At 47.6% G+C, this 52,932-nt stretch overlaps 1 protein-coding gene across 1 annotated transcript; it reads right to left on the bottom strand.

Moving 5' to 3' along the window:
- Positions 1–1,781: 1,781 nt before the first annotated feature.
- On the bottom strand, positions 1,782–21,412 carry TMEM9 (transmembrane protein 9). The gene is given in 7 exon segments (XM_025382377.1): positions 1,782–2,809; positions 10,787–10,918; positions 13,685–13,793; positions 18,705–18,796; positions 20,693–20,740; positions 20,742–20,876; positions 21,366–21,412. Coding segments are annotated over 6 exon segments (633 nt in total). The 5' UTR covers positions 20,841–20,876; positions 21,366–21,412; the 3' UTR covers positions 1,782–2,656.
- Between the last annotated feature and the right edge of the window lie 31,520 nt (positions 21,413–52,932).

Raw genomic sequence — 52,932 nt, 5'->3', positions numbered from 1 at the left:
GTCTCCTGCCCCAGCCTCCCAAGTAGCTGGGACTACAGACACGCGCCACCGCACCCAGCTAATTTCTGTATTTTTTGTAGAGACGGGGTTTCGCCATGTTGGCCAGGATGGTCTCGATCTCTTGACCTTGTGATCTGCCCATCTTGACCTCCCAAAGTGCTGGGATTATAGGTGTGAGGCACCACACCCGGCCAAGTTCTGTTCCTTTTACATCATATGAGACAGGGTGAAGAATGTCATTTCTGATCTTTTCCGTCATTGGCTGCAGGGGTCTTCATCTCTGTTCCAGATACCAGTCAAGCAATGCACTCGCCCCTTGCTGGGGACCTCCGTCCTTTCATATTCACAGAGAGATGGAGTGTACTCTGCCATCGTCTGAAAATCGGGTTTTGTGTGTGAAGTTGAGACATATTGAGATGTTTGGTTACTGGCTGAATCCTTAGTAAAGTGAACAGTCACTCCTGATCTTTTATAAATGTTCATATACTGGACTTATAGTTCGGTTTATTTACAGTTAACAGCAGTTGTCCTGAAAACTACCAAAGCCAGGTTGGATCATCTGCAGGACTTACCCAAGCCTCAGAGAAATGTGGCACTCAAGTTTCCCCCAGGGCACGTGGTTTTACAGGGGAGACCTGGCAATGTTAGGCACCAATTTCTGGCCTGGTTATCCTTGGTAAGTTAATACACCCACCTGCCCACCTTTGGAAAGCGCTGCTTTTGTGTGCCTCTTGAAATAAGGGCATCCCCATCCTGAAAGAATAAAAGAGCCCACTGCAGCTTCCACGGCAGTACTTGGCCCTGGTAGGCACTGAGTAGCTGCCAAGTAAATGAACCAGTAGTAATGTTGTCAGTACCAACTCCCGTCCCAGCCTTGCATTTGGGGGCACATCTATGTTTTGCTAGCCCTACCACAAACTTCTTAAGTGGACTTGCTCAGGACCCCCCAATCCACTTGGTCCTCTCTCACCTGGGTCTCTTGTTTCCAATGCCAACCAGTCTCTGCTCCTCCTGGGAGCCCCATCTGCAGGTCACCCCAGTCCCATCCCCTTTACACTTCTGTCTCTGAACTTCGACAAACTACTGCAAACTGACCCCCCCCCCCCACGTTGTTCTCTTGCCTCCCACCCCTCTCCAAAAACCCAGCATGGGGGCCCACACAAAGGTTCTTAATCCATGTTTATTTGGACAACCCTGGGTACACCAGATCAGCTCGGTCCCTCTAGATGCCTTGCTGGGGTCTTGGCCGTGCCCTGCACCACACATCCAGACTGGAGCTGGCGCAGTGCCGGGCTCCTCTGGATGTCCCTGTTGAAGCTGCTGGCACTTTCTTCTACCGGGCAGCTTGTTTTCTGGTTTCCCCCACCCACCCCTCTCCTGATACCTATTGGTTTTCATTTGGGGATACTTCAGGGTTTTGCAGGGAGCACTATTTACTGTGTCTGTAGGATATTAGGATGAATCAAGCACTGTTCAGTTTCAGAGGAATCGCCCACAAACATGAAGCAAGTAAAATCTCACGATAACTCCCAAGGGCCGGTTCACCACGCTCCTTGCCCCAGCCTACCCACCTCTTTCCTCATCAGGTGAGGAGGACTTCCAGCAAGCCGTGGCCTTGGCCTGAGTGCACTATGGTTGGCTCTGCCACGGCCACCTGGACTTCCCAAGGCTCTGCCTGTCTGGACCTAGCAAGCGCAATGCTCTCTGTCCCCTCTGGGATACATTTACCAGGTCACTTGTGAAAAATTCCTAGTTCCCTAAATCTCTTAAAATCCAGCAAGTGAGAGAAGTAAAACAATTTAATGATGGCTTCTTGATTTACACACAACTCTAAGACAAGAGAAGGGCAAAATTTTCTCTCCATGCACTGGTACAACGAAGTTCAGCGACAAGAGGCGACCCAAGGACAGGGGCTGCGGTGTTCAGATCCACGGTCAGCCTCGAGTCTCGTGTTCCAACCAACCATCTGGCTCAGCAACTGTGGACACTGGGGAGAGGAGGGACTGCCCCGCCCCCTCAAGCGCGGGTGAGGGGACCGGCAGCAGAGTATGCAAGGGCACTCCATGTCCCAATGGAAGAAGTGCACAGGGGACAGGGAACACCAGCTTCCAGGTGCGTCCTGAAGACCACAGTGGGCTCAGGGGGCCCAGCTCTCCCATCAGAGCTGTCCTCAGGGCTGGAGCTGGGGCTGAGAGGGAGGTGGTGATAAGAACCACTGCAGAAAGGAGCACATGCTGAATGCTGGGCCATGCTTTCCTCCCAGACACCGAGTTCCTGAAGACCCAGCTTTATCTTCCAAGGGTAACAACATTCCCAAGACTCGGAGCTGGAAGGCGGCAAGAGTGGAGCCAGGAGAGACAGACTGCATCCACGCCTGAGGCTGCCTCAAATGTCTGCATTCCCTTCCGGCCTGCCTTTCCCCTCCCTTCCACCCCAAAGACCCAAGGAGACAACAGAGATCGGAGACCGCATCCCTCTTCCCTAATCAAAATAGTCAAGTACAATATTTCTAAAGTTAGGGAGGAGGAGGAAAAATGCCACGGGCTCTTAAAGGGAAAACTGGCACCGAGGGAAGGGAGAAGCAGCCCCCCGCTTTGTCCAGCCTGGAAGCTGGCAGCCATGGTGTTGAGGCCTTGACCCAACCATATGAGCCCATCTAGCTGAGCATCTTGTGCCGATCGAAGACTGTCTTCCGCTGCTCCTGCACCTGCAGCTTCCACCGCTGCTGGGCACCTTCCACGCGCTCCAGGACTGTGTTTGCTCGGGGTCCCCCGAGGGATGCAGCAGCTGCTGCCATAGAGCGAGCATCCTGTAGTGGGAAGAAAAAAAGAGAAGATCTGGCACGGCAAGCCAGAAGAGTCTCGGGTCCTGAAAGTCTGACATGGAAAGAATGACCCATGAGCAACCCCAAAGCCTGACCTTCCCCAGACTGGGAGGCTGGGCCTCCCCAAGTGCTGTGGGCTGAGGACCTTGCCTTGTCATCTGCAGAGCTGAACAGTGTGCCAGGTCTGCTGGAGGCCTTAGTGTCTGTAGCATCTGCAGGATGGGGTCCCTGGCCCTCCCTGGGGCCTGGGAAAGCAAGCACTCCAGGAAGAGTAGGCTCTGCTGGGGCCCCAGTTACTGCCACACAGATAGCTCAAGTGAGGTTCCCAGCCTGAACTCACCCCTCATCATGCTCCATTCCACTATTTCTAACTCTCAAGAAGGATGCTAAGCATAGGCTTCAAGACCTCACTTAGGCAGAGGATTTGATGACATTTGTTGTTTCAGGAATGCACCGAGGTGCCCCCAGGGCTAGTACTAGGCTAGAGAACTCCCTTGCCCTCCCTGCCATCGCCCAGGGAGTGGGAGGAAGGCCCAGGGGCTAGGGTCTGGCTACCCTGAGACGGCAGCAGTCTGCTCCAGATGGGAGAAGGTGCCTACTGAGGAGTCTGCACAGATCCAGATCCACGGGATCTTAGTTTCTCTGGGAAAGAGGGATGTGACATCACTCAGGGAGTCTGGCAGGGATGGAAATTCAGAGCCGCCCCAGCATTCCCTTTGCAGAGCCCACTCTGGCCCATTCCCTCCTTTGATAGCCGAGGACAGCTCCGCTTCCTCCCTATCTGCCTCTGCTGATCCCCTTCCCCTTTGCTTTCAGAACTGTTGCTGCCGTCAAAAGCATCCTCCCCTAATTACCACTTCTCTGCCTCTGAAGCTCCGGAGCCTCTGCATTTCCTGCAGGACCTGAACCTGATCTTTGGAGAGAATTAGAGCTGAGGGCCAGGCCTGCACCCCTGTGGGGATTTCCTCCCTAGCTTTCCCTGCCTCTCATCTCCTGCCACACATCTCTTAAGGGATTAGTGCACTTCTCTAAGCCCAGAGCCGCCCAGTAAATGCAACTTTGCTTCTAATGCCCCAAGCTGGCACGGCTTCTGTCACCATGCAGCTGCTAGGCTGGGGCGAAGGGGGGTGGTGAGGTGAGGGTAGGGTGGACAGAGAATGAGCTGGCAGTGAGGAGGCTGGGAGAGGATTCATCATCATCCCCTTGGAGCTCTGAGGACTTCATCTTGTGAGCGCTCATCTCTAAGCTGCATTAGAGATGGACACTGCCTTCTGGGAGCCTCCCGTCCAGGTCCTGAGGAAGGCTGCCTGTGCCAGGCTAGGTGAGGCTCAGGCAACACCTGAAAGGCAGGTGTGGCCATGTCAGGCAGGGGGCACACTGAGCTTGGAATTAGGACTCCTGGGTTCTGTTCCTGGGCTGGGGACCACCTGCCCCCTTCTAGCCTCAGACTCCCCTAGGCCCGTGTCCCAGGTGGAACTACAGGTCCACAGTGGGGGCTGGGAAGGAGCCATGGCCTCAGTCACTTCTGAGGCAGTGTGTCCCTGAACAAGTTACTTTATTTCTCCAAGCTTCAATTTAATATAATAAATGTAGTCATTGAGACTTTTTTCTGCTCTACAGTCTTTAGGAATTATAGTTATCGAATATTACCACACACACACACACACACACACACACACACACAGTGAAAAGGAAGTTTCAGAAAACAATACTTAGTGTAATGCATTCTGATATTCTTTGCTCTGTTCCATTTTATTTTTTAAAAAATCCTGGTCATGACTCACAAAATTCATTTCATGACCTAATGGCTTGTTTGAAATACACTGGTTTAAGATTAGTAGATTGTATGGCAAAGTTAAACAACACACATATAAAGCACTTACTACCCTGGCTGTCACAGAGCTAGGGCTCAAGAGACCTTTGGTTTCTTTCTTCCCTAGGAGTGATGGCTGATATCAGAGCCTAGCTCTGGAAGCCAGTAGGCAGTAAGGCTGGCAGCCTGCTGCCAGGAGAAAGCCTGTGAGAACTGCTGTGCTGCTGCCCCTCCTTCCAGTTCCATGCCTTCCCTGTTCACTGTGCTGACTGAGCTGGCCACAGTGCTAAGACCAAGCCTCCACCCAATCCTGCCTCTGTGTGGCCGTCTACATGAGGTGGACACTAAAGACCCATCTGGGAAGCTATGGGCCCACTGGGACTTGGTCATCCTGGCTCTGGGGGCTGGATTGCCTTCTCTTCTTCTTTCCATTCCACTCTCATCTCTTCTGGGACCGTCCTCCTTCATGACAGGGCTCCAGTGTGTGTGGGGTGGGGTGCTAGGCTTGGGAGGGTGGGGCAGTTTTAGCCCTGCCCTTCTTCCACTGCTCTGCATCTCAGGGGAGCGTCTTGAGAAGGGGAAGCCAGGGAGAGCCCAGAGCAGAGCATTAAGGGAACATGCTGAAATTCACCACATTACCACAGTATCATTTGTTTTCCCTTCATGTAAAGTCTTAACAAACAGCTCCTAAGTGGGGGAAAGCTGCCTCTGAGAGGCTGTGTTTCCATCGCTAATAGTCTGATTAAAAGGTATTAAAGACTCCACATGTTTCAGAGACAGCCCAGAGTGAGGCCTCATCCTTGCTTGCTCTGCAGCAAGTATGGTGGGTAGCAGTGGGAGAAATACCACCAACTCCTCCCCTCTCGCCCTGAGTCTGGGCCTCTGGTTAACTCGGGAACAGAAGGGCAGTTAGGAGGGGAGGCGGGTGGAGCCCCTCCCAATCAGGAGAAAGAGCTTGGACATGGATGGGTTCCCAGGAGGTCCCCAGGGGGACCAGACCAGTGTGACTGTGACAAGTGCCACTACGTGCCAGGCGCTCTGCTAGGCACTTTACACAGATTATTCCCAGGCTTACAACACTGGCAAATGGGTAAAACTATCCCATATCGTAGCTGCAGAAACTGAGGCTCTGAAAGGTGAATCATCTTGCTGCCCAAGGCTGCATGGCTGTTTAGTGGCGAAGTCAGAATTTGAACCTATGTATGTATATCTCTTATCCTAGGACCCAGGTGGATCCTTCTTTAGCTGGTTTCTCCTAAGAAGGAGCCAGCATGGACAACCAAAGAGACAGGTTGGTATCTTTCCCCACAGCTAGAGCAAGAACAAAGCACCTCTAAAGGAACCAATGCTCAGGACATCAAGCGAGGCCCTCCTCTCCAGCACTGGGAGGACCCAAGTAGCTGTGTGGATAAGCCTGAGCTGATCAAACTAGCCCTGAGCCCTTCAGGCCGTCCCAGATGAAACTCTCTTCAGCCTGCCCAGAAGCACTGGTTCTGAGCTGGCACTGGACTTGGCCCAAGTCTGACCTGACAAGAACACAGGGAGAGTGAGAACCCCACCTCAGGTGGCTCTCCCCTCTCTGGCTGCTCCTCCTCCCTCCTCCCCAATCCTAGACACAGGAACATGACCAGGCGGTCTCGTCACTTACCAGCCACTCAGCAAAGCATGGCCCTAGTGCAAAGCCCTTTAGCAAGAGGACTATACAGCCTGAGTTTTCCACGTTTGACCCAAATCCTTGCTGCTGTTGCTGCATCCCACTGCATCTCTGCAGCGAGGCTCTCCCTGACCCCTGCATGCTGCGGCCGGAGCCACCTTCCTACGACACACCAACTCATGCTGTTTCCCTGCTCAAAAACCCCAGCTGGGACCCAGCTGCTCACAAGTAAAACCCTGCTGAGCATGACATTCAAGGGCACTCCCAGGGTCACCTCCCCGCTTACCCCCAAGCCTCTAGCTACACTGGTCCATGCGTCCTCTCTCTACCTGTGGTGATCGCCTCACTCAGGCCCTTGTGCACTCTGCCCCTCAGGCTTCCCTCCAGCAATCATGATGCTACTTAAGTGTTAACACCTGATTGAAATAGCACATTCTTAAGGATGAGCAAATACTTGTAAAGCTTCCACGCACACGTTCACAACAGTTATGCTGAGGTAAAAATGATTATGTCTATTCCAGATTTAGAAAACTAAATCAGGAGGTTAGCACCACGGATAGTAAATGGCAGGGCCCGGCCCCTCCCAAGACTGTGATTAACCACAATGCTGTGCTGCCCCACTGGAGGCTCTAGAAGCATCTGTTGAATTGCACACCTTTCTATTCTGCCCTCAGGGGAGGAGGCTGTCTGGACTGCCCTCATCAGTGTGTCTGTTTCATGTTTCACTGTCAGCTCCCCAGGGCTGGGGTCCTCAGCACACAGCTGCCACCCATGTGCGGACAGGAGGGGAGACTACTCCCCAGGGGCCCGAGTCTTCTCCCCGGTGCCTGCATTTCCAGTTCCCATCATCATCATCGCCTTTCCTTGATTTCCCTGTATACTCTCTCCCAAACGGGGCCCAGAACTCTACCCACTGCCCCAGGAGGGTGAGCACTTTGAAGACCTCTTCAGAGCTTGGGCCCACACTGTGAGCAGCGACATCCCCAGCCTCAGAGAAACCATGTGTGTCTCTTCAAAGAGGGCCCAACCTGCACATCTAAAACAGCTCTGTTTGCTGTTTCTGCCCCAGCAAACATGCTTGCTTCCTCCTTTCAAAGGACGTCTGAGCCCAGGGATTACGCCTAATGCTGCTGGAATCCCAGGGGAGGCAGCGCCCAGCAATCAGGGCCCACTGAGGCTCTGCCAGCGCTTTCAAAGGGAACATGACAGGCTTTCATCTCCCTCCATGAACGGGGTTGAGGCTGAGGGGGAGGCCTCCCCTTCCTCTTCCAGTTCTTTGCCTCCAGGGCAGGAGAGCTCCTGGCCACAGGAATTGGGAAGAGGGAGCCAAGGGGTCCCTAACCTGAAAAAATGTCCTGACGTCCAGATCTCACCCCTAACTGGGTCCCAAACTCCTGGGGCGTAGGGCCTGAAAGTTCCTGGAGCCTAGGGAGACTTTTCCTTCTAAAGTCACCGAGTTGTACAGGCCTAGGCGAGCTTTCAAGGAACCCCAAGAGGCCATGTCCTGACTTTGTTCCTCTTGGGGTGAAACCCAGAGACATGGCTACAGCCTAGGTACTGCTGCCACTCCTCTGAGTGCCTGCCCCCCAGCCCCATGTTTCCCCACAATCCTTTCCTCTGTGCACTGAGAGGGGCAGTAGATTATCCCTCGTCGCCCAGGACTAGGGCCCCGGTCTCTGTAAAGACAAGTTCCTTGGGTTCTGTCTAGCCCCAATGCCTTGTTCATCCTCCTTGCAGTTCAGCGGTCACTCTCCCATCCACCCTGAGCTGGCACTGAAAATCCCCCTCTGCCAGGAAGCCTTCCTTCCCAGACTAACACAAAGGGAAGGGTAACTTTCCGACCCCTTGTCTAGTAAAGAGGGGCCTCCCAAGGCATCTGGCTTCTTCAGCTGACCATCCATCTTATGAAGCCAGATTTTACTGCCAGCCTTTATGTTTCCTGCTGGTTTACCTGCTTTTGGCCATCTTGGGGCTTAAATCCCCGAGGGCAGACATAAGGTCTGTGTAAATCTCAACACCGTGCCACCTGCAGGTTTTCTGAATACACTCAGAAAAGCAGGGTTGCTGAACCACAGACAACTGTGACCTCCAGACCACACAGAATCACAGGAGGTGAGGGGATGGAGAGGTGATGCCAAAGAATGGGACCGAGGGCACTTCCTTACCCAGCCAAGGGCACCCAATGGGATCTACCTGCCCCAGGCCAAAACCAGCCAGAGTTGGCTGCACCCTAGGTTAGGGTATCAAAGAGATTAAACACAACCTTTTATGACCTTTTAGAACCTTGGGTGAGAGGTGAGGGCATGTCATCCTGTCCATCCCAGGGCCGGAATCTCCCCTACAGCAGGGAGCATGGCTCGCCAGCTTCTATGTGCTGCAGCTTGTCACAGCCTACTGTCCTCTCAGGCAGTCCTGCTACAGGTTAGCCAATCTAACCCCTTCTTCCTCCCAAGGCTCATACGAACAGGCTTCAAATGAGGAGCACCCCAGGTCTCCTGGGGGTAAGAGAGACCTGGGTTCATACCCAGGGACGGTAAGCTGCCCTCCCCAAGCTGCCCTCCCTCCGGCTCCCTGGCTAGGATGGCAGGAGACACAACAAGGCCATGCCCCAGAGCCATGCATTCCACGGAAATCATTGGGCTGCATCTCTCAATTACTACCCCAGCCAGGACTGCAATTACCACATTACCCCTAATCGCTGAGTGTTTATTAGCGATGCTCCTCCCCTATCAGAGCTGCTATTACTCTACATTAATAACCAGGTAGGCACATGAGGTTTCCTCTTGAACACAGACCACCCAACTGCCAGTGCCACCACCTCCCAGGCCCCAGCTCCAATGGGGCGAGGTTCATCCCCTCTGCTCCACCTTCGGCCAAACTCATGTCAGCAGGAGGCTGGGGGCAAACTGGGAGCAGTCCAGGCATGTGCGCAGGGTGGGGCGACACAGCCCTCGAGAGCAGGCAGGCTCCCTCCCTGACCTGCCCTTCTCTTCACTCTTCATGCTGGCCCAGACCCACGTCACCCAGGCAGCTTCACACTTACACTTGAGGTCCTGGGTCCTCTTTTTGGTGAGGAACTGGCTCATGGTCTTGCAAGGGAGCCCAGCCCACCTGCCCCATAGTTAGACCATGCTGTCTACAGGAAGACTCCTAGCTTCCTCCTTATACTGTGTTAAATCTCTCCATCCCTAGGTGAGGCTGAGCTGTCTCCTACAAACTTCTGAAGGCAGCTATCATGTGTCTCCTTTAGTTGTCTTTTTTCCTTTAAGCTAAATAACTCTCAGTTTCTTCAACTAATTCTCCGAGGCCTAGCTGAGGCGCTTCCCCACTAGATATTCCTTATGCATATGCATGAGTTCACTCAGGGCATCCCTCCATCAGTCAATAAACAGGAGTATCTTCCAGCAGCAAGGCCCTGGGGACAGAGCTCAGAGTGGAAGCAGCAGCCAACCCCGTCCGCCTCGGCTCCACGCCTCTAAGCAGCCCGCTCTGCTGTCTCGTGCGCCCAGCTAGCTGGTACATGAGCGCGTAAGTGGGGAGCCCGAGGCACACAGGCTCACTCGGGCAAGATTCCCCTAGACCACCTGGGGAGTGCAGGGCTCATCACAACTCTGCTCAACATGTTGGCGCACCACATCTCACTCCCACCAAGAGTCCTTCACCTGAGCCCTCCTGTCCCCCTGGGTTTCCTCGCCATGGTGTCCACAACTTTTTAGTATGAGGATGAATGGGAAGACGATGAGAGCGCTTGCTAACTGCGCTGGGCCTGGTCCAAGCCCCGTCAGCTCCCCACCATTGCATGAGCTCCTAGAGGCCTTGCAGGCCGTCTGGGGTCAGTGGTTCCCCACTTTCCATATCAGATAAAGCCAAGCCCCCTTAGCTTGACATTTAGGGCCTTTAATAATGTGGACTTAATCTACTGGCCAGCTCTCTCTGCCACTGTGCAAACACCCCTACCCTATGCTTGCAATGCTCAAACTTCCTCACACGTCCCCCACCCAGCACCACTGTCTACCTCATTCCTCTTCCGCTCTGGAAATCCTACATTTCCCGCCAGACCCTGGAGCTCTGGTTTGCATTAAGCAAGTGTTCAACAGATGTTTGTGGAATCACTTGACAAACAAATTAACTTGCCGCCTTCCAGTCCACCAGCAGCTTGTCACCCATGTCTGAGCACGTGGAGAATATTATGTGTATCTATGTGTGACTGGCCCTGGTTGGCTGCACCTCCTCTGCCGGGAAGCACAGTGCAGCAGGATGACATGGCTCCCCCGGCTTGTGCATGGAGCCTGCCTGATGCCTGGTGTCCTGCTTCATGTGGAAGGGCAAAGGGCAGGTCCCTGCTGAGTCTGGGTGATGTGTAGGACATTGACCAGAAAAGCAACTTGAAGCATGTGGGGGAGGTGGGCCCTAGACCTAGGTGGCGCTCCTCTGGGTTTTGCCCTGGGGACACACATGCAGGGGCCCAGGGCCTGGGCACTCAAAGCCCTCTTACCTCATTCTCCTCCTCATTGTGCAGTTGCTCGGTGTACGCATCTGGCTTTCGGATCAGAGGGTCCACCAGCATCAGGAAGGCCATGTAGAGCAAGAGGGCACCCACCACGGACAGGTAGATGACAATGATGACCTGAGGAAAAGACCAGCGTGCCTGTCAATCAGCATCTGGGGCCAGGGCTAGAAATCCGTTTCTAGTCTTGGGCCATCTGTGCCTGGCTGGCAGTGACTCCTCGAGTGGTGCACTAAGAAACGGCTCAGAGGGAAAGCATGCCCCGAAAGGAAAGGGAGGGCCTACTCCACAGAGGAAGCGCTCTGTCCTAACTTGAGGGAATCTGCACAGCAGGCATCAGGGCAGCAGGCAGATGATAGAGGAAGAAGTCCGGAGCCTGATGCCCTGAGAGGCTCGCGGGGTGGAGGTGGGAACACAGGGCCTCCCTGGCTGTAGAAGAGTCCATGATGAAGGGTGAAGCAATCAGAAACTAACAGCAAGGAAGAACAGGCTGTGGAGAGGCTGGAAAGCTGAGACCAGGAAGAATAAGCCTGGGCTGGGGGCTCACTGCTCCTATGGAGAGCAGGACGGATGGGGCATGCTGGCCCACTCACAGCACGCCCCTGCGCAGAGTGGCTCAGGCTGGTAAGAAGGCGTGCACTGGGGGTGGAGGTCACGCCTGCCCTCCCACCAGCCCCTCTGCAGGGAGGGGAAAGCCAGGGCTAGAACAACAACTCCATGAATCTCTTACATACACAGTGCTTCACAAGCTGGAGTCATTTTGTTTTTACAGAAAAGATAGATTTAATGAGGCAAATTCAATGTTTCTCAATGTGGGTGCTCTGGGATTTTGGGTGGGACATCCCTGTAACGGTGTTGGTAACACACCTCGGTTATTGGGACCACAAAAGCACCTTCATCCGCTTCTAAATGCCCTCTGTGGGGCTGCAATCATCTGACTGAGAACTGCTGGGCTAGGTCACCCGGGATCCCAAGGCTACCAGACAGTGGAGGTGTGACTCGAACCCAGACTTGCTGACTCCCTCTCAAATGCCTTTCCTAATTCCACAGTGCCTGGCCATTGCTGGCTTCTGATCTCAGCCCTGCCCTGCCTAGACTGTGAACAAGAATGAAAAAAAGAACCTCAGGACTTTCAAGCTGGGTGCCCAGCTCAGCCAATAGCCAAGTTCCACTGGACCAATGTCCCACCTGATTGGGGCACTGTGTTCACGCCTGATTAAACAGGTCAAATAATCAGACCTCACCTGTACCCCAGGAAGGCGGAAGGAGAACAGAGGCTGGGTCTTCAATAGGCTGAAGCTGAGGGGCACCTCCTAGGCAGGAGGACTGGGGGAAATGGGAGGGATTAGGAAGTTGTATCTGATGAGGTCCCCATGCCAGGAAGTTCCCTCCCGGCCAAACAGGGAGCAGCGGCGACATCTGGCTCTGAATTTCAGGTCTCAGGCGTCTGGTCCCTGGAGGGTGAGGCCCACTGGAGCAAGTTCAGAGAAGGAGAAAGACAGTTGCAGGAGGGGCTGCCTCAGGTGGGAGGATGAAAGGAGTTGAGTCTGCACAGGGCCCTGGCTGGGAGCGGTGGAGGACAGACAGCTGCTTTGTCCCTGAGTGATGAGAACACAGAGGAGCTACAGCACAGGGCTCCCTGGAACAAGCAGGAAGGACAGCAGTGAAGACCAACACCCCCAAAATGTGCCTCAAAAGGAGAAACCTGATGGAGGACCCAGCAGTGCCTTTAAATATGAGAATTATTTTCCAATGCTATCTATACTCTTCAAAGGATAAGCAGAAAAAAGCTACAAACTGGAACAGAAAGGGCTACATTAGGCAGGGCATGGTGGCTCACACCTACAATCCCAGCACTTCGGGAAGCCAAGACTGGAGCATTGCTCGAGGCCAGGAGTTTGAGACCAGCCTGGGCAAGATAGTGAGACCCTGTCTCTACAAAAAATTTTAAAAATTAGCTGGGTGTGGGGATGTGCACCTGTGGTCCTAGCTAATCAGGAGGCTGAGGTGGGAGGGTTGCATGGGCCTGGGAGGTCAGAGCTGCAGTGAGCTGTGATCATGCCACTGGACTACAGCATAAGCAACAGAGTCAGACCCAGTCTCTAAAAAACAAAAAAAAAGAGAGAGAAATGACTGTGTAATCAGTGAGCACTGTGTGTGCCAGGCGCCTGGCCCGGGATTGTTAGAACCTGGACTAGGAAGCTGCACTGGGAGGCTGGGGGTCATGGGGGTCTCTGCTAGGGCAGCTTCACAGCCTCCAGAAGACACAGGAAGTTCTGCCTGGTACAGAGGAACGAACAGAGACCTCATGACGTCTGTGGTGGTGACTGTGTCTATCATCTCTTTCCTGAATTCACCCAAATAATCAATGAGAACAAGGTTCAGGAAAACACAAAAGGACCAATCTGATGTTCTCCCAGCACCCAATACCCAGCCCTAGTTCACAGCTCTGACACTTTTTACAGGAGCTTAGTCACTTTGGAAGCTTAATTAGACTAAGCTCCAGGAGGGCAGGCCAACCTCCCCATTGGCAGCATCTGCCCAGAATATAGCAGGCACCAAAAAGAGATTTACTGGATGAACAGAAGAAGGGAGAGGAAGGAAAAAAACTGGAAAGAATGCAGGGAAAAGGGAGTCTCCAGCAACTCTCCCAGGGCTCTCCCCTCTCACTGTAATGGGAACCACTGGAAAGAGAGCAGAGAAGGGAGCTGGCTCCAGGAAGCTGTGGGATGTGGGTCCCGGTGTCTGTACTAGGCCAGCCTAGAAGCCAGTCTCATAGCCATTGGAATGTTCCAGAATAAAGTGAAAAACTGTGGGTGTAGACCAGCCCGCGATTGGGGAATGGAGTGTGGGAATCCCACTGGCTTCCTGACACCCTGGCATTACCTTGATGGTGGTGGTGCTGCGCTCCTCGTACCTGCACTCGCACAGCAGGCAGTAGGCCTCCACGTCATGGCCAGGCACCGGCATGGGCTCCACCACGTGCAGGCAGTTGCTGCAACAGAGACAGACAGGGCTGTCGAGGCAGGGCCACCAGGTCTTAAAGCCTCAAGACCAGGGAAGCAGGCAGCCAGGGGAGCTGAGAGGTAGGGACTGGGAAAAAGTGAAGGGTGCTCCCAGAGAGGACTGAGGGCTTATAAAGGATCAGACTGGCAGAATCCCTTCCCAACCCAAAGCCTCATAGCCCATGCCCCTTGCACATCAAAACCAGCTCTCCAAACTGCCTACAGTGTTGGCACCAAAACCATCAACGTTCCCAGAGTTCTACCCCCAGCCACGTTCCTCATCTCATGCTATGTTTTCCCTGCATGTGCTCATCTGTCCCAAAGGTTTAACTCAGAAGCTGACGGATCTTAGATCAGAATCTCCAGCCAGGGCCACTCTCCTCTATAAGCTACAGGAGTCACTATTTGCATGTCCCATAGAGACTATGAACTCTACACCCGCCCCTGCACACCCTTTGCCCCCCACTCCCTACTCCTGCAAACTGGCTCCCCATTCGCAATGGCAGAGAACACCTCTACCATCCACTTCACTGTCTGGGTCAAACCCTGGAAATCATCTTTGACACTGCCTTCCTCTCATCTATGAATCCACCAAAGGCCAGTGATTTTACTTCCCTAAAAATTCCTAGAATTCATCTCCTTTATTATTTCCCACTGCTGTGTCTTAGCTCAGGCCCTTATCCTATCTTCCTTGGACAACTGCGCCAGCCTCCGCACTGCCCTCCTGCCTCTAGTTTGGCCTTTCTAACATGTACTACCTTCCCACAGCAGCCGAGTAGTCTTCCAGAATGCAACTCTGGTCATGTCATTCCCCAGCTTAGGCCGGGTCAGTGCCTCCACAGAGCCCCTAGGGCCAGTGCTAACTCAATTGCTCTGCCGGGGGTCCCAACCCATGTCACTACAGTTCCATCTCCTGCTACGCCTCCCTCACCCATTTTCCCATCCTCCAGTCACATGGATCTGCCAGGCTGCTCTCTGAATGAGCCACACTCACACTCTCACCAGGAGGGCATGGCTTTGCCACCTCGTCTCATCTTTTAACTCTCAGCTCAGCTGCCTGTGCCCAACAGCCAGCTCCTCCCAACCCCCCGCCAATGCACTGCACTGGAATCCAATCTTTATTTGTGCTGTCTCCCCAGGAGGTGAACGTTCCTCGAACACAGGGTTATGTCTTATACATCTCCATATTCCCAGTGCCTAGCTGGGTGCTCGCCAGAGCAGGCTCAGTAACTATGTGATTCCTAAAAGAAGAGTAGACCCACTTAGCCCACTTTCATCTAACAGCACTCTTGCATAAGGTGGGATAAAGATCTTAGGTTCCACATCTAAAAACAGGGAAAGAGGCTTAGGAGGCAAAGTGGCATCTCCACAGTGGTGGTGAGGCCAGAAACCAAATCCAGATCCTCAGCCACATGTCTTTACTTCTGACTCAGCCTCAGTGGGGCCTGGGCTGGTACCTGGCTTGCCTCAAGCCTCTCATTCCCAGCCTTCCTCAGATCAGCATGGTTCCAACGTGTTGGGTTCATGGACCACACTGAGAAAGCAAAAAACTCTACAGAACGCACTTCATCACTACCAATGGAAAAACCAAACTCCTCGGGGGTGTGCAGAGGTGAAGCAGGTGTCATGCTGCAGTGCACCTGGGCTCTGTCCTGGCTCTGCCACCAAGTGTTCATATCCTGGGCCTGTCCTCTTCTCTGTGAGATAAAGCAGTTGTACCAGTTAATCTTTAAAAAGCCCTTCCAGCTCTAACCGGTGTCCTGCAAGAGTCAAGCACAGCTCCCTTCTGAGCTATAGGGCTGGGTTTCTGGCAGAAGCATCAAGGGTGTGTGAGATAAAGATCGTGTGTTGGAATAAGAATGGGATGTGCTCTAAAAGACTCTGTTCTCCTAAAAATCCATATGTAACATACAAGAGTTTATCTAAACCTTTCATGATCCAGTTCCATCTCTGTGTCCAACATGTTACTTACTCCCTGCTGTGAGTAGGTCTCCCCTGTTGTAACTGAAAGTACTGCTTTCAGGCCTTGCACGCTGTTTCCTCTGGGAGGGAGGGGTTGAGGGGCAAGGCCAGGGTCACCCAGGGTGCTTGGTTGTCATTCCTGTCCAGAGGGAATGCCATCTTCCCTTCTCCAGGAAGTCTCTACAAGCCTCCAGATTCCTCCCTTACCTGAGCTACACTGGGTCTTGGGTCTAGGTCATACCAGTACTGCAGTGGGATTTATGGATTTCTCACAAGGCCAAGCTGTCAGGGGCAGTTTGGAAGGGCGACCTGAGTTCTTCACTGTGGGATCCTGCTACCCAGGGAAACAGCAATAAGGAGCTGAAATACTTCTGCTGTCTCCAACTCTCCTGTGATAGTGGGCAATTTATTTAACTTCTCCAGGCCTCGGTTTTCTCATTTACAAATGGAGACTGAACTTGGTCAGTGTCTTCCAACCTGTACTCTTTTGGGACCCATGGGAACCACTGTACGGTGGGGTGGTAGTCAGGGAGGGGCCGAGGGACACTTCCCTCTCAGCCAGAGCAATTCCGACTTTATGTTTTATAGATTTTGTTTCTAAAATTGATTTTGTTTGCAGAGAAGTTCTATTTTAGCAAGTCTGAAAGGCAAGGAACTAGCCAACTTATTAAGTGCCTTCCTGCTCTGGGAGTGTCTCTAATAACACATCTCCTTGCCAGACCCACCAATGGGGCAAAATTGGGGTTACTGCCTTTTTTGTGCATACAGTTATAAACTCTCAACGCTAGATGGCAGGATACCAGTAAACATAGGAACACACATGGCTTGGCCATTAAACCTGAGGACCGCATCTCAGATGATTCTGGCTTTACTCTGCACAACCAAGGGGAAGGGTGCAAGTGTTCTTTAGCAGTGGACCAACGTGACAGCAAAGTGAAAACGTGGCAGAGACTAGAAGACCCACTCAAACTGGCCTCCTGTAGCCCTAGCGCTGAGGTACTCAGAATAATGTCAAGGCCCCACCCTACCCTTAAGAGGCTCCAGGCAAGCACATGATGACTCCCAGTCAAGGTCAGTGTCACTGGGTCCTAGACTCCTGGAGTCTCTCCTCCAACCTCACCCACCACCCTTAATGGAGCTGCCCTGAGGTTCCTGATGTAAGGTTATTCATCAGGCAGCCCCTTAATTCTGACTTCTAAGGGGAAGAAGGAGATAAACTATAGCCTGAGAGGTCTAGACAGGACTCCGTCCTCTGCAGGCATCCAACCTTGGGTTTTCAGGCCATCTACAGCTCCAGGACAGAGAGAGTGTTCCTAAATTTGCAAGTGTCTGCCTGCACAAGGAGTGTGGGATATAGCCTTGTTATCTGGTGAAGGGCTAAGACAGCCCATCAAAGTTTTTACTGATGCTATCTGAACTATAACCACAAGATACAAGGGGGTTACCTGGACTTGTCCTAAGTAGAAGGCTAGTGCTTCAGGAAGAGCCCGTTTTCTCAGTCTGTGGTGTAAGTTTGACCATGACTATCTATGTGGCCACCAGTAAGGCATGATATCAGCTAACATTAATATCACCTAACATTTATATAAGCACTTACTATGTGCCAGGTATTGTTCTAAGTGCTATAGTTACCTGTGTGCACACACACGCACAACACACACACAAACACATACTTAACACTCAAAATACTGCCACTATTTACAGTAAGGAAATCAAAGTGCAGTGGAGACTAAGTAATTTGTCACACAATTAACAATCGGCTAGGCTAAATTTGAAGTCAGGAAGATTGAACACCAGAGTCTGTCTAACTAGACTGCCTCTCAGAAAACCACAGACAGTCTCAGAGTTGGAAATCCAACTAGCTTCAAAATTCTCGAGTGTTGCTCCAGATCAACTACATCCTAAGCACCAAAAGAAAGAAAGGTTACTGCTTCCCCCGACCCTCACTCCATATTTGAACAATCAAAATCGGGGGGTGGTGGTGGTACTGGGAATCTGTATTTTCTCAAAGCTCATCTGCTTTGAGAAAGCAGGAGAGGCAGCACTGACCCGGACCCCTCATCTGATATTGATCTCTTCTATAGTGACCTCGTCCCATCTGTGCTCGGGGCCCTCCAAGTACGGAGATTCCTGACTCCTAAAACTGCCTAGATTAGAAATGCTCCCTCAACTCATGCTTAAGTCAGTTTCCCTGAAGCTTTGGCTCCAACTCTACACCAAGAAACCCCACTGAACATAACTGATCCCCACCAGTACCTGCTCCCACAGGTCCCACTTCCTATAACATGCCAGCTCTTAATCAATCATCGTGTGCCCCCAACTCCTCTCCTCTTTAGGCTCTCCTTGCTTCCTTAAGCCATTCCTTCCAGGACAATGTGTTGAAACTTCCCTTCACCGCACTAGTCTCCTTTCTCTGAATGAATTCTGGGTTATTCTTCTCTTTTTAAAAGTGAGGTACCCAGAAATGAATTCAAGACTCTAAATTATTTCTTTGGGCCTCTGTCTCTGCTATTATAAAATGGGAGCAAAATCCATCCCACCTACCTTACAAGGATGCTATGAGACTGGCACAGAATATCACATGTAACAGCTTTGCAAAAGCATTAGGTATCCTACAGTATGTGGTCAGAATACCTACGTCTCCCAACTTCTCTACTACCATTCTGTATGCATCACTAAAGACCAATATTCAAAGCAAAACAACAAAAATCCGCTCCTCTAGCCAGGGACCACCCAGCTGGAATTCAAGACACCTGGGTCCTGTTTCCATAGACAGTTGACAACTATGAAATTGGTTCTGTGACATGAATAATTACTCCTTTGAAAGGCTCTCCATAGGAATGGGAGAGCATGCTTATTCTCCAGGGTCCAAGAACTCTAGTAAACACCCATAACTTCAGCCAGGTATAGCAGCCAGGGGCCTGTGTGTAATGCCTTACCAGTCCTTCTGGGACACATTCTGGTTATAAATGTGTCCACTGATGTTTCTATAAGGTGGACAAATGCATTTGCACCGGATGTCTTCAGAACTCTGGAAGAGAAAGCACATGTCAAGTACACAGAGACTCTGCCTGGGTTCAGGTTCTAGCAAGGTTGTCAACTTTCTGTTCCCTATCCTGTTAGGTGAACCATATCTATGCTCTTGCACTTTCTCCATCCCCAAGTTCAAGTCCAGCAAGGACTGCCACTGCAGGAGGCAAGCTACAGCACAGGGTCCTAAAGACAGAAAATGTCCAGGTGGCAAATGAGACTCACAGAAAGTTGTCTAGGCCTGCGAGTCCCAAAGTAGGTACTTAGAGGAATCGGGGGAGAGGGAAGGGGGGAAATGCGTGTGTGTGTGTGTGTATGTGTGTGTGTAGTAAAGTGGCAGTCCTCTACCCCGGACCCCACACTTGTGTGTGCACCTCTGTCCAGTGGACTTAGCAGCCAGCCTCTTCCCCACATTCCATCTCCAACTTCTTTGGTAGGATTGGGGAAACATAAAGGGCAAGGGTAAACAAGAAAAAGTGGGTCATTTCTGTGGGCATACTCAAGCAACCCCTTTGAAAGTTCTTCCCTTCTGGAATGAGTAAGAGACACCACCATAAATGTCTTTATTAATTAGGAATTCTGAGGAGAGAATGGTAGCAAACCCCTGGCCTTAACCTTACTTCAAAGCCTGGATGATCTTTAGTTCCATAGATCTATCCAAACAGCTCCATAGGAATGTAGCCTTAAAGAATGGAAGTTATCTCAGGAGTCCTAGAACTTAGGTGGGTCACCCTTAATAATGGAAACCTCAAACTGTATAGGACTTTACACTGACAGGGCATTTTTACATTGTTATGTAATTTGATTCTCCCTAAGCAGAGTAATAGATACAACTGCTGCTACAGGTGGCAGTACTAGCATCCCTAAAAAAAAATTCGAAATGCTCCCAATCTCAAACTTGTTAAGCACGGACATGACCACAAAGATGATGTTAACACTGCAGAAAAGCACCTATAGACATGGTAAAAATGTGTCATGGGCTTCTTGAAATACTACAGCAGAGTGTATTCATAACAGAACAAGAAATTGTGTCAGTCTATAAAATCAAAAAGACTTCTAAGACAAAAGCTTGTTAATGAATCAGGTGACTGGCAAAAACATTTTTAAAAACCATCTGGCAGAATGCCTTCTCATCTCTAGAGAACCCACTTTCTGGTACCTTTACGGCTTCAGACACTACTTCTCACCTAAAAAAAATACTGTGCACAGTAACCTTTAATCAAAACACAGCGTCACAGCAGGAGACAGAAAGCCTGATGCTGCTGTGTCTAGCAGCTGATACTCTGGTGATGCTACTGTGCTACCCTGAACACATCATTTATTTTCACTGTATTAATAGTACATCATATTTTTTACTGTTAAAAATTTATTTGTAAGAAAATATTTATCGGTAGCATATAAATTCATTGTCAGGAACGGTGGTGATGCCAACCAACCAGACTATTCACATGGGTGCCTGAGATAGTGACACCTTTGCTTTCTGATGGTTCAGTGTAGATAAACTTTGTTTTATGCAGAAAATTATTGAAAATATTGTATAAAATTATCCTCAGGCTATGTGTATACAGCATATATGAAACATAAACGAACTTCAGGTTTAGACTTGGGTCCCCTCCCCAAGATACCTCAAATACTCCCAAATCCAAAAATATCTGAAACGAAAAATACTTCTGGTCCAAAGCAAAGGAAGGTACGGAGAACTTAGATAACTTCTCCAAACTTCCTTGCTGGAAGTCCACCACTGATCTGTCTGATCCAGAGTGAGTCAGTGCCCTGTGCCCCACCCTCTTCCCCCGCACTATCCTTAGAGAGGCCAGCAGCTTTGAACCTGAAGACCACTAAAAAACAGTATGGCCCATAGGTGAGTGACAGGCAGGCTTAAGGAGCAACTAGCTACCTCTGAGTCAGCCCTGCAGACAGGGTGGCCGTGCACGGTGGTCGGCGGTCGTGACCAGGTGCTGCAGGCTCACCTCCCTCACCTTGTTGGCTTCAGCTGGGGGCACCAGCAAACACCCGACCACAGCCACCAAAGATAAGAGCTTCATGTTTATCAAGCTTGCTGGGCCAGCAAAGCCGGACACCTGGAAAAAGAGATACGGAGTCGGAGAAGGGGAAGGTGGCCACGCTGCAGCCAGCACGCTAGGCCCTTAACCATCCTGCCAAGAAGTGGGAATGGGGTTGGGGGCTGGGCTCCAGGATTCCAAGGCCTGCTAAACTCGGTCGCCAAACCCTGCTTTCCATCCCGCACAACTCTCCGGCTCTCCGCCGGCCACCTGGTGGGCCCGGAAGAGGGGGCCTCGAGAGGACACCGCTGCCAGGGGCCTCCAGTTCCTTCTCAAGGCCCGGCTCTGACCCGCGCATCACGTCCCACTGCCCTCCGCCATCTCCGCCTCTGCCCGCCCCGCAGCTCCTCCCCGCTCGGGCCCGACGGGAACTTTTGGGTGCGAGTCTGGGACCCCTGCTCCGACGGCGAAGGCCGGTGCCCACCACGCCCAGAGGTTTTAGGCCAGACTGGGACCCCCAGTACCCCCGCGACCCCCGTCCCCTCCCCCAATGCCGCGTCCACGAACCTGCAAGCCCGCTGCAGCCGCAAAAGACCCAGCGGGCCCCGCCCTCTCCTAGCTTCTATTGGTTGCCAGAGGAGCTCGTTAGCACAACCGCGCTGTCGCCATGGCAGCAAGACCCGCCTTCACCTGGGCGTGGAGACTCTTGCGCAAGGGAGAGGCGGGCATTTCTCAAACCCGACCAAATCAGAAAAGGGAACGTCAGCCTTCCAAACTCCTGGGGAAGGGTCTTGCCTTTGTGTGGCCTGAGAATTCCCACTGCAGTGCTTCTCCCTTCCTTGTATCATAAAACTCAGCTTGTTTCATCTTACTGTTTTAGAGAGAAAGCGCTTTATGCACTGTAAGCTAGTAACAGCAACAAAAACGATATGAGATTGAAGGGCTTTGTCCTCATTCAAAATCTGGAAATGTTATTTAGGGATCCACGTCTTTGCTGCAGAGGACTTTCTGCGCGGCAACGTCTCTACCCCTACACACACACCTGAGAAGGAGAAATCGAGGGTTGGAGAGGGGTTGGTGTGGGCTGGGCCTGTGAAGAGTGTGCACAACAGCGTCCTTAGCCTGGTCCGCCTACCCCATGCTGGTGCTGGGCCTGGCAAAATGGGGCAAAGTGTGCATGGCCAGGATGCAGGGGTGGGGGTCCCCAGCTGCTACAGGGCAGGTGTGAACTTCTTGCCAGCTGTGAAGGAAAGAGGACTCATCTGAATTCAGGGCACCAGACCTGGAGTGAGGACACCGGGGCTTTGGCCCTGGCCCTGCTCCTGCCCCTAAGCCGCTGTGTTAGCCTGGAAAACATACCTCCCTTTTCTGGGCCTCAGCTTCCCTTACTTCACTTATCTGTAAAATGATTTGGTTGGATTATAAGATCCCCTTCAGCTTTGATATGTTGGGATTCCTTAGGGGTTGGTGGGAGGGGTATCAATATGGCCCAAACTTGAGGTTGGTGGCTGGATTAGCATATGGGCTGGGTCCAGGTGGAATCAAGCCCCTCGAAGGCCCTGTGAACTGAGGTGGGCACTTATCTGGAGGCCATTGAGTTTGTGTTCCTCTCTCCAACGCTTATGCCTTATTCCTCTTTATATCCTTGCCACCTGGCAGAGTGACCTGCGCTTGGTGGGTGCTCAGGAAGTGTTTGCTAAACTGAATTATATAGAATTAAATTAAACCTAGTTGGCAGGGAGCAGGGACAGGAGGCCTGTGGTGTGATGCAAAGGTCAGGGGCTTTGGAGCTAGAGTGACCAGGGCAGGAATCCTGGTTCTTCCCTTCCTAGTTGTGTGAATTTGGGTGGTTTCCTTTAGGACACCGCCTTTGGGTCTTTGGAAGTCTTTGGAATCCTTTCGGAAGTCTTGGTTTCCATGCCCATAAAATGGGATAAATATTACCAAATTTTCAAGGTGGTTGTGGGGATATAATAAGTTTACATGTGCAAAGCACCTAGAACAGCACAAAGAGGAAGGCTCTATAAATGGCAATGTTAGCTCATTGTGGAGGTCAGAATGGCTGCTTTGGTGAGCAAGCTCAGGCAGAGACAGGATGCCTACCTCGTGGGGGCAGAAGAGATAGTTCAAGTACTGGAAAAAGACACTTCTTCCCCCCGTATACGTTCTATGTGGAGGTGGGGACTTTCATGGGGACAAAAGCATGGGACTGAGTCTATCACCTCCAATGGATGACCCTCTGACAGACAACACTAAATATGCCCAATGCTGAGCTCACCATCTTCCTCATCAAACAGAAGGGAGGCCTTCCACTGTCATTTGGCATTTCTGCAGCTCCTAGATTATGGCATCAAACTATCTTTGACTCCTTTCTCCTATTTCCACATCTTGTCTATCCAGGTGTCCCCAAGAAGTAGCTATTGTCACCCTGCCTGTATGTTTCCTCAGCTAGCATTCTGCTCCCTGAAATGCACTCCCTTCCTGTGTCCTCCTAGTTTCATCCTATCTTCCTCTAATTCTGTTTTCAGCACATCGCTCATTGCTCAATAATCTCTGGTAGCAAGCACTCTGTTGCATCTAATTCAGACCCCTCCACTTGGCAACCAAGCCAAGTGGTTACCATTTCTGTGCTTCCCCACCCCACCTCATCACTGGTTACTCCCCTCCCTGGCTGTCCCTACATTTGACTTTGCTCATTGCAGTCCTCCATAGGATATTATCATGCCTAGCCCTGCCAGTCCTTATCTTTCATCTAATTCAACTCTCTGCCCAAGCACTTGCCTTGCAGAAGCTTTTCCCAAATAGTCCTACCTGACCCAGGGCACCTCATTCCCATGCATCCTCCATGTGCCCTGGTTTATGAGCCATGCCAGTGAAGTTAGTCTGAACCTATTCATTCAATTTAATTCCATAAACATGTGCCAAGCGCTATCTGTGAGCCAAACTCCAGGGCTCACAGATGCTAGGTACCACAGGGATACAATAGACAAATCATATGTAACTCTGCTTTCAAGTAATGCACAACCTAATAGGAGACCAATCACATGGTCGGAATGTAGCATGAAAAGTGATGTGTTGTAGAAGTGAAGCAGCCTTGTTGTCTGTGGTGACATCCAAGGTTTATTGTCTCCAGGCCATGAAGATCAAGGATGCAGACACACAAAGAGTGAAGTTAAGAGTGGAAATTTAATAGGTGAAAGAAAGAGAACAGCTCTCTGCTACAGAGAGGGGTCCTGGAAAAATGGGTTGCCGATTCAAGGTGAAATGCAGGGGGTTTTATAGATGAGCTAGTGGGGAGATGGTATCTCATCTATACAGGGCACCTCAAAAAAAGTTAGCACCAGGTGTGCCATCTGCATAGGGCACAAATCTCTGGCAGCCCCCAGCCCAATCTTTATTATGCAGGTGGCTTCTCTGCCTGAGCTTCTCCATGTTGCCCAGTTCTTTCTTACTGTACATGTGCTAACAAAAAAGGGAAGGTAGAGCCCCATGGTGAACATGCCTGGCCCCCCTGGTAGCCCTTTTCTATGAGTGCAGCTGCCAGCATTCTCCCATGCAAGCTTCCAGCTTCCTTATATATGTTTGCAGCCCAATCTTTCAGGCTACTCTGTGTTGGAAAAGAAATGATTTCTAGGACTGCTTCTTATTAGAAGGGAAGTTCTGCTAAGGACTTTTTTGTCCTTGCTGTCTGCCTAAATAATTTCTATCTCCTGTATCAGAAATGCTTTTTCCCGTCAAAAATTTTTTGAGCACTGTGCTAGGTGCTGGGGATGTCTCAGTAAACAAGACAAACCCTGTCCCTGTTCCCACTGAACTTGAAGTTTATTGCAAGAAAATGACAAATCAACAAGCAATGACAATTCAGGGTGGTAAGAGCTGTGCTGGGGGAAGGCTACAGGGGCACTTGGGAAACCTAGACCAAGGGCCAGGGGAGCCCAGAATGGTGGAGAGGGGGCTTTGAGGGCAGTGAGGGCTACTTGGGCTGTGCCAGAGTGGTGGGGGCAGAACAATGTCACACCCCCAAATGTCCACATCCTAATCCCTGGAACTTGTGAATATTGTCTTACACAGTAAAAGGCACTTTGCAAATATAATTAAATTAAGGTCCTTGGTTGGGGAGAGCGGCTTGGATTATCCAGGTGGGCCCAATCTAATTAGATGGCTCCTTAACAGAGGAACATTTCCTGGCTGTGGTTAGAGAAGGAGATGGACGTGGAAGTAGGGTCAGAGAGATGCTATGCTGCTGGCTTCAAAGATGCAGGCAGGGGCCACAAGACAAGGACTGTGGGAGCTGCAAAAGCTGGTCAAGGCAAGCCAATACATTCTTCCCTAGAGCTTCTAGAAGGAATGCAGCCCTGTAGACACCCTGATTTTAGTTCAGGAACACCTTTGTCAGACTTATGGCCTACAGAGCTGTCAGCTAATGCATTTGTGTTGTGTGAAGCCACCAGGTTTACAGTAATTTGTGACAGCAGCCATGGGAAACAAATACTGTCGGGAAGGGGATGGGCAAAATTTGGGACACAATTCAGGAGCAAGGTGATAGTGAGGAGGGCATTCTGGTGGGGGGCAGGAGCGGTGTAGGGAGAGCAAAGAGATAGCACTGGGGAAGTGCAGGGAGAGGCATGTAGAAAAATAGCTAACGATTCAATTTGGCTTGATGCCAGGACGAGCGTATGGGAAGGGAGGGCAGGGAGCCCAGTGACATCAGAGTCAGAATGTGAGCCAGGAGGGAGCAGGGAGCCCCTGGCTCAGGGCTCATGGAGAGGGTGGAGACCAGGTAACGTCAGCAATGCACTCTCTCCAGCAGAGGAGGCCTAAGGAAGCTCTGGAGCCTTCCACTGCTTCCTCTCAGGACTTAGCCTTCATCCTGTCCCCAAGTTTGGAGCTCTAGAACTCAGGCCAAAACCCATACCCTCTAGCTCATATCTGCTTTTATCCAATAACCCTAAAATCAGTTTGACTTTACGAGGCGAAATCTTGGCATCCATGCCACAGCTGAGGGTCTGGGTTCCTCCTCACTCCCTGTCTCTACCATTGGTGCTCTTGGATAGGGGATGAGCGCTGTCATTACTCCCAAATGGTGTCTACTCTCCCTGGCATCAATTATATGCCCCTGCTTTTCCTCTAATCCCCACCAAAGCTTATCTGTCCAGTGTCTCATCACCTCAAGCTCCTATGAGATGATTAACTTCCTAATTTTTGCATTAGCAACCATGTCTTAGACACACTAAAAGATCATCCAGCCTAAACAGAGAACAAAGCTCAAATGACAGAATACAGATATGTGTTAACACTCTCAAAGGGGCAGTAATGTGGGAGTACAAAGGAGCGCTTGACCCACCTCTTATAGGACATTGCCCTCTAGCCACAGATGGCAGGTCAGGTGCCTGACAATGTCTTTGAAATAGTATGGGCACCATCCTCAGATACCTGAGTACCTCTTATCTCTCTGGCTGTAGCAGGATTTCTCAGGCATCAGGGAAATGGGGGCACTGAGCTCAGGGCAGAGAGTGCCCTGCTGTGTAGTACCCTTTTCTAGCTTGGCAAGCCCCTGGATAGGCACACTCTTTTTGGCTGGGGTCCCCATATTTGCCTTTTTATACACACACACTGCACTCTCAACACCACTTGACTAAAGCAACTCTTAAGCAAACAGCAATTACACTTTTAAAAAAAGAGAGAGAGAGAGATGAGGGTTTTGCTATGTTGCCCAGGCTGGTCTGGAACTCTTGACCTCAAGCGATCCTTCTGCTTTGGCCTCCCAGTGTTGGGATTATAGGCATGAGCCCATGCGCCTGGCTGAATTACATTTTAATTGAACAAAACTTAGAATAAAAGCATTATTCTACCTAAAGCTTAATAAATGACAAACACTGCCTGGTTTACTATTTTTAATATGTAAATGCACATACAGATGTAATATGCACACCCATATTTAAATTGATATACTAGACCCAGTTTATGTCAGGCATTCTACCAGCAGTTGCCCATTAGGCACCCTGATGTGCACCGTCCTGGGTGCTACGTGTTCTGCTCCCTGTGTTGTATTTTTCTTGGTTCAGCTCCCACCACTGCACATGTTCTTTTGGTTGTAGACTTCATGGCACTGCATAAATAGAGGATAACAGCTCACTTTTTGGTTTCGATGTTCTTAACTTCATCAAATATCTTGGGTTTTTGTTTGTTTTTCAGCTTGCAGTAGTGAGTAGGAGGCAGCGTAGGGTTGTGGTAAGGCCCTGGAACCAGAAATCATAAGTTCCGGCTTCTAGTTTGAACTTACTCCTGTCAAAGCACTAGCCCATTGGGTCTCAGTTTCCCCCTGAAAAGATTTGTTTAGAAGAGCAGCTTTTAAACTTTCAGGTCTTGTATCTTTTTACATTCTTAAAAATTATTGAGGTTAGGCCGGGCATGGTGGCTCATGCCTGTAATCCCAGCACTTTGGGAGGCCGAGGCAGGTGGATCACCTGAGGTCAGGGGTTTGAGACCAGCCTGACCAACATGGAGAAACCCTGCCTCTACTAAAAATACAAAATTAGCCAGGCGTGTGGTGCATGCCTGTAATCCCAGCTACTTGGGAGCCTCAGGCAGGAGAATTGCTTGAACCCAGGAGGCAGAGGTTGCGGTGAGCTGAGATTGTGCCATTGCACTCCAGCCTGGGCAACAAGAGCAAAACTCCATCTCAAAAAAAAAAAAAAAAAAAAAAAAAAGATTGAGGTTATATTGGGGAAAAATTTTTTTTTATACTTGAGGACCTTAAGGAATTTTTGTTTATCTGGGTCCTATCAATATTTGCAGTATTAAAATTAAAACAGAAAATTTAATCATATTTATGTAACAACAATGAATTCATTATATGTATAAGCACCTTTTGGTGAAAAAAAAACAACCACCATTTTTCTAAAAGATAAAATTTAGTAAGAAGAGTGGCATTAATTTATATTTTTATAACCCCCCTTACCATCTGGTTGAATAGAAGACAGGTGCATTCTCACATCTGGTTCTGCCTTCAGTCACTTGCAATATCACATGCCATCTAACCTTCGGAAAACCCCACTATATGCTTGTAGGAGAATGAGTGAAAACAGCAAGTAACATCTTAGTATTTCTAGGAAAACAGTTAGAACTCGTTTCCCTAAAAGAGTCTTGGAGGCCCACAGAGTCCTCAGACCATACTCTGAAAACTGCTGCTTCAGAAGGCCCTAAGTTTCCTACCAGACCTGATATTCTGAAGTCTTTCTGATAATACTCTATGGTAGCATTTTTCAAAATACGCTTCAGGGAGTATGCTCCCAGGAACAGTATCATGGGATGTTACTGTACATGGGATGCAAACTGTCTGTGGGGAAAATGTGGTTTCTATGAATAAATTAGTTTGGGGAACCTTAAAGTAAATTAAATAGGCACATTTTACTTCAGAACTTTTCAGATGCTTTGATGTGATAAGACATATTGTGACTCCCTTACAGTACATTATTGTGTCTAGTGTTTCCCACAGTTTTGACCACAAACTCTTTTTTGAAGAGCATCCTTCAAGACCAGTGTACCAAGGAACACACTTTGGGAAGTGCTGCTCCAGTGACTTCTAGATCCTTTCCCTGAGTATTAACAGATCGGGTTCTATCATTTGGAACCAATTTTCCTCTAAATAAAATTCTACTTATGCACTTTTTGGTTCTTTTAATGCAGATACTTTATGATAGCCATTTCTAAGGCTAAGAGAACTTCAAGTTGCTAAAATAGATAAGGTGCATTTGGCTGAAAATTAAGTGTAAAGAATATTAGTAACTATGTGAATAGTAGTATATATTTATTGGGTGATTGAATAATAATTCCATGTATTGAGCATCTACTACATGCCAGGAACCTTTTTTTTAGGAGTGATCAAGAGTGTGTGGTATTAGTGGAGGTATAGACATATAGAACAGAGAACCCAGGGATAGATCTAAGTAAATATGCCCCGTTGATTTTTTTTTTTTTTTCCTGAGACAGGATCTCTGTCACCCAGGCACAGTCATGGCTCACTGTAGCCTTGACTTCCAGGCTCTTGAGTAGCTGGGACTATAGGCATGTGCTACCATGCTGGGCTAATTTTTTAATTTTTATTTTTTGTGGAGACAGAGTCTTGCTATATTGCGCAGGTTGATCTCGAACTTCTGGGTTCAAGCAATCCTCCCACCTCGGCCTCCCAAAGTGCTGGGATTCCAGGTGTGAGCCACCGTGCCTGGCCTTATGCCCAACTGATTTTTGACAAAAGTGTACAAGCAATGAAGTGGAGGAAAGATAGCCTTTCAATGAATGGTGCCGGAACAACTGGACATACATAGGGAAAAAAAAAAAAGAACCCTGAGTGAAGTCTCATACCTTGTAAAAAATGTAACTCAAAAAGAATCATAGACTTAAATGTAAAACTGAATAGAAAAAAATCATAAGAGAAAATTATTGGAATCTAGGGCTAGGCAAACAATTCTAAACACCAAAAGCACAATCCACAAAAGAAAAAAAATGATCAATTGGACTTCATTAAAATTAAAAACTTTTGCTCTCTGAAAGACCCTGTTAAGAGAATAAAAATATTTGCACGTGACATATCTAATGAAGGACTGGTATGTAATATATATGAAGAACTTTTACAACTCAACATTAAAAAAAATACAATTAGAAAGCAGGCAAAAGACATAGACATTTCACTAAAGAGGATATACATATGGCAAATAAGTACACGAAAATATATTCAACATCACTAGCCATTAGGGAAATGCAAATTAAAATAATGAAGACAGAGTGTGGTGGCTCATGCCTATAATCCTAGCACTTTGGGAGCCTGAGGCAGGCAGATTGCTTGAATCCAAGAGTTTAAGAGACCAGCCTGGGCAATATGGCAAAATCCTGTCTCTACCAAAATTACAAAAACTTAGCTGGGTGTGGTGGTGCACGCCTGTAGTACCAGCTACTCGGGAGGCTGAGGTGGGACGATCACCTGAGCCTGGGAAGTTGAAGCTGCAGTGAACCGTGGTCATGCCACCGTACTCCAGCCTGGGTGACAGAGTGAGACCCTGTCTCAAATAAAAAATAGAAAACCAGACCAGGCACGGTGGCTCACACCTATAATCCCAACACTTTGGGAGGCTGAGGCAGGCAGATCACCTGAGGTCAGGAGTTTGAGACCAGCCTCGTCAACATGGCGAAACCCTGTCTTACTAAAGATACAAAAATTAGCCGGGCATGGTGGCGTCCCCCTGTAGTCCTGGCTACTTGGGAGGCTGAGGCATGAGAACTGCTTGAACCCAGGAGGTAGAGGGTGCAGTGAGCCAAGATCACGCCACTGCACTCCAATCTGGGTGACAGAGTGAGATTATGTCTCAAAAAATAAAAGTAAATAAATAATAAATAAAAAATATTTTAGAAATAAAAATAATGAGCTATTACTACATATCTATCAGAATGGCTAACTATGTATCTATCGGAATGGCTAAAATAAAAACAATAGTGACAATTCCAAATGCTGGTGAGGATGTGAAGGGATTGGCTCACTCATACATTGCTGGTGGGGACAGAAAATGACACAGCCTCTTTGGAAAACAGTTTGGCAGTTTCTTTAAAACTAAACCTGGAACCACCACATGACTCTAGGCAATTGCACTCCTTGGCATTTAGCCTAGAAAAAAAGAAGACTTATGTTCACATAAAAATCTGTCCATGAATGCTTGTAGCAACTTTATTTAAAATAGCCCTAAACTGGAAACAACTCAGATGTCCTATTATGGGTGAACAGTTAAACAAACTTCAGTACATCTGTACCGTGAAATAGAACTCAGCCAAAAACAAACAAAAAAGGAATCAACTATTGACATATGCAACAACTTTGATGAATCTCCAGAGAATTATGTTGAGTAAAAATACCAGTCCCAAAAGTTTGCATACTGTATGATTCCATTTATATAAATTCTTGAAATGGCAAAATTGTAGAAATGGAAAACACATTAGCAGGTATTAAGGAGGGGGTGGAGGTGGATATGACTATAAAAGACAAAGTAAGGGATCCTTGTAGTGATGGAAATGTTTTGTATCTTGATTATGGAAATGTTAATAACCTGGTTTTAATACTATACCATCATTTAATAAGATGTTATAAGTGGTCTTTGTGTATTATTTCTTATAACTACGTGCAAATCTACAACTGTCTCAAAAGTTAATTTTTTAGAAGCCTACCTGAATTAGTCAAGATGCTAACTTGCAATCTAACTCAAATTTGCTTTATTAAGCTGAGCCATATAAAATTGCCAATATTTGACTGCTTTCGACTTACAAAAATGGTGGTTTCATATGGTTCAACCTAAAAAATACAATAAATAGTAATGCATTAGCATACATAACTGGGAAATTAATCTGTAGAACCAGCTTCAGGCACAGTGGGAGCCAATAGAGAAATGGTATCCTGAGGGCTCTGTCACTGTCTCCATTTCTTGGCTCTGCTTTCCTCTGTGAACTTCCTTTATTCTCAGACAGGATCATTTCACCTCTTTGGAAAGATGCTGCCAATGACCTCAGCCCTGCATTGTTGTGGCTTATGAACATCAAAGAAAAAGTGACCATCTTTATCATAGCATCCATGGGACCAATCTCAGGGAAGACGCTAATTGGCTTTGCTTCCGTCACAGGTTGATCCATCAACCAATTATTGTGGCCAGGTTGATGAATAATTCTGATTGGCTGTCTCCATAGGGAGGGTGAGACACCATAATTAACTGCTGTCAGGCCCAATCGGATGCTAAGCAAGGAAAAAACAGATTGCTTGTTTTTCACAGGAACGGATAAGGAAAGGACAATGGGTAACTTGTTTTTTATTTTACTTTTCCATTAAAATTTTTCCTTAATGAGCATGCATCACATTGTATCACTTTTTTTTTCTTTTCTTTTTTTTTTTTGAGACTGAGTCTCACTCTGTTGCCCAGGCTGGAGTGCAGTGGCAGGATCTCAGCTCACTGCAAGCTCCGCCTCCCGGGTTCACGCCATTCTCCTGCCTCAGCCTCCCGAGTAGCTGGGACTACAGGCGCCCGCCACCTCGCCCGGCTAGGTTTTTGTATTTTTTTTTAGTAGAGACGGGGTTTCACCGTGTTAGCCAGGATGGTCTCGATCTCCTGACCTCGTGATCCGCCCGTCTCGGCCTCCCAAAATGCTGGGATTACAGTTTATCACTTTTTAAGAGAAAATTGTGTGTGTGTATATATGTATATCATTTAGGAGAGATAAAAGTCCAGCATGAGTTGAAGTCTGCCAAAAATTCAAAGAATACTCAAAAAGGGCTCTTTTATAAAGTTATATTAGTAACTTAGAGATAGAAGAAGATACAGGTTTGCTACCTGGAGCCAAGCGTATAATGCTTATGGTGAATACAGAAAAAGGAGAACAGAAATGCAGACAATGTTTTATGTCTATGGTTTCCACCAAAGAGAATTGTCTTTTAATTTTTTTTTTGTTTGTTTTTGTTTTTGTTTTTGTTTTGAGACAGAGTCTTGCTTTGTCACCAGGCTGGAGTGCAGTGGCGCGATCTCGGCTCACTACAACCTCTGACTCCCTAGTTCAGGGGATCCTCCTGCCTCAGCCTCCCAAGTAGCTGGGATTACAGGCACGCGTCATCATGCCCAGCTAATTTTTGTATTTTTAGTAGAGACGGGGTTTCACCATGTTGGCCAGGCTGGTCTTGAACTCCTGATCTCGTGATTCACCCACCTCGGCCTCCCAAAGTGCTGACATTATAGGTGTAAGCCACCGCGACTGGCCAATTGTCTTTTAATTTTAAAGGGTGGGACCTTGCTTAGCCAGAATAGCAGACTGAAATGGAGGCCCTGATTGTAAGCAATTGCTCTCCACTCATGTCCCCTGATCACTTATGCATGGAGTCCTAATTAGGGAAAAAGATTTAGACTGTCAGGAGCAGGGGAAAGCAAAAAGAAAAAGCAGATAAGCTATAAGTCTGCCTTTCTTAGTGGTCCAGGACATATAGCCTTCCTGTGCAAATAACTCACCATCTTTCTGTGCCTGACTTACCACCAGACCCTCAGCTGATAGAAAAATGCAAGTTAGCTCACTGCAACCTTGGCATTATCAATATTGCATGTAGCCCCCACCAGAACACAGCACAGGCACCATCCTATAAAATCCCAGCAAACCTTTGTCTCCTTGCAGTCAGCTCCTCTCTTGCTAATTTGTCTGTTGCTTTTTTGCAATGTGTTTTTCTACTTTCTTTAATAAATCTACCTTTCTTTCCTGTGACTGTCTTGGTATATTCCTTTTACCACCCACACCACTGGCCCCAGTTAGTCACTGCCCACGATACTATGTATGAGCTTCACAACTTTTTTCCAAGTCCATCTAGTATTGGACTTGGAAAAAAAGACTATGAATCTTTTTTTTTTTTTTTTTGAGACAGAGTCTCACTCCGTCACCTAGGCTAGAAACGCAGTGGCATGATCTCAGCTCACTGTACCCTCTGCTTCCTGGGTGCAAGCAATTCTGGTGCATCAGCCTCCCAAGTAGCTGAGATTACAGGCACCTGCCACCATGCCCAGCTAATTTTTGTGTTTTTAGTAGAGATGGGGTTTTGCCATGTTGCCCAGGCTGATCTCGAACTCCTGGCCTCAAGTGACCAGCCTATGTTAGCCTCCCAAAGTGCTGGGATTATAGGTGTGAGCCACCATGCCCAGCCTGACATTTTATAGTTTTATGAAAGACTCTTCTACCAGCGGTCAAAAGGGAGAAAATAAACCCCAGTCCTGTCATATATTTTGTTTTTTAATTTTTTTAAATGGAGGTATAACAGATCTACCATAAAGTGTATAAGCCCCTGTGTACAGCTGCATGAATTTTTACACTGGAAAACTCAGGGCTAGGAGCCAGGATCCCTGGTTCTGCCATAGCTCTGCTGTTAAATCTCTGTGTGATTCTGAGTAGGGCAACTCTTTCCTTCTGAATTTCAGTTTCCCTAACTGTAAAGTGACAGCACTAAACAAGATCATTATTTTACAAAGTGTGCTATGTGTATGCAAGTCAATTCTAAGTGTATTTGGAAGGGTTTTTATTTTGATAGAGATGTATTTTTTTATTTTTTAAACCTTCATATCAAGTTACAATTTGCATAGGATAAAGTATACAAATCTTAATTGAAGGGTTCAGTGAATTGTTACTGTAACCGCCTGATGGGTTCTTCCTTCCAGCTGTACAAACAAAATCAGTTCCTAAAGACCATGGCACTGCAGTAAACAAAGAGTTTAATTGATGCCGGGCCAGCCACGCCATGCGGGAGACAGAGTTATTACTCAAATCGATCTCTCTGAAGGCTAAGAGGTTAGGGGTTTTTCAAAGCTAGTTTGGTGGATAGGGGTCTAGGGCAGGGGGAATGCTGATTGGTTGGGTCAGAGATAAAATCACAGGGAGCCAAAGCTGTCCTCTTGGGCTGAGTTGCTTCTGCGTGGGGCCACAGGAGCGGTTGGCGAGTCCAGGTGGAGCATGGTGTTAGACATGGGAAAAACTTGAAAAAGCTGTTCTTGGGTTGTACAACAGTGACGTTATCCACAGGAGTCACTGGAGAAGCTGCATATCTTGTGACTTCCAGAATAATGACTGGCAACCATTTATGTCTACACCTTAGCTGAATTCAGGCTTCTCTATCCTCCTAGCCTGGTGGTCTCTCATTAGCTTTGCAAAGGTGGTTGAGTTTTGGGGATGGGCGATTATCCTTTAAACTATAAACTAAATGTCTCCCGAAGTTAGCTTGGCCTAAGCCTAGGAATAATTAAGGGCAGCTTGAAGGCCAAAGGCAAGATGAAGTTTAGCTAGATCAGATCTCCCCTACTGCCATAAGTTTCTTACTAATTTTTGCAAGGATGGCTTCATTACCTATGCATAAACTTGTGTAACTATAGATGTAAATCATTCCCAGTTCCCCCAGAAAGCTCTTTGTGCCCTAGTTACCTTCACTATGAAGGTAACTAGAATTCTGAGTTTTTTCAACATAGATTGGTTTTGCCTGTTCTTGAACTTCCTGTAATTAAATCATACAGTAACTACTCTTCATCTGTGCCTGGCTTTTCTGGGTCATCATTATGTTTGTGAAAATTATCCATATTGTTCTATGTAGCAGTAGTTCATTCATTTGCATTGCTAAATAGTATTCCATTGTATGAATATACCACAATTTAGTTATCCATTCTATTGCAGCTGGACATTTGCGTTGTTTCCAGTCTTTGGCTATTGTGAACAAAGCTACTACTATTGTAAATGTCTTTTGGTGGACATGTGCACTCATCTCTCGGGTGTATACCTAGGAGTAGAATTGCTGAGAAATAGGGTACTCAGGGTTATCACCATACACAATCTTGTATGAATCTTATATGACTATATACAGGTGTATTTTAGGGGAGGGGGATAAAGATGATCTTAAACTTTTTCAGATTCTTACAGAGATTTTCTAATTTAAAAAGGTTTTTAGGCCAGGAATGGTGGCCCACACCTGTAATCTCAGCATTTTGGGAGGCTGAGACAGGTGGATCACTTGAGGTCAGGAGTTCAAGATCAGCCTGGCCAATGTGGTGAAACCCCGTTTCTACTAAAAATACAGAAATTAGCTGGGCGTGGTAGCAGGTGTCTGTAATCCCAGCTAATTGGGAGGCTGAGGCAGGAAACTCTCTTGAACCCGGGAGGCAGAGTTTGCAGTCAGTTGATATTATACCACTGCACTTTAGCCTGGGCAACAAAGTGAGACTGTCTCAAAAAAATATAACATAACAAAACATAACATAACATAAGATGGTTTTTAGTTTCCTGGTAAACAAAATCCTGGAGCGGGGGGCATTATTTTTATTTTTATTTACTTATTTATTTTCAAGTCAAGGTTTCACTTGTCACCCAGGCTGGAGTACAGTGATGCTATCATGGCTCACTGCAGCCTTGACCTCTTGGGCTCAAGCGATCCTCTCACCTTAGCCTCCCAAGTAGCTGGGACTCCAAGCTTGTGCCATCATGCCCAGCTAATTATATATTACCTTTTTCTTTTTTTTTTTTTGTAGAGACGGGGTCTCACTACGTTGCCCGGGCTGCTCTGAACTCCTGGGCTAAAGCAATTAGAGGGAGGGTTTTAGAATGCACACATTTGCGTAAAGAACTTAGATGAGGAGAGTGCACATGCTTAGAAAATTGTGGAAACTGCAAAGCTGTGTCTAGGTATAGAGGTGGGTTGGGGAAGAGGGTACAGGAGCAGGGAATATCAGGATCCAAAAAGATACTGTAAGGTTGAAATGAAGGCTGAATCTAAGTTTCCCACTTACACAAATATGAGTGGGACAGCTAAAAGTAACTGAGGATAGCTTAGTGAATAGCACAAGTGTAATGTGACTGACAAGAACAAACAAACAAGCTAATTTGACCTCAGGCTGAATTAGAGGAACTTAGGACCTAAGAACTCATTTTCTCTAGAATAAGGGTAGTGGTGATCCACCAACTCTGCACCAGTAGCCTACACCTGGGTGCTCTGTTCCATGTTAGGGACACATGCTCCAAGGAACACAGACCAGAATGCATTTAGAGGACAGTGGTTAGTGTGGTGAAGGCCTTGAACCCTGCCACATGAGGAACAGCTGTAGGAAATGGGACATTGTCCTAAGAAAGAAAAATCTTGGTGGTGATAGCAGTCTTTGGCTATCTGAGGTGATGTCATGTGGAAGAGGAATGAGTTGCCCAGAGAGATTTCTTGCGGTCACTGATAGTGTTCACACATTTTTTTTTTTTTTTTTTTTTGGATGGGCACTTGCTGAAGCTATTTCAGAGGGAAAGTAAATATCAGATGAAAAGTTTGATGAATGACTCTGAGTTCCCTTTTAACTCTGAGATCCTGTGAATCTGGCTGTGTGACCGTGACTTGGTCACTGAACTTGGAACCTTAGTTCTTCATCTGTAAAATAATAGAGTAGACTAAGGATTCTTTAGCGCTGAACACAATCTACTGAGTTGCTGCCCAGAGAAGCTAGGTAGTGTTACATATTCCCAATCTTCAGCTGTGACTCCTGCAGTTAGGGTGCTTTGGTCGTAAGCAACAGAAACTGACCGTTTAAAGAAAAAAAAAAAAGTTTGTTGGAAAGCAGTGGGAAATTCATATAATCTATGAAATGACTGAAGAACAAGACTTGAAGAAGGCCGAAACTAGAGCGTCCTCCCCTGGTATGCCATGGAGGTGCATTGGCTGTGATGGATTTTTCCCTTATTCTTAGGTCACTATTCAACATTCAAAGTCCAGATGACAGAGTCAGTCCCTTGGACCTAACTTGGCCTCAAGCCTGCTCCTTGGCAAGAAGATCAGGACACCTTGATTGTCAGCCCAAGGTCATTCCCCAAGATGAAATCAAAAGCTATTACTAGAACAAGACCAAATAACATGTCCCCTACAACCTCCACCCTTTTCTCTCCCATTTATGATAGCACATCAGACTCAAGAGAGTGAGCAGCATTATGATGGAAATAATCTTCAATCTATTTCAACTTACCTTTAAAAGCGAAAAATGCACTCATCTGGCTGCTCACATTTTTACCAGTAGTAGCCCACGTGACATGTCATAACTGGGTGCTGAAATGCTGACAAGTCTGAGAACACGACTCCCCTAGGAGACAGACACGCTGATGGGCTTGTGCATTCACAAACAGATATCGGATGCCTACTATGTGTCAAGGCCTGTGCTAGATACCGAGACTCATTAAGTCAGTGCAAAAAATGGAAAGGTTAAATGTTTGCCCCCGGGTAAACGCAAAGGGCAAGTGCATTGCATCAGGGTTAAACAGGGTGGGGTTGGCCAAGGAGGGATTCCTTTCAGGCCCGGGCCTCGCAGCCCAAACGTGCCCCGCCCTAGCCCCACCCCCGAGTGACCCCCACGCTCCAGCCGTCCAATCCCGTTGCCACCCTGTCCAGTCTCCACCACGGGAGGCTCCAGTCCGGGTCCAGGCCGCCTGGGGCGTTTGCAGTCCTCTGTGGGAGATGGCGCCTCCCAGAATGAGAACATTTCCGTCCCGGGCCAGCAGGTGTTACCTGAGTAAGACTGAGATTCTCTCACCAGGCGACAAGGCTTGTTGTGCCCGAGACAGGCACAGCTCAGATTCCCTCCCCGTGGTAATTAACCCAGGGAAAAATGTAACCTATCCCCGAGACTCGGGCCTCCAGCCAGCCGCCCGCTCGCTCCGTCCTTCCCCACGCGAGGGCCAAGCCTGGAAGGATTGCGGGGGGCGGGCGGCGGTAAGGGCGGCGGGTGGAGGTGGGAGGGCTTGAGATGGATCCCGGCTGGGAGGACGTCCCAGGCCCCCTGCCGGGCGGCGGGCTAGAAGCGTGAGGCGAAGGTCATGGAAAGCCCGCCGGGACCCACCGCGGGGGTGCACTGGTCGCTGTGTCCCGGGCGCCGCGGCGGTTTACCGCGCCTGGAGGTCACCGCTCCGCATCCCAGGGCGGGGCAGGAGGCTGGGTCCTGCTGATCCCAGAAGACATAGCAGCACGGAGACACTAATCCGCTGTTTTTACACATAAACACTTAACACGAGAGAGATTACGTACCTCACATTGCAGTCACAGAGGGATCTGTGGGTGTTAGAGGCTTTCGGCTCCTGCTCTCGGGTGCATTGTGGGACAGAGCTTAGCGGGGAGGGAGCAGAGGCCGCGGCAGCCTCGCGGGTTCTAATCTCCCACCTGCCGCTCGCCCTAGATCATGGGGTCTCCCTGGACCTCAGTTTTCTCATCTGCGCAGTGGGTTAAGCTAAAACCTGTGCATCTCTCTGCCTTTTAAGGATAAAACTGAGACTCCGAAGAGTGTTTGGAAAAAACACGTCAGGAGTGTGCAAGGGTTTGTTTGAACTGTGGATCTCATATCCCTGTCTGGCCTGCACATTTGCTCACCAACGAATGCCAATTTCATTGTTTTTTTGTTTGTTTGTTTTTGGTTTTTTTTTAATGGTGGTAATTGACTTGAAGGAAACCAACCTAATTGCTTGGCTGGATGAGTGTAGAGAGGCAGGGGATGACCAGGTGGAAGAGGGCTGCTGCTTTGCAGAGATTCTCTCAGGGAAAGAAGGAATGGGACTAAGGCCTGGAGTGTGATTTTTTTTTTTAATTTTTTAAATTTTTTTGTAAAGATTCCTGTGATCAGAACCACTCTTAAGTCTGCTGAGTAGAGTAGTAGACCGGAAATCATTTTGAACCAAACCTCTCATTTAACAAATAAGGAAAGCGAGGCCCAGATAGGAGAAAGTGACTTACCCAAGGGCACACAGCTGTTGGCCAGAGGCAGCTCTGCGATTACTTTGAGGCTGATTGAAACTACTTTCCCTGACCTGGACTTTAGTCTCATCTCCCCCAGGCTCCACTCCATGTGAAACCAGGTTTTAGGATTTGGGCCTTTCCCCCAAATAATTCATGGAGTTGTTTACTGCTTCCAAAGCATTTTGAATTCCTCTGGTTAAAGGTACTCTCTGTCACTATGTCTCTCAAACGAGGCAAGGCAGGAGGTTTCAGGGGTTAAGGAGTGAGTACTCACTGGTGTGGAATTTAGCAGAGGTGAGATTTTCATGGGCACTGTGTACTTTATCAGTTTACAACTTGCTGTTAATAGAGGCCATTAATCACAGCGAACTGCAGCTGGCTTAGCCTGGGACAGGGACTGTCCAGCCATGATTAGGAGGGGCAGGCGCAGGCAGGAGTGACCAGGGAAGGACCTCCTACAGTTACCCTTGAGGCCCGAAAATCAGTCCTAGGAAGAAGACAGTGGAATAAGTGCTCCCAACATGAAGACACTGGCACATATAAATGGTGTCTCACTGTCTCCGGCTGAGTCCTTCCAAATGACCCAAACTGAGTAAAATGCCTAACACAGTGTCTGGCACACATTAGGTGCTTAATGAATACTCTGGAATTTGAAAGGCCTTGCCCCAAACATCAAGATATCATTTTATTCCCATGTTACAAGCATGGAAACAGAGGAATAGAGAGGTTAAATTATTTTATCCAAGTTATAGAGCAAGGAAGTGGCAGAGCTGGGATTCAAACTCAGACCCTCTGGCTCCAGAGTGCATCCTCTGAGCCACCCGGCAGGGATGGACCTGGGAAGAACTTACTAACAGTCTAGTTGTCAGCCTCAGACTCCATCCACCCAAAATATCCTCCCTCCCTCTAGCTGGGTGTGTGCAGCTCTTGCTGGAGAAGGGGTGACCAAGATGACCTCTGGAGGCCCTTGCAGATTTACAATCCTCCAGTCCCCCCCTGGAGAATTCCTCCCTCTCAGACTTCACTTGCTTCTCTTTCTGTACTGTCCAACAGGCCAGTCTGGGCCTCCTGACTGAGTTCAGCTGTCGCTGTGGGACAGAAGAGGAGTGTGCAAACCCTGCAGGATTAGGGTTGCTGATGAGGCAGCCATCAGAAGACATCACTTGACAGGGCCTCTCTATTTCATGAGTCATGAGGGCTGAGCTTGGAGCCCTCTTCCTGCTCCTCCAGAAGCCCTGGCCTCCCCGTGACCCAGCCCTTCTTGTTTCCATCTGATGCTTCTCTCACAGCTGCTATGATTTCATAATCTTTTGTTATAACGTTCCACGTCATCCCTCCATCATCTGGTCTCAGCTCACACAGAGGGCTAGAAGGTAAAAAAGTCCACTTCCTGTTTCTCAGCTGGATGACTCCTCCTCCATGCCCAACTGAGAGCTCTTCTTACAAATCTCCATAGAAGGGGGTTCTTCATGTTTCTTGTCAATGTTTTTCAGCGTTGACAACTTATAAGTCTGGGGCATTTGGTGAAATGGAATTTCTGGGGGAAGGCTTTCAGGGATTTGTTGGGGGCATATATAAGGATTTAAAGTATTCAGATAATCTAGCTCAGGGGTCTGCAAACTTTTCCTGTAAAGGCCTAGATAGTGAATATTTTAGGCAGGTTATACAAGTTCTGTGGCAACGACTCAGTTCTGCTGTTAGAACACAAAAGCGGCCACAGGTGATAGGTAAATAAATGAATGTGACTTTTTCCAATAAAACTTTATTTACAAAACTAGACTGTAGACCAGGTTAGGCTTGTGAGCCATATAGTTTGCTGGTCTCTGATAGAAGTGGTTTAAGATTGGGGCCTGGGTGGGCACCCCAGGAGGCAGCAGTGGGCAATTTCTGTGTACTGCCATTGGCTGGACCTGCACAAGCATGGGACACCTCCCTCACCCCTCCCACCAGAGGTCATCGGTGGACAGAGGCCACTGGGGAGCACTAATCAAGGGTCAAGATTGCTCTTCTGTAATGGAGCTGTGGGGTGCTGTGTCAAAAGGGAGGAGGAGACCCATCGGTCATTTTTTTTTTTTTTATTACACGGAGTCTAACCCTGCCACCTAGGCTGGAGTGCAGTGGAGTGATCTCGGTTCACTGCAACCTCCACCTCCTGGGTACAAGCGATTCTCCTGCCTCAGCCTTCCAAGTAGCTGGATTACGGGCATTTGCCACCATGCCTGGCTAATTTTTGTATTTTTAGTAGACATGGGGTTTTGCCATGTTGGCCAGGCTGGTCTCGAACCTGTGACTTCAGGTGATCTGCCAGCGTTGGCCTCCCAAAATGCTGGGATTAGAGGCTTAAGCCACCGCACCTGGCCCCCACAGGTCTTCTGACCACTGTATTCAGTCCTGACCTGCCCAGACAGCCTTCTCCCTAAGGAAGGAGACCCACACAAATCTCAATGATGAATGCGTTTGTCTTCTCCGGCTGGAGCAGCAGCAGCTTACTAGGCCTTTTGGATGCACTTCGGAAGAAATCCGGAAGCAGAACCTCATTAGATTGTGTGTGGCTGGTGAGGTGATTTTTGCTCAGGACAGGGTGCCCAACAGCTCTGGGAGGTCTTTGGTGAGGAGGGACCTCGAGGAATTACCTCAGATGTAATGGACTTATTTCACTTCCTCTGGGGCATCCCTCTTTCTTCCACCTCTAAGCCTCTGCATATGCTGTTTCCTCTGCTGCTTCTTCCATCTTCTCCACTTAGCTAAGTCCTTCTCATGCTGTCAGCTCCTCCAGGAAGCCTCCTCAGATTGCTCTTCTCCCTCAGTTCGGTTGATCTTCCTGTATGTGCTCCCATTGAGCTCTGATTCATAGTCTCCCACTAAAGCCTTTGTTTTGCTTCTCTGTGATCACTTGTTTCACCTGTATCTTCCGCTAGAATGTAAGTTAGACTGAAAACTCTGTAAGGACAAGGACCCCAGCATCTTGCACAATATCTGGTCTACATAAGTAGCTCAATAAATATGTATTAAATGAATTAATGAATTTCACTCACGTCAGTGGGCAGAACTTTCCTTTAACTATTGTGAAAATGAACGCGTCCATCACATTCTCTGTAAACCTTACAAGAAGTTTGAGAGAGCCACGATCCTTTCCCGTGGTTATAGAACCAACCTTTCCCTTTCAGATTCTGTTCCTATTAGTATGTGTGCCGCATGTTCCAAGAATTGTTTGAACAGAGGCAGACACCTTGTTTCAGTGGGCCTTCATTTGGAGAGGAAAGGGATGGGAGGAATATTTTCCTGGACTCCTCCTGGAAGGGGAACTTCCTGTCTCCCTTTATTCTTAAGCACCATATTATTTCTCCGTGACTTAGTTCCCCTTCATAAGTATGAAGGTATACCCAGAGCTCTAGGAGGCCAAGGGAGGAGGATCACTTGAGTCCAGGAGTTCGAGGTTGCAGTAAGCGATGATGAGTGTGCCACAGCACTCCAGCCTGGGTGACAAAGTGAGACCTTGTCTCTAAAAATAAATACATACATACAAAATAAGTACAAAGGTACAGTGTTTTGTTTTGTGTGCGTGTGTGTGTGTGTCTGTCTGTGTTGTTGTGTGAAGGAACCCTTGGTAGAGTGAATGTTTACCTTGGGAGTAGTTTGAGGGGTTTTCTTTTGAAAGGGGTGTTCCTGAGCTCATTGTGTTCTTCAGAAAATTCCAACTGTAACTGGGATTAGGATTTTTACACCACTGCAAATTAACTGCAGACCACCCCCAACCCTCCTCTCCCACCAGCTGGGGAACATGGGCTGGGCTTGCAGCCTAAGGGTTCTGATAATACCCCTTGGACTCAGCAACTGTCTCCCAAGGAGCAGCAAGAACCTTCCAGATGTCATCATACCAACTTTCCCAATTTCCCCAGAAAGGAGAGGCGCCCAGATGTGTGTTGAAGAGTCAGGGAAACTGAAACACAAGTTGAAGAAAATCAGGTGAAAGGAGCCAGTGAGAATTTGAATTCAAATAGCAGCCCACCCTCCCTTCTGTGCACCGCCTTGCTCTAGCCACACTGCTGTGTTCCTCAGCGCCCTCACTGGGGCCACTGGAGGTGGTAGCTCTGCCGCCCCAGGCTGGTCAGTGCCCAACTTGTCGGTGGACAGGGGGTGGGGAGAGGAGGAAGGAGAGATGCGTTTCCAGCCCGTTCAGGCATCCTCCATGCCCTCTTCTCCTTATCTCTTTGGAAAATCTGTCTTGATCTATTTTCACCCTTTTCTTTGGGGCCAGCCATAAATGGCCCCAATCACAGCCCTTGGATAGTGTCAGACCTGTGTCTCAGGAGTTGTTGATTCTCTTGATTTCAGGATTTTGGGACTTTGGTGGGATAACCTTTGAGGAATTCTTGGGGGGCAGCTGGAATGAGCCTGCTTGGAAGCTCAGCTAGGCCTTGGTTATGAGCAAAGCATGTTTATGGGATATTAAAAATAGATTGCAAGCAAATATATACATCTCTTTCTATTCCTGGCTCTTTGTCTCTGGCCTCTGGCCTCTCACCTCCTGGGGTGGCCCTCAGTACAGGGGTTTGATTTGCCCAGGTCCCCTTTAGACTGTAGAGCTTCCGCAACCCCCTGCCCTTAAGACTTGCCCTCCTTCCCCGTAGTTCCAGGTTCTTCTCACCTCCTCTGCTCACCAGTGTCCCTGGCAGAAAAGCTAACAATTAACTGAAGGCAATTAACAGCCTGGGCAGCTCATTCATTGCTAGAGCTGGAGAGGTACTAAATCTTCTCCAGCCAGTCAAGGGCAACCTCCTGTAGGTCATTTAGTAGGGGAGGTCCGTGTCAAGTTCTGAGACTGGCCTTGCTGGGTGAGAAGCCTCACCCTAGCACCTGTAGTCCTGAGCTGGCCACTCTCTGACTGTCCTGTCCACACCCCTCTCCATTCCTCAGGCAGTCATTCGGTAAACATGTGATATGCTTAGTCTGCTCAGGTCTCTGCCCTTAAAGATCCCATCTCCTGGCAAAACACCCAGGGCTGAGTAATTCCTGGGCAGAACCCAGGCTGAGGTGCTGTGGGGATAACCAGAGGGAGAAGGAGACACCGTCCTCTCCTTAGGGAACTCACAGGGATTGTGTATTGAGTGTGGGGCGGGGGGTGGGGGTGGGGAGGGGAATGGATAAGACATGCAGGCCTGGTCTCTGGAAGGCATTCGTGTGATGCTAGAATGGCAGCAGATGGAGGGGGAGATAGAGAGGAGAGGGCAGGAGGAAACTGAGTCAAGAATAGTTAACCAGGGAAGGTTTCTGGCAGAGACAGTTCTTTAATAAGCTTTGAAGAATGGCACTTGACAAAAAGAAAGAGATCCAGATTCAGAGCATCTTTAAATCTTTAAATTCAGATTTAAAGATTAAGTGACTTTAAAATAGGCTCAGAGGCAGCAAAGGGGACCTTCTATTGGAAGGACTACAATAAGGCTCTTGCAGGTATGCTGGGCTAGAATAAAATTCTAGTATCACCAGAATTTTCTCTCTCCAGATTAGACCTAGGAGAAGAATGATGAGGCAAGAAAGGTGTGACATTTCAGGGCAGGACTTACAATCTTAAGACTAAATTGTCTGGTGCCTAGATGTGTGTGTGTATGTCGTATGTATGCATGTGTTTACACACACGTTAGACAACCAAATGTGTGAAGTTCTTCTATGGGCGAGGCAGTGGAGAAAGCAAGGAGTGTGTGCACATATATGTCATAGGTAGCAAGGTGAGCTGTGTATGGGGGTGAGCGTAGGCTGTGGCCAGAGCTATGAGACAGCCTGTGAACATGTGTGAATCCCTGCTGAAGACAGGGATGGTGCGTGATGGCCTGGTGAGGGAGGATCACTAATTTAAAAAGAAGATGACAAAGCCGGGCACAGTGGCGCACACCTGTAATTCCAGCCCTTTGGGTGACTGAGGTAGGCGGATCACATCAGGAGTTCAAGACCAGCTTGACCAACATGGTGAAATCCGTCTCTACTAATAACACAAAAATTAGCCAGTTGTGGTGGCACATATCTATAATCCCAGCTACTCAGGAGGCTGAGGCAGGAGAATTGCTTGAACCCTGGAGGCAGAGGTTGCAGTGAGCTGAGATTGTGCCATTGGACTCCAGCCTGGGTGACAGAGTGAGACTCTGTCTCAAAAAAAAAAAAAAAAAAAGAAGATGACATGGGTCAGAAGAGGGGCATCCCTGTATCTCTGTGCCCCCCGTTCTTGTGATCCCCTCTCTTTTTCCCCTTCAGACCCCAGCATGGTCTGCTCTCTGGTTGTCCCTGAGGTGCATTCATGCCCTGCCATGCACCTCCATGTGCACCATTCTCCTCCTTCAGCTTGGCTCTCACATACATACGCCCCTTGGTATGGTTTGAATGCCCCCTCCAAAACTAATGTTGAAATGTAATTGTCATTGTGGTGGTATTAGGAGGTGGGGCCTTTAAGAGGTGGTCAAGTCATGAGGACTCTGCCCTCATGGGAGAATTAATGCCATTATCTTGGGAGTGGGTTAGTTATCATGGACATGGGATCCTGATAGAAAGGATAAGTTTATCCCCCTTTCTCTTTCTGTCTCATGCACTCTTCTGCTTGCTGCCTTCCATCATGAGACGACATTCACTAGATGTTGGCGCCATGCTCTTGGACTTCCCAGCCTCCAGAACGACGAGCCGAATAAATTTTTATCATTCATAAATTACACAGCCTGTGGTGTTCTGTTACAGCAGCATAAAACAGACTTAGACCCTCTTCAACCCCAATATCTCCACCCTCCCTCATCCATTTCTACCCTGTCCCAGAATCACCAGGCTACTAAAGAGGAGGAAGTCAGATATAGACCTTCAACTATTGGTGCCCAGGGAAGAGCACAAGCTAACAACTCCATGGGTCCCAGTATTTCTGATGTGAAGTCCATCCCTACCATGCCAGTGAATCAATGTCATTGGTGGACTGATCTCAGAGGAGCACCTACACTAACATTAGCCATAGAAAAGCCCAGGTTCCATTTCTCTCTTCTTTTGGCCCCAGCCTCCATCTTCCATGTGACTCTCCCATCTCCTCCATGTGACTCTCCCATCTCCTCCCTCTCTTTGGCCCTGTGATTATTCAGGCTGCTGCCTGAGTATGTCCTTCTCATCTCCATATTTCCTTCCCCTCCACCTCCATCACCCCTTTTCCACCACTCTCCCACTTTGTCTGTGGCTGCAATTCCTCTCTGGCCTCAGCTCCAACCAACCTGTCACTTTGCTGTGGAGTCAGAGAATTGCTGGAGAGAAGTGGAGAGGGTGGGCGAGACAGAGGGGGCACAGCAGACACAGCTTCTCAAGATGTTCAGGTTTCATTCCTTTATCAAATATTGCTGAACTGAGCTCAACACAGGAAACTCATCGGTGCATAAAATACACATACGATTCTTGCCCCATAGAGTATTCAGTTTAGTAGATTAGACAAATTCTTAAAAAAAATAACTACTTAGTTACATAATGATAAACTGTGACAAGTCAGTGAATCCTTAGAATCTACCTACAAGTACATCTAGAATCTGACCTGCTCACCATCTCCACTGTGACATCGTTGTCCGAAGTGTCATCCTCTCTCCTTTAGATTATTGCAGGGGCTGCATATCTGGGTCTCCTACTTTCCACCCCTTTTTCCCTTCAGTCTATTTTCAACCCAGCAGTCAGGCCAGTCTCTTAAAAACATGAGTTACAAATTGTGATCCCTCTGCTCAAAACATTGCAACTGCTTCCCATCTTATTCAGAGTAAAAGCCAAGGTCATTAGGATGGCCTTATAGCCCAATGTGATCACTGGCCCCTTCGCTCTCTGATAATTCTCCTCCCATCTCCCCTCTGCTCCATCCACTCCAGGCTCATGGCCTCCAGGTGGTAAAAGTGGAATTTAAACCTGGGTAGATCTGTTCAAAAGTCCATGCTCCTTCCACTAATAATATTGTCATCCCTTCTTACAAATGAGGAAACAGACATTCAGTGAGTTTAAGACTAGGCTGTAGTCACATGACTAGGAAATGTCAGCATAATTGTAAATCTTGAGATAGTCTCCATGACAATTCTTCCAGAGGATCATAAATGTCCCCCAGTGTGGACCAGGATATGATACTGTTGACAGTTCAGGTCCCTTCCACTGTACCAAATTCCTCATAATTCTCATTTCTACCATAGCTTATGGTCTTGGTCCTTTTAGCTTATGGTCAGTTTAAAGTGATCTCAGAAAGTCAACCAGGAAATGAAAATTTCTCTTCCTTTAAATTCTCATGCTACCAGAATGCAAGAGCAGTGTTTTTCATCCCCACGAGTTTTTAAAATAAAGTAGAGGGTAGCACCTGGGAAGTCTGCTCCCAGCCTCTTGTAGAGAGGGCACTCACGGCACTCTAGGAGATTCAGGAGATGCCAATGAAAGCTTTCATTGTATCATCAGTGGAGCCATCATGAGGGGACAGTGAAAAGCGCTTTAGACAAGAAAGCCCCAGGAGAGAACCAGCAGGCTCAGGACACCATTTTCCACTCATGTGGGTCAGATCACACCCATGCAATGAGAAGAAACGGGAAAGAGAGTCTCAGATAATTTTCTTCAGCATGGAGATGAACACCAGTGTTAACTATCTTCAGGATGGACACAAGACTGAACCAAGAATGGATCTCAGGTCTTCAGGTTCTCAGTTCTGTGAAGCCACCGTACTGGCGCGCTGTCAAGCGGTTCCTGATCGAGTTCCTCCAGGAACACAAATCGGTCACCAGGCAGCAAAGCCCTTTTCCGCCCTGGGCATTAGTGAGATCCAGCCAGCTCAGTCAATCTCCCAGGAGCAAGCATCTAACAACCTAGGCTGACAGGTGGCCCCCTGGGATATTGTCTAAGTTAGCCCAGGGACTGCCTGAGGCACTTTCCAGAATTAACTGCAGGGTGAGTGGGAGGAATGGGAGTTTCAGGAAAAGGGAAGCTGGGACATAAGAGGGAGAAGCATGCTCTGGCTGCCTGAAATCACTGGTTGATGCTGTCTGGGTATTTGGACAGAACAGCACCAAAGCATGTCACTGAGCTAAACAAACCAAAGGGTTTGTCGTCTTTTCTCTGACTGGTACTAATGGCATTCCTCCGGTGGAATTCTGTTCTCCTTCTTCTTCTTCTCCTCCTCCTCCTCCTCCTTCTTCTTATTCTTTTTTAGGTTTGTCTTTCTCTCTCTTTCTTCCACATACTGTCTCTCCTTCCTTCCATCCATCCCTTACTCCCTTCTTTTTTCTTCCATCTTTTCTGGTTCTCCAGAAGGAGGGAGGAACAGAACAGGCTTGGTGTCATGCACATCTTGGTTTCTTGTTTTATAAATGGAGGAGCCCAAATTTTTTTTTTTTTTTTTTTTTTTTAAATTTATTTATTATTATTATACTGTAAGTTGTAGGGTACATGTGCATAACGTGCAGGTTTGTTACATATGTATACTTGTGCCTTGTTGGTGTGCTGCACCCATCAACTCGTCATTTACATCAGGTATAACTCCCAATGCAATCCCTCCCCCCGCCCCCCTCCCCATGATAGGCCCCGGTGTGTGATGTTCCCCTTCCCGAGTCCAAGTGATCTCATTGTTCAGTTCCCACCTATGAGTGAGAACATGCGGTGTTTGGTTTTCTGTTCTTGTGATAGTTTGCTAAGAATGATGGATTCCAGCTGCATCCATGTCCCTACAAAGGACACAAAGTCATCCTTTTTCATGGCTGCATAGTATTCCATGGTGTATATATGCCACATTTTCTTAATCCAATCTGTCACTGATGGACATTTGGGTTGATTCCAAGTCTTTGCTATTGTGAATAGTGCTGCAATAAACATACGTGTGCATGTGTCTTTATAGCAGCATAATTTATAATCCTTTGGGTATATACCCAGTAATGGGATGGCTGGGTCATATGGTACATCTAGTTCTAGATCCTTGAGGAATCGCCATACTGTTTTCCATAATGGTTGAACTAGTTTACAATCCCACCAACAGTGTAAAAGTGTTCCTATTTCTCCACATCCTCTCCAGCACCTGTTGTTTCCTGACTTTTGAATGATCGCCATTCTAACTGGTGTGAGATGGTATCTCATTGTGGTTTTGATTTGCATTTCTCTGATGGCCAGTGATGATGAGCATTTTTTCATGTGTTTGTTGGCTGTATGAATGTCTTCTTTTGAGAAATGTCTATTCATATCCTTTGCCCACTTTTTGATGGGGTTGTTTGTTTTTTTCTTGTAAATTTGTTGGAGTTCTTTGTAGGTTCTGGATATTAGCCCTTTGTCAGATGAGTAGATTGCAAAAATTTTCTCCCAATCTGTAGGTTGCCTGTTCACTCTGATGGTAGTTTCTTTTGCTGTGCAGAAGCTCTTTAGTTTAATGAGATCCCATTTGTCAATTTTGGCTTTTGCTGCCGTTGCTTTTGGTGTTTTAGACATGAAGTCTTTGCCCATGCCTATGTCCTGAATGGTACTACCTAGATTTTCCTCTAGGATTTTTATGGTATTAGGTCTAACATTTAAGTCTCTAATCCATCTTGAATTAATTTTCGTATAAGGAGTAAGGAAAGGATCCAGTTTCAGCTTTCTACTTATGGCTAGCCAATTTTCCCAGCACCATTTATTAAATAGGGAATCCTTTCCCCATTTCTTGTTTCTCTCAGGTTTGTCAAAGATCAGATGGCTGTAGATGTGTGGTATTATTTCTGAGGACTCTGTTCTGTTCCATTGGTCTATATCTCTGTTTTGGTACCAGTACCATGCTGTTTTGGTTACTGTAGCCTTGTAGTATAGTTTGAAGTCAGGTAGCGTGATGCCTCCAGCTTTGTTCTTTTGACTTAGGATTGTCTTGGAGATGCGGGCTCTTTTTTGGTTCCATATGAACCTTAAAGCAGTTTTTTCCAATTCTGTGAAGAAACTCATTGGTAGCTTGATGGGGATGGCATTGAATCTATAAATTACCTTGGGCAGTATGGCCATTTTCACGATATTGATTCTTCCTATCCATGAGCATGGTATGTTCTTCCATTTGTTTGTGTCCTCTTTTATTTCACTGAGCAGTGGTTTGTAGTTCTCCTTGAAGAGGTCCTTTACATCCCTTGTAAGTTGGATTCCTAGGTATTTGATTCTCTTTGAAGCAATTGTGAATGGAAGTTCATTCATGATTTGGCTCTCTGTTTGTCTGTTACTGGTGTATAAGAATGCTTGTGATTTTTGCACATTAATTTTGTATCCTGAGACTTTGCTGAAGTTGCTTATCAGCTTAAGGAGATTTTGGGCTGAGACAATGGGGTTTTCTAAATATACAATCATGTCATCTGCAAAGAGGGACAATTTGACTTCTTCTTTTCCTAACTGAATACCCTTGATTTCTTTCTCTTGCCTGATTGCCCTAGCCAGAACTTCCAACACTATGTTGAATAGGAGTGGTGAGAGAGGGCATCCCTGTCTTGTGCCAGTTTTCAAAGGGAATTTTTCCAGTTTTTGCCCATTCAGTATGATATTGGCTGTGGGTTTGTCATAAATAGCTCTTATTATTTTGAGGTACGTTCCATCAATACCAAATTTATTGAGCGTTTTTAGCATGAAGGGCTGTTGAATTTTGTCAAAAGCCTTTTCTGCATCTATTGAGATAATCATGTGGTTCTTGTCTTTGGTTCTGTTTATATGCTGGATTATGTTTATTGATTTGCGAATGTTGAACCAGCCTTGCATCCCAGGGATGAAGCCCACTTGATCATGGTGGATAAGCTTTTTGATGTGTTGCTGAATCCGGTTTGCCAGTATTTTATTGAGGATTTTTGCATCGATGTTCATCAGGGATATTGGTCTAAAATTCTCTTTTTTTGTTGTATCTCTGCCAGGCTTTGGTATCAGGATGATGTTGGCCTCATAAAATGAGTTCGGGAGGATTCCCTCTTTTTCTATTGATTGGAATAGTTTCAGAAGGAATGGTACCAACTCCTCCTTGTACCTCTGGTAGAATTCAGCTGTGAATCCATCTGGTCCTGGACTTTTTTTGGTTGGTAGGCTATTAATTGTTGCCTCAATTTCAGAGCCTGCTATTGGTCTATTCAGGGATTCAACTTCTTCCTGGTTTAGTCTTGGAAGAGTGTAAGTGTCCAGGAAATTATCCATTTCTTCTAGATTTTCCAGTTTATTTGCGTAGAGGTGTTTATAGTATTCTCTGATGGTAGTTTGTATTTCTGTGGGGTCGGTGGTGATATCCCCTTTTTCATTTTTAATTGCGTCGATTTGATTCTTCTCTCTTTTCTTCTTTATTAGTCTTGCTAGTGGTCTGTCAATTTTGTTGATCTTTTCAAAAAACCAACTCCTGGATTCATTGATTTTTTGGAGGGTTTTTTGTGTCTCTATCTCCTTCAGTTCTGCTCTGATCTTAGTTATTTCTAGCCTTCTGCTAGCTTTCGAATGTGTTTGCTCTTGCTTCTCTAGTTCTTTTAATTGCGATGTTAGAGTGTCAATTTTAGATCTTTCCTGCTTTCTCTTGTGGGCATTTAGTGCTATAAATTTCCCTCTACACACTGCTTTAAATGTGTCCCAGAGATTCTGGTATGTTGTATCTTTGTTCTCATTGGTTTCAAAGAACATCTTTATTTCTGCCTTCATTTCGTTATGTACCCAGTAGTCATTCAGGAGCAGGTTGTTCAGTTTCCATGTAGTTGAGCGGTTTTGATTGAGTTTCTTAGTCCTGAGTTCTAGTTTGATTGCACTGTGGTCTGAGAGACAGTTTGTTATAATTTCTGTTCTTGTACATTTGCTGAGGAGTGCTTTACTTCCAATTACGTGGTCAATTTTGGAATAAGTACGATGTGGTGCTGAGAAGAATGTATATTCTGTTGATTTGGGGTGGAGAGTTCTATAGATGTCTATTAGGTCTGCTTGCTGCAGAGATGAGTTCAATTCCTGGATATCCTTGTTAACTTTCTGTCTCGTTGATCTGTCTAATGTTGACAATGGAGTGTTGAGGTCTCCCATTATTATTGTATGGGAGTCTAAGTCTCTTTGTAAGTCTCTAAGGACTTGCTTTATGAATCTGGGTGCTCCTGTATTGGGTGCATATATATTTAGGATAGTTAGCTCTTCCTGTTGAATTGATCCCTTTACCATTATGTAATGGCCTTCTTTGTCTCTTTTGATCTTTGATGGTTTAAAGTCTGTTTTATCAGAGACTAGTATTGCAACCCCCGCTTTTTTTTGTTCTCCATTTGCTTGGTAAATCTTCCTCCATCCCTTTATTTTGAGCCTATGTATGTCTCTGCGTGTGAGATGGGTCTCCTGAATACAGCAGACTGATGGGTCTTGACTCTTTATCCAGTTTGCCAGTCTGTGTCTCTTAATTGGAGCATTTAGTCCATTTACATTTAAGGTTAAGATTGTTATGTGTGAACTTGATCCTGCCATTATGATATTAACTGGTTATTTTGCTCATTAGTTGATGCAGTTTCTTCCTAGCCTCGATGGTCTTTACATTTTGGCATGTTTTTGAGATGGCTGGTACCGGTTGTTCCTTTCCATGTTGAGTGCTTCCTTCAGGGTCTCTTGTAAGGCAGGCCTAGTGGTGACAAAATCTCTAAGCATTTGCTTATCTGTAAAGGATTTTATTTCTCCTTCACTTATGAAACTTAGTTTGGCTGGATATGAAATTCTGGGTTTAAAATTCTTTTCTTTAAGAATGTTGAATATTGGCCCCCACTCTCTTCTGGCTTGGAGAGTTTCTGCCGAGAGATCTGCTGTGAGTCTGATGGGCTTCCCTTTGTGGGTAACCCGACCTTTCTCTCTGGCTGCCCTTAAGATTTTTTCCTTCATTTCAACTTTGGTGAA

This window comes from Theropithecus gelada, chromosome 1 (assembly GCF_003255815.1).
Source record: "Theropithecus gelada isolate Dixy chromosome 1, Tgel_1.0, whole genome shotgun sequence".
In the NCBI taxonomy this organism is placed as follows: Eukaryota; Metazoa; Chordata; class Mammalia; order Primates; family Cercopithecidae; genus Theropithecus; species Theropithecus gelada.
The sequence above is the reverse complement of the archived record's forward strand: the minus strand, read 5'-3'. Positions and strand labels throughout refer to the sequence as shown.